Here is a 72,089-nt window from a genome sequence, read left to right as displayed (position 1 = left end):
TATAGGATAGATATGTGATCTACGAGAGGCAGGCTAAGAAGTACACCTTCACTAAGGATGGTGAAAAGTTCATATTTCGTTCGGCATCTCTTCCGAGGGAGACAAGCTTGGGGACGGTGACGCGAGTGAAGAGACTAGTGAATGCAAGCAAGAAGTTAGTCTCACTATGCATTAGACTTCCAGAAAAACCATCGATAAAGGATTGTAACTTGGGATAAAAGGTGATTACGACGAGACGCGAGATGGATGAGCTGTTTTCGATCGGATGTCGAGACCAGCTTCCTAGCAAGGCCAGATGGTGCAGAAAAGATGGAGGAGCTCGAGAGTTTCCTCAGCAAAAGTTCCAACTTGAACGGAACTTCAAGTTCCTAAAGGGGGGACCCATGATACGGGTGTATCTTCTCTTCGGAACTTAACCATCCTCATGGGAGCTTGAGGATATATGATTCTCATGATATCATGACAATAGGGGAGTAAAACATTACAGTGGAACACAGGTGAAAGCGTGAAACGAGACGACGAACAGCAGATTCGAAGAATCTAGTTTTCAGCTCATGAGTCGACTCATACATGTGCATGGGTCGACTCATCAGGTTAAGTCGACTCATGCCTGTCATGAGTCGACTCACGAAACCCAGTCCTGTTAGCAAAAGTTTCTGACCAGTCGACTCATCAGTTATGAGTCGACTCATATAAGGTCATGAGTCGACTCATAACTGTTCATGAGTCGACTCATCGGAGCTTTCCTGGTTCGTTTGGGTTTCTGTTCACGCGTTTTCCTGTTGGTTTTGGGCTTGGTTATTTACTAGATTGTCATCCACGTTTGAACACCTATATAAAGGGTTGTTTTAGGGTTTCTAAGCAATCAGGAATCAAAGGATATTAGGAGAGATTCTAATCATTGTATTAGGGTTTAGAGATGATTGAGAGGTTACTCTCAATTCTAGTGAGATTGTGAGGGAGAGATTTGTAATAGTTGATTCTTCATAATCTAGAGAAGGTATTTTCCTTTGTCATACTAAATTGTTCTGTGTTTTAGTCATCTTCTTCTCAACCCACCTTTTGGTAATTTCGCGACCAAAGGGTGCTCGCACGGCGACTCGTATCAATTGGATATGATCGTGAATGCGCAATTACATCCATCCTCCAACTCGTTGTTTGTCTATAATAAATAAAAATACACAAAGACTGGATAAACAACATTATTAGTAAATTGTTTGTTAAACATCATCAAAACAAAGAGGCCAACAATCTCTCTCTTTTTTATGATGACAATTTACAAAAGAGGATATATGCATGAAAGGAAATGAATATACAAATTAGAATTATCATATATATAAATAAGAAAGACTATACTCATAATATTTCTCCCCCTTTGACAACATGAAAAAGGGAAAAACAAAAGAATGAAGAGAGCGAAAGCTCCCCCTATCAATATGCATGGGTGAGTATATATATATATATATATATATATATATGTATATATATATATATATATATATATATGCCTCATGAATGTATGAAATGAATGCTAAGGCATACGTATGTGAGAAAGCATACATTAAAAACATGCTAAACATAACTCACATACAAAAAAATAATAATGAGAACACATATAAATATGTTAATATGAAAGAAGTGTCTTATTACACAATTTTAAAAACATAGTGTATAAAAATAGATTTATGAAATCAAAAGAAGAGGAACATGAGAATCATGCAAAAAGTTTTTAAATGTAAACAAATTAACCAAATGAAATTATAAATCAAATTTTAAGCACAAAAAATGACGTTTGATCAATAAAGGTAATTTTTTTGTAAAACTTGATCAAACCACATAATGAATACATTATAAAGCATATTTGAAATATGAATCATTTATTTGTGCTTATATAATGAATTCAAAGAAATAAATCAAAACAAAATTTTTGATAAAATGCAAGAGAGGCAACAATATGGCAAGCTCTTAAGCTTGTTCCAACACTTATAAGGACATTTAGTACCCGATAAACAAGATTTAGGAATAAACACCCAATAAATCCGGGGGGTTATAAACACAAACCTCTCATTAAAATCAAAGTTAATAAAATTAAAACAAAAGAATTGATCAAAAGAAAATTGTTTTTATTTACAAGAATTTCAAAACATTTTTTCAAAACCAAGACAAAAGAAAAATAAAAGCACTAAAATTCTTGGTTTAAAATCAAATTTGTTTTGGTACCTAAGTATTCTTGATACCAAAGTTTTAGAGACATGACCCCTATCATTTTAGCTCAAAGCCCTAGGGTTATGAACCCTCTTGGGCGCATATGGTGCACTAGAACGGTCAAAATAATAATCTTGCAAATGACCCTTCCGATTGCAATTTGTGCAATGAAAGAGATCCATTTGTTTTTGTGGACCATTAGCTCATGCACGGGAATCATTTGCAAATAAAGATTTTTCTTTTAAATTATATCGCAAATGAGAACCATTATTAAACAAAGGTGGTTTACTTGAGAAATTTGGCAAGTTCGAATATTTTTCAAATCATAACAAAATTTCGCCAAATGGCCAAATCTACCACAAACATCACATTTAAAACATGTGGTCTACTAGAAACATTTGACAAATGAGACTTATTTTTCAAATCAAAAACAATATTTGGCCAAATTACCAAAACGACCACAATGATCACACTTGAACACACTAGCATGCTTATGATGAACTTTGTGAGAATGAGCATGTGAATGTGTAAGTGTACAAGATGAAGAAGCTGCATGAGATGCACAAGAAGCATTAGAATTCTTATGTTTGTGTGCATCATAACAAAACTTAGCTAAATGACCGCTAAATGACCTTGACGGCCGTAAATTGAACACTTATAAGTTTTGCTATACATGTGTGCATAATGAGTGGATGATTTTGACTTAGTCTTAGCACACATATTCATAAGCTTCTTATGATTATTGATGCATGTTTTCAAAGTTGAATCTAAAGATAAAATATGTTTATTCAAAAGATTCAAATCATCATTAGGCACATATGCATTAGAAGTAGAATATAAATAGTTATTTGTAAATAAGCAACTTTATTTTTCATGTTCTCTACTTCTAATATGACATTATCTTTTCCATGAGTTAAATTAGCAACATTTGAGATTAAAGAATCATGACTAGTTTCAAACTTAGAAGCTAATAACTCATGATCAGATTTTAATACAACATGCTTGCTTTGTAATTCAATAAAATCTTTGTGCAATTTGTTATAGGCATGCAATAATTTTTCACTAGCACAAGCAAGTTCATCACTAGATAAATCATTAATGGATTCGAACTCGCAATACTCACTAGGGCTATCGCCTAGTGCTCGTGTGCATGATGCTCCATATGAACTTGCAGCCGGATCCTCCAAAGCTTGTTCGATCGTCTCCAAGTCCCCTTGATGTGCTTCAATAAATTTCCATAAGGTGTAAGCACTATCAAAATGAACAAACTTGTTAGACATAGAAGAATCAAGTGCATTAAGCATATATTCTAACAAAATATTATTCACTGTAAACATTCGATGATCATTTTTATTTCACTTGGATTTCTCCGAAGTGAGCACAATGTAAGCATCATCTATAATTTCCCATAAATCAAAGTGTTTAGATTGAACAAAAAGTTTAAATCTAACACACCATTGAGCATAGGGAAAATTATCTAATCTAGGAGCAATATTGATGGCATAACCTAAACAAGATGCATCGTTCATATCCATAATGTATATATGCAAGCAAGATACAAAAATCAAAAATTGGATTAGCACCAAAAGATAACTTGAATCTTTAACTCAAGGCGATTAGACCTTAAATCAAAGAGCACCAAGCTCTGAAACCAATTGTTAGACCCTAAAGGGGGGTGATTAGGGTCTTATGCTAATCTAATCTAATTTTATGCTAATTAAAACTAATTAACAAATTATTCTTGCAAGATAGATATATAGTATGATATGAGCAAGAATATGCAATATGAATAAAGAGATATATCCTAGCAAAGAGATATACTATATGATATATGCAAGGATATGCAAACACAAGGGTAACATAAATAAATGTAAACAGTGTAGTGGACAAACTAGATAATAAGACAATGGCGATATGAGTAATGAGCACAAATATAAATGAACGCCAAAGCACACTCAAACACAATCAAATAATCATGGAGTTCGGACCTTCCTTCCTACGTCTCCGCTCCCCACTCCCAGGGAGAAATCCATTATCACAATCGGGTTTTCTACGCTCACCCGAATAACATTTACACCTTATAATTTTATTCATGGAGTTCGGTCCCGACGACCTACGTCTCCGCTCCTCACCTCGAGGAAATCTCCACTACACACTCGGTTTTCTAGCTAACCGAAAACTTTACAATCTCACAATATAACAACAAATTGATTTGTTCTCTAATACAAGGTGAGAACTCAATTAAGCACAACTCACTGTTACAATCTCTCACAATCCTAATATACTATGTATGTAAATACTAAAAGCTCAATGTGGGTATGTGTAACAATGAGATAAATCAAATCTAAACTCAATATGGAACTAGCTTTAATAAAATAATAAGCAAACAAATAGATATAAAACTAGAAATAGAGTTTAGAAAACTTCTCAATAGATCAAGAGGTAGAGGAAGAATAGTTGGATGCTCAAACACCAATGGTACATCAGCCCAGGCAGTATGCATAATACCCCCTCCGCGCATCCCAACAACTCGAGCACATATGTAGAAGTGGTACATCAGCTCCTAAAAGGTAGCATAAACTTCTGGGTGTGTCACCCTTAAAATGGAGAGCTCTTCAGTAGTAGGGATGAATTCTTCATAGGGCATCCGACCCATGACAGCCCAGATACTATTTGCATCTCATGGAGAGCAAAGCCTAACTCCCCAACAGGTGTGAAGAATGTGCAGCTATCCAGGTTGTACCTCTCCAACATGGTGAAGAAATTAGGATAGCTTTGAACAATCCCACGCCGAGTAGCTAACACCGAGATCATGAGACCCGATTGAGCGAGCGGTTCCTTAAGCTCCTCAAGAACAAAATCCACCATCCGGGTCCACCAACCTCCTTCTCCAGAACAAACCCATCCTGGGGATCTGAACGTCTGCGTAGAGAATTCACCATGAGCCACGATGAACTGGCGAAGACATTCGCTGGAAGCGGTGATTCTTGAGCAAGATCCTTTTTCTCAAATAGGTCGGGTCTCAAGCCCTTGAGTTGTCCCCCAATTTGTGTGCGAGCTTGTCGACCAAATCCAAGCGACACATTTTCTTTCTCCTTGACTATATCAAAAGTCAAACATCGGCGACAGCTTACATTTAAGAAGTAGGAGAGCAGATACATCCTCTTCATATTTGGAAGAAAGAGGAAGCGGTTATTGACTCTCCTTAGCAGCTTTGAATCTTCTGCATGTATAAGACGGTCATCAGCTGCTATATGATCTGTAAAAATGAACGCCGGTTTAGAGAATTGATCATGGCCGACAGAAGTCTCCAAATCTAAGTCGGTGATCAGAGCTCTGAGAGTAGAGCATCGTAGGAATCTGAGCATGCTCGTTCTCTCCGAGTCAGGGAAAGTGCATAACAGAATTCTACTGCGAAGGCTAAAAACTTCATTCGCGCCAGGGCCGCTAATATACCCAAAATGATGGTCTTCCGAAAGCGGCACATTCAGAAAGAACACTGCAAAGTCAAAATCAAATGTTAGCAGCTGAAGCAAGTTGTTGACATAAATCTAAGAGAAGAAACTAGAAACACAGAGATCAAGGCCCACATGTCAAATCTTAAACACAAAGGGCCAGCCTCGTGTTGTAAATCCCAAACGCGAGAGTCGAGACACGCGTTGTAAATCTTAAACGCGAAGGCCAAGACCCACGTTTTGAATTCAAAATGCTGAGGTCAACACCGCGTTTCGTAATGAACACAGAGGCCTAACTCCGCGTTTTTGTTAAACAAGAAACGAGTCATCTTCCTAGTTGTCAAGAACCCATCTAGGGTTTTCAGAAAACTTGTCAAAACAAGTTATTATGATTGCCACTTACCGCGACAGGGAAGCCCATGCGACGGCGATGGCGGTGATGACGTTCCCATAGAAACAAGAACACTGTCGGCGTCCTTAGCCGACGGTATTTCGGAAGTCGCTCCAGCAACCTTCTTGGAGCCAGAGCTCATTCTTCGTGGCTCCATTGATGCAATCAGTCGAAAAAGATGCAGAAGACGAAGTTCGCTGGATATCTCATTGAAATTAAAAGAGGGTTCTCATTCTTAGAATTTTTCAAAAATAGAAAGAGTCGAATGACTCTTGACATGACCACACAGGTCTATTTATAACAACCGTCAAGCTGTTAAAGTGGTACGGGATTCTAGGAAAGAATCCTAACCATTTTTTGAAACGCAACCTTTCGTGTTTTTAGATAAAGTCAGTTAAGACTTTAATCTTAACACGAAGTTCACATCCGCTTTCAAATTTCCGAATGCTAGGCCCAGACCGGCGTTATGAGGGTTCTTAACTTTGCGTTTCGAACCTCAAACGCAAAGGTCGTCTGTAACGACCATGAAATTTTGATACTAGTTAAAATAATTTTCTAGTATTTTAAAATATTTAATTATGAATTTTAAAAGAGTATTTGTATTTTTCTTAAATTTCTACAATTTTCTATGATTTAAACTTAAGTTTTATATTTATTTAAATGATATTAATATTTATAAATTAATTTTATGCAGTGAAAATTTATGGAATTTATCTGTTGCGTCACCGATGCTGTTACATGTTATTTTGAATAATACGTTGTATTATTTTTATTATTAAGTATATTTTCGTATAATACGTTGTATTATTAATTACGTATTATTTGTATAATTTACTGTATTATTTCTACTGTTACATATTATCTGTCGTATTAGTATAACTTGTACGTTTTACTGTGTATATAATTATTCCATAATTATTGGATTTTAAATGTAAGTAAATATATTTTATTTATTAATTATTTTTGTTTAATTGTATAATATGAGTGTTTTTCGACTATTTCGTATCAACTGTTGTATTAGCACAACCTGTACGTTTTTGTTTGCAGATAATTATTCTGTAATTATTTTAATTTTTAAATACCCGTAATTATTTTATTTTAATTATTTTATCCCTAACCCTAACCCTAATTTTCCATATATATATATATATATATATATACACAGCACTTATTTATTTGTTTCTTTTCCTTTTCTCTCTTCGTTTTCAAACCAGCATCGCGCCTCCTCCGCCAGCTCCGACGAGCTCTCGTCAGATCCACCCTCGCGCCCGAGCTCGATAGACGCACCCCACTGCCGCTGCGACGTCAGCTCGCTCGCCTCACGCCGGCGTTCGAACCCCCCCATCGAGCCGCATACCCCACCTCAGCGCCTCCGACCCAGCCCTCCCCGCGTTCACCGCCTCCTTACCAACCGACGACCGCGACCGCAGACGAGATCCGCTACCTTCCTCGCTGACCGCCGCTCGTCTGACCGACCCAGCCCTGACACGCCTGCCGAACACCGTCGTCCCGTCGCTCTTCCTCGTCGACCCAGCGCCAGCCCGCAGAGCCACCCCCGCAGCCGTTCCCCACTGGCCTGCACCGCCCTCATCACCGTTTCCTTCCTACAGTGAGCTCCACCTTCCAGATCCGACGCCTACTCCCTCGGAACCATCGCCGACGCCACCGAGCTCCGACCAGCCGCCGACCACTCGCCCGACGCCGATTCGAGTTTGCCGCAGCGCTCCTCCGCATTAGATCTGGTTCACGTCGTCATCGTCGATTCGTTCGACGAACCCCGAGGCAAGATCCCGCTTGCTCAGATCTACTTTTTCTATTTATTATGAATTATCTGCAAATTTAGATCCGTTAATATTTATCTGCGTGGGTTTGATGAATAATATTGAATGGATAGTAATTATGTGATAAATAGTATTTTTAGGACAAATATAATAAATTAAAGAATTTATTTTGGGTAACAGGATTATTTGAGATTAGTTATAATATTTTTAGAATTTATGTTGTGGAAGAAAATTATTTTAGAATGATAAATATTTTTAAAGAAGTTTTTTGGAAAAAGATTATTTTTGAATAATTAATATGAATTAAAAGAAGTTATTTCGGTAACGGAATTATTTCTGGATAATTATATTAATTTATTTGAGAACGGAATCATTTGAGAAAAATTATGATAATTTTAAAAGAAATTATTTTGGAAAAAGAAATATTTCTGGATTATGTAGACTCTGTTTATGACTTATAATTCTTAATATTGATTATCTGATATGCTACGGTATTATTACACGTGATTAGTTGCATTGATTGTTCCTGGCTGTGTTTGAGAACCTTAGTAGTTCATGACTTAGTGGCCTTGTGCGTCATGAACAGACCTAGTGACATGTGTAGGTGTGTTTAGGTGGTGAACCATAGTTTTAATAAGGATTATGATCGTTGATTTAGAAAGAACGAGAAGAGTTGGGATGGGGAAGTTAATGTTCATGTGATCGGATAAGGCTGTTGATGTATCTTCCAGACTCGTACCAGAGACCTGTTTCGTCCTGGGGTTGGTTTGTTGGACAAAGTGGCCTGTTTCGTCACTTTGATCCGTGACTTGTTTCGTCACCTGAGCTTTGCCTGAGTTCGGACCGGGCTGAGATCGGATTGCGTGTAGTCCTCTAGCCGCCTGTTTCGCGGGATTGAATGCGCGTAGGGGATTTGTTAATAGCCAGTTATCCGGTGATAGGAGCGTTGACTCTGTGTGAGATGTGACCAGTAACCTGTTATAGGATGACTAGTTACTTGATCTCGTTTCTAGGCTAGGTATGACTCTTTGTGAGATACAGATCAGTTGTATTATCTTTTCATACATAGATCGGGATTAATATTTAATTATCTACAATTATGAGGGTTTCCTTGTTTGGATTATTTCGCTCGACGTACTACGTCTCTTGTTATAGATTTTTAAGTATTAATTCTATCTATTTGTATGACATGGTGACTTGGATGATTATTCTGATCGCTTGCTGCATGATTGATTTGTTGGTTGATCTTGTTGGATTTCCAGTTGCCGTTTCTTTATCATTTTCTATTGCCGTATCATTTTCCGTTTTGGGTTTTTCGTTTGTTATTTTCTTTTGTGGGGTCTTACGTACACATGTTTTCTCTGGTGTACGTCAGACTTAGAGGAAGAACAGGTTCAGGAGCCAGAGGATTCCCAGCAGGAGTGTCTTGTAGACGGAGCAGAAGAAGGAGTCGAAGCCTATTCTTTGATGGTTCCAGTTTACTTTTATAGTTCTTTCTTTTTCTATTGATGATGTATTTTGTATCCTTTCAGTATTCATTGATTCAGTTTTGTATAAGGGCGTGTTGACCCAAATATTATGTCTCGGATGTTATTCCATTTGTGATATGTATATTTTCTGTTCTGAGTTGTTTATTATATTCTCGCTACTGTGATCGGGGACCTGTGCCTTCATTTGTATTTCTTGACGCTTAACGTATTAGATTGAGAAGACGCGGTCTAGCACTTATCTCTCCTCAGTCTAATACGTCGCGGGCTTGTTCACGTTCCGGTTCCCGTGTATTTTGGGAAGCGGGGCGTGACATCGTCCTCACGTTGCAATTCTTCCAAACGAAGGATCCACCCTTGTGTTTTCAAACGTGACACTTAGTCTTTAAGGTCATGAATCCTTTTAACAGAGTGTTAATCAAAACCTTTGAATCTCTTCAGCAAGATCAAAGTCATTTTCAATTGGCAAATCTTTCGTCAGATTAACACAACACTTCTGACGATCATCATCCCCACAGAGTTAACATCTAGCCAGCATTTCTCCTAATGCGATGATAATTTTGTTAAAACCAACTTATTGATTCTCGTCAGTAGAACAATAAGCCTCCGAAATCTCTCAATCATGGTAAATTTACTAACTCTTCTCAGCAGAGTAGTAAATAACCAATTTATCAACTCCCTTCAGTGGGACGATAAAAGCCTTAAAACCTTGTTCAAATCACCAAGTAGCATAATTCATCGCTCTGATGATAAAACATTTAGCAGTCCTCCCTAGCAAGACACTAAAATATCCTCCTCACAGATATCACGTTAAAATCATACCTTTGATAAAATCCACTTATTGACTTTCCTCAATAGAGCGATAAGTCCTCAAAATTGCTCCGATCGTAATATCTCTCAGTTGTCATGTTAAAATCACACCTCTGACAATATCAACTTATCGACTCTCTCCAATAGAGCGATAAGTCTTCAAAATTGTCCCGATCGCAATCTCTCAGATGTCACGTTAAAATCACACCTCTGACAACATCAACTTATCGACTCTTTCCAATAGAGCGATAAGTCTTCAAAATTGCCCTGATCGCAATCTCTCTCATGTCATGTTAAAATCACACCTCTGACAAATCAACTTATCGACTCTCTCCAATAGAGCGATAAGTCTTTAAAATTGCCCCGATCGTAACATTTTTCCTGTTATGTTAAATTCATACCTCTAACAGTTCAAACCCCCCTATTGGGACCTTTTTATCACTCTACATAAGAAGTGTCCTCATAAAATCCCCAGCAGATTAAACTTCTTTTCAGAATTATCCCTAGTGGTAATAAGGAAAATTTGTGAATTTCACTCTATGAGAAAATTCACGCCAAGTTAATAATACAACTCTGGCACTTATAGATTTCTTTCAGTGTTTTTCTCTTAATCAATCCTGTTCTGGGAGAATAACAAAGTATTTATCCCCAGTAGTTGGAAATTTTCTGAAGTTATCTCAAATGATAATAAGGAAAACTTTTTAGATTAGACCTATCACGTAAATCTAGGCTAAGTTAAAATCTCACCTCTGACATTTCTCATGATTTTATTGCTTCAGATCAAAACATGACATATGCAAGAAATAATGAGAAACCAATATCACCTTTTTTATTCAGAAGCCAAAAGAAAGTGATACAAAACAGACTTGTTCTTGTTAAAAGAATATTACAAGGTCAAAGTTCACTCGCGCATTAAATCAAAAGAGGTAAGTTGAGTCTTGACTTTAGTTAACTCCTCCTCGTGATTAGCCTGCACCATGGCCTCATCCTTCGTCTGTAATTCATGTTCACTAGGCACGATGGCGGCCTCTACCTCCTTCTTGGCATGTTCCAGGACTTGAACCTTCGTGTGATACTCCAAAAGACCATCTGCATTCTTGGTGCTGAGGATTTTGACAATGTTTTTTTCACGAGAAAGTTGAGCCTTTAATCACATCACTTCAGCTTCAGTTTCAACATGCCTTGTACGAAGCAAGTTCATGGAAGCAGTCGAGAGTTCCAACTCTTCTCGTCTTCGAATATTATGCTCTCGAAGCTCTATGACTTGATTCTCTCTTTTAGCCAAGTCCCGCTCCATCGCCTCTAGACGAGCCACTTCTTCGACCTGAAGGCCGGCCAAAATTAACATAATTTATGGCTAAAGTTCCCTGCGAGCCAAGGCTTTGAAGTGCTGTAACTGTGCTTCCAAACGAAGAATGGCCTCTGAACAGCACTCAAACCACTGAGTGTTTCCCACACTTCTAACTCCATTTAAGCCTGCCTCCAGAAGAGGCCGGAAGGAGCTAAAAGTTCCCCGACCACCCATCACAAATTCAATCACCTTCTTCGCGAGACTGTTCAAGTATCCTAATAAAATTTAAAGGAATTCAGGTGCTCCCACGGGACTTGAAACAGTAGTCGGGGATACCCCCCTAGCCATTGAGATTGGTGCGTCAAAGTGATGGCTAGAAGGCGATCCAGGTGCTGAAGCTGCAGAAGCGATTGAAACATTCAGTTGCGAAGGACTTGAGGTCAAGGCCATCATTGCTCTTGCCTGAGATGTGCTTTGTACGGCCCCTGTCGGTGCAAGTGAGATCTTCATCAATGCTGCCAGCGAATCAGTTTCCGTGGATTAGCCAGGCAAAGGTTACTCTTGCAAAGGAGCTGATGCCTGCACGAGCTGTTGTTCCGGAGGAGGAGTCACAGTGGTAGTCTCGGGAGTAGGTGAACCTACACGCAAAAAGGGTCGGAATGCAGAAAGAATGTGCGGAAGAATTCAAAATAGACCAAGCTTACCGGTAATATAAAAAGGAAGATAACCATATGCCTTATCGGACGGGATCTTGGGGGCATCGTCAAAAGAAGAGACGTCATCCATAGAATCATGCTCTTCTTCCTCCCCATCATCACCTGGCATGTTGCCAACTCCAGCATCCTCATTATCTCTATCTCCATCAGCTGCATCACCAGTCGGGGAGGATTCATAGTCCACTTCCTCTTCATCATCACATACAGCCGAAGACTCAGGAAGACTTGTGTCGGTAGCCGATTTAGTCATAAGTTCCGTTGTCGGACTAAGACTTGAACCGCCAGCTTGTGGCGTTAGTACTGAAGGAGGAAGGGATGGATTCTCTTCAAGACCCTTTGGTTCTAATGCATGAGCCCTATGAGAGTCTACTACCGGAGTAGATTCTGCATCTGTAGTCATTAATTCACCTTCTTGGTCTTCAGGAGGATGATAAGAAGAAGCCTCGCTCGACAGGGCCGGACCACTTGAACGGAGCATAGTTTTGTGTGATAGGCCCACAACTAAAGATTCATATTGATCTTCTTCTTCTACAGCCCTGATAGCGTCAGCCATCAATTTTTGTTATCGTTGGCCTTTAGCAGGAGGAGACCCAACCATCAACTTTCGGCGAGTTTGCTTATCATATTGACCAGTTTCATCTACTGAGAGTTTCCTCTTTCTAGCCGCCCTTGTTGTGGGAGTATCAATCACTCGGGGTTCCTCCGCCGGTACAGGTTCAGCTGCTTGTTCCTCTTCTTGACCAGTAGGCGGGTCCTCAAAGAATAAGTATTCGTCAATCCCTCTCAGACGAGATGTCCTAGACCCCCTCTTTGAAGCATACATACATCTGATTTCCTTCAGACAAGATGTATTAAAGTTGTAGCCAGAGATCTGAGAAGCAGGAGAATACCAATTGCAGAAACCCATGGAGGTGTAGGATTTGGGTGTCTTATGAGGAAGCTTAAAGAAAGCCTTGGTGCAACCAGCCACGGAGTAGTACCAAGCTCTGGCTCCTTCATACAGGTTGCCTACAATCACGAGCTGAGATCGAGTGTTTCTAACATATAGTTGGTCATACCCAAATTGTCGAGCAAACCTATAGGGTTGGTAGGGCTCAATGAAACACTTGCCGCCCTATCGAAAGATCAAGTTGCCTGGCCTGATGGAGAGGAGCCAATGGAAAACACCCCCGTTCAGCAGAGTGAATCCATTAGGATCTGCCATATCCTAAAACATCACTCCATATACCCCACCATCAAAATCAGGGAAATAACGAAAGATATGATAGTTAGTGTCTCGCGACAAGATTTGGCGAATCCTAACCATGTATGTCCCCTCCCACTTTGTAGATTCTAGTCGTTGTTCAAACAGTATGAATGAGTCACCTGGAGGAGAGGCTGCACTCATCATGGTGGGACAATGGAGTACGTACCAAGTCATCAAGTAAGTATAAGGCAGTGGCACTCGGGGATTGGGAGTCTTGAAAGTCTTGTTGCCGTCAGACTCCATTTCTGTAACTTGGACAAAATCCAAAGCCAACTCCCTCAGCCTACTCTGCAAACAACACACCATTGCTGAAAGGAGATTCAACGGCTTCCCATGAGCCAAAAGAACTATAGGATAAATCACCTCAGCAGCAAGGGCATCAATTAGCCTGGTGGGGACAATATATCGCTTGAGCCATAGCATCAGAAATCCCGCCAACAATGCCACGTCCGAAATAGGGATTTGAGCTTGATAGTGGAAGCTTTCAAACTCCGTGTAAGCAGGAAAAATATCCTCTTTAGCTTCGTTTGTATAATAAGAGGTAGCAGCATCGATTCGGGTTTGAATCTTCTCCAAAGTACTCGCAGACAATCTGGTAACCGGAGCCCCCTTAGCGGTCAAATTCTGGAGCAAGTACTCTGCCCAAGATACCTGTTTTATACCACTTCCTCGAGCCCCCGTCTGCTGCATACAAATGTGGAAGTGACACATGACTTCCTAAAGTGTGGAGGAAACTTCGGGACTGGTTTTCCTCAAAATCTTAAGTTCCGTTGATCCTGGAACAAATTCTTCATATGGCAAATCCCCGAGAAGAAGACCAGAGACGTTGTGCATCTCGTGAAGAACGAAGTCTAACTCCCCCACTGGAGTAAAGAAGGTGCAGGTCTCAAGGTTATATCGCTCTAAAATAGAGAAAAAGTGATAATGGCTCTGAATGATCCCGAATTTCGTAGCCCGCACAGGAATCTTCAGCCCAGCCTGAGTGAGGGGTGTCTCTAACTCCTTCAAAACGAAATTGGTCATTCGAACCCACCACCCTGTCACCGGAGAGTGAACCCAGCCAGGAGATCTAAATCCTTAAGTGAAAAATTCTCTTTTCTTCGCCATAAATCTCTTGACAAAAGTATTCGCCGAAGTGGCCACTTCACCGACCAGGTATTCTTTGGTGAACAAGCCTGGTCGTAAAGCTATCACTTGTCTATTATAACCCACTGTGCGAACTCCTTGAAAGGTTAAAGTTCCAAGAGCGACTCCATCTTGTTCCACCCACTGTGCGAACTCCTTGAAAGGTTAAAGTTCCAAGAGCGACTCCATCTTGTTCCTTAACAAGGTCCCAATCCATACGTCTGGGAATGGAAGCTTAAAGTTCCAAGAGCGACTCCATCTTGTTCCTTAACAAGGTCCCAATCCATACGTCTGGGAATGGAAGCGCACTAGAAATATGATATGGGGTACATCCTTTCCATATTAGGTAAGAAGAGGTGACGGTCCCCAACTTTTCTCAGCCATTTGTAGACTCCGTCATGAGCGACATCTGCTTCAAAGTCAAAAAAATCTCCAAAGAGGAATGCTAGTTTGGCTAACGGTTTATGGCTTAGGTTCTTAAGCTTAACCTCCGTAACCAGTATTCGAAGAGTTTCAGGAGGAGCCTAGGTGATCATCTCCACACGGTCCTTCTCAGTAAATCAAAAAACCGGGAGTTCTTGGCGTAGATTAAATGTCATATTTGTATCCACGCCACCTTCATGCCCAAAATGATGGCGGAAAGGGAGAGGCTCATTGGTGTGACGCACTGCAAAAGCAAAGAAAATAAGTCAGTCAAAGTAAAAGACCAAAAAAACGCGGAGGTCGAACCCTGCGTCAGCAAGAACAAACGCGGAGGTTGAATCCTGCGTCAGTAAGAACAAACACAAAGATCAAAATCCTACGGTAGCAAAATAAAACGCGAAGATTAAGCCCCGCGTTAGCAAAAATTTTAAGCGCGGAGGTCAAAACCCCCATGTTTCAAATTCCAAACGACAGAGTCCCAACCCCGCATTACTGAAACGAGTTTCCTCGTTGATTCAAAGTCTAGAACTCGCCATAGCAAGTTTTATGGCCACAAAGGTCATATTTACCACCAACTAAGGGAAACCGAGGGCGGTCGCCTGCCTGAGCCATAGCACCACCGGCCAGCGTAGACGACGACAAGCCCTGAGTCGCGACGACGACGGGTTTGATGGGTCAAGAGACGGTCTTCTTCCTAGGTGCCATTGATTTTGTTGGGTGGTGGATATGAACAGTGTTCGCCGAAGATGAAAACAAAAATCTTCGTTGAAAATTCGAGAAAATTTCAGAAGAGTCGAATGTCTCTTAAGTTGACCCCCGGTAGTCTATTTGTAGACAACTGTGAGTTATCAAATAGGGATGGGATTCTAGGCTAGAATGCCGCCCAAACGCGATTTTGGCGTTCTAGTTGGTTGAGCTTCCAAACGCGAGATTCACCCACGCATTCTAATTCTCAAGCGCAGAGTTCACCCACGCGTTTTGACCTCAAAAAAAACAACATCTCAACAATAGAAGCTACAACACAGCTTCAAATAAATAAAGAGAGGCTGACGTTAGCCATCAAGGTAACCAAGGCCGAGAAGAAACTGGTGTATGACAAGCAGTTATGCAGCCTCTTGGATGCGTACAAATAGGTTACAGTCAACGAAGCTAAAATCATAAAGCTCAATCCATTACACGTAGCTCATTCTCGTAAGTGGCTTAACATTCCCACTAAGATTAACGAAGCTAGAAGTTGCACACAGCTTATTCTCCTAAGTGGCTTAGCATTCCCACTAAGATTAATAAAGCTAAAAGTTGCATGTCGAGTGTTCATCAATGCCTACAAGAATTCTCTGGATAAAAGAATACACATCATCGCAAATTGAGTGGAGTATCTTAAGGACCCAGACGAAATCCAGAGAATACACCTCATCGTAGATTGAGTGGAGTATCTGAAGGATCCAAACAAAATCCGGAGAATACACCTCATCGCAGATTGAGTGGAGTATCTGAAGGATCCAGACAAAATCCGGAGAATACACCTCATCGTAGATTGAGTAGAGTATCTCAAGGACCCAGACGAAATCTAGAGAATACACCTCATCGTAGATTGAGTGGAGTATCTGAAGGATCCAAACAAAATCCGGAGAATACACCTCATCGCAGATTGAGTGGAGTATCTGAAGGACCCAGACAAAATCTGGAGAATACACCTCGTCGTAGATTGAGTAGAGTATCTCAAGGACCCAGACAAATTCGTTGTTATCATCGTTCTTGTTTGATTCATCAGCAATGACTTGGGCTTTAGGTTGTTTGACTAAGTTTATTGTCACCAAGACACCAAAATTGCCTTGTTTGGTTTAAGGAAGCAGAATTTCGATACTTTGGTACCAGGATCACGATGTCTTCAAATTAGAGAAGCGGACAATCAATCAATCAAATTTCGGGATCCAAAGTATTCCAAAAATTCGTCCCAGTCAACCGCGAACTTTCAAAAACTTTGGAGGGGGTTCTGTAGGCTGTCTAAAAATAACAATAGATAGCTGATCCCCGTTAAGCTTCAATGAGGAGAGTTATAATCCGACGACTCCTATATCTCGATGATGAAAGTTACAATCAGATAACTTTCATATCGACAAATAAAAACTACAAATGGAGGACTTTTCACATAGATCGAGAAGAGTTACAATTCAATGACACTTCCGACAATTGATAAAAACTCTATTCAGTGGTCTTCACAATCAACTGTGAGAGTTACAATCTGACGACTTTCACACCCCACAATAGCTAAAGCGAGGATTACTGAATAATGGTCATTGCAAAGCTCTACAGAAGAGGTTACAAGTCAACTAGCCCCTTCTAAACGCGGAATTCATCTTCGTGTTTCAATTCCTGAAATGCAAGCAACCCTCACGTTTCCAAGCTTCAACAAGCAAAACGAAAGCGACCCTCGTGTTTCCAAGCTTCAACAAGCAAAACACAAGCAGCCCTCACGTTTTCAATATTCAGTCAACACCCAACTCCGCGTCTCAACCCTAAGACATGGAGTTAGGGTCCTGAATGCCAAATTGGGCGTTTGACTCATTCAAACATGAGTTGAATGGTTTCAGAACTGTTTTCCTCACGATCTGAGGAAATCACGTCCACTTAGGAGCGGATTAAAGGGGCAGTTACAACCCCTTATCCCCCTATAAAAACTCAACAAAGTAAGGGGGGATCTTTTTTTTAACATAAGATCGGGTTTTTTGACAAGAGGCCAGGTCTTTCCTCATCGAAAAACAGCACAAAGGCAGTTCAGTTCGGTTTTGGGAAGATTTTCTAGTGATCGGCTAAGGACGAATCTTGGAGGAGATTGGTATCTTTGACTTCAGCAACAAACAAATCTATTTGGCTTCTTAATCGATTATTCAATTTTAACAACTCTTTCCATGGAGTTTTAACTTGTTCTGAGTTCTTAAACTCGTTAAGAGTTATCCATCAAACTTATTACATAAGTTAATTGTTCTCGCGAGATAAGATGGTCGTATCGTCAACGGAGAGCAAATTCGACGTAAGCATTCGAAGGAGGCATTCCATCGCTACCGTGAAGAATCTATAATTAAACAAAGGGAAGAATCCAGATCATTCTCCTCTCTTTTGTAATCAGGAATTTAAATTCTAATTGAGATTGAGAGAATACAAATCAATTTTCTTTTATTCTTTTTACTACAAAATTTTTACCGAACAGTGGTAATTCCGAATACTTGAGGAATGTGACACAGGCTAGGCTAACACTTAGAGGGTGTGAAGTGTAATTGCAATTGTGTAAGGTATAAAGTATTCAGTGAACTAGAAAATCGAATTGTGAGGCGTAAACGTTATTCAGGTGAGTGTAGAAAACTCGGTTGTGATAGTGGAGATCTCCTCGAGGTGAGGAGCAGAAACGTAGGTCGTGAGGACCGAACTCCTTGAACATATCATGTGTTTGTGATTGTTTTTATGCACTATCGCCATTGTTGATTTACTCTTGTTTTATATATCCTTGCATTAATGAAATTGAATATCAATATTATTGAGATATATTTGTTAATTATTTAATCGATATTAATATCTAGTAGGATTAGCAATAACCCTATTCACCCACCTCTAGGGTGCTTGCAAAACAATCTTCTTCAAGTCCATTAGATTCATCGTTGGGCACGTGTTGATATTTTGGATAAACTTTCGAGGTATAATTTCTCTTTCCAATTCAATTCATTTTTCACTATGACTAACCTTACAAAACGAGAATTTACGCAACTTGATACTTCTGGAAAGAACTACTTATCTTGGATGTTAGATGTTAAAATACATCTTGCTACAAAAGGTCTTGAAAATATTATTGTGGAAGAAAATAAGATATCAAATCAAGACCATGCCAAAGCTATGTTTTTTCTTCGCCATCATTTGGATGAAGGAATAAAAACTGAATATCTAACTGCGAAAGATCCACTTACTATGTGGAATAATTTGAAGGAAAGATTTGACCACCTGAAAGTGGTCGTGCTCCTAAAAGACCAGTATAACTGGCTTTACTTAAGGCTATAAGATTTTAAATCAATCAGTTAGTATAATTCTATAATGTATAAAATTACCTCTCAATTGCAATTGTGTGGAGAAAATGTCACCGATGACGATATGTTAGAAAAAAATATTCTCCACCTTTCCTACCTCGAATATGCTCCTGCAGCAGCAATATTAAGAGAGAGGATTTAAGAAATACTCTAAATTGAGTTCATGCCTCCTTTTGGCTGAACAAAATGATAAATTATTATTAAAAAATCATGAATCCCTACCTACTAGTTCTAGCCCATTCCCTAAAGCAAATGCAACTAAATCTCAAAATCATGGTCGTGGGCGTGGACATGGCCATGGAGGAGGCCGAGGACGTAGTTGTTATCGTGGACGAGGTGGTGGCAGATATGTGCCTTATAATCACATTGATCATAGCCATGGCAGAAGACAAAACAACTCCCAGAAATGGGAAAATAATGATAAAAAAGTGAAGAAAAGAAACATTCACTACAACAAAATTGTTTTTTTATAGCGTTGAATGATAGCGTTTATGTTGTAAGTGCTATAGATAGTATGTGTCTTATTTTTTGATAGCGTTTGAAAATTTTTAAACGCTATGAGTACTTAGAGACTGAAAATTAAAACAGGCCCGTTGAAAACTAACTAAACCCTCAGTTCTTCCCCCCAAAATTTCATCCCCAAATTTCATTTCCCCGCCTAAATTCTCATACTCCGAAATAAAATCACTAATCGCCGCCTCAATTCATTCCCAAATTTCATGATTCAGAGGGACAACCGCCGCCCTCTCCATCCGCGCCGCTCTCGAGGACTTGGCGCCTCGCCTGCTTCGTTCACGCCGGTGACATTTTCGTCGTCTATCAGGTACGAAATCACCAAGACTCATCAAAACCCTAGATCGGGTATCGGATCTGATGTTTCTTGTTGTTTCTTTTGATCCAATGATTGTTGCAAAGATCTCAGCGCGAATCTGCTGCTCGTGTCGTAGATGACCTTGTAAGATCGATTCCTGGCATCGAAGTAAGGTTCTAGAGCAATTTCGTTCCTTAAATTGGGGTTTCTACCTTAAATTGGAGTATTTATTTCATAAGAATTTTGTAGAGATCGGTTGTTATCTTCCTTAATTTTTGATTGAGGAGACACAGATCGTTTCTATTGACTTATGCCAATGGATTTTGTGTAAAATACTCTAATTATTGATTAAGTGTAAGCGTCGGTTTAACGTGAGACTATGGAAGGTGTTCACTGATTGCTTTAACTGTCTACCTGTGGCTGCTCTTATAGATGACAAAATAGTATGCATGCATGGCGGTCTTTCCCCAAATTTGTCAAACCTGGACCAGATTAAAAGCTTACCACGTCCTACCGATGTCCCTGATACTGGTTTATTGTGTGACCTGCTTTGGCCCGATCCTGGTAGGGAAATTCAAGGATGGGGAATGAATGATAGAGGGGTTTCGTACACTTTTGGTGCTGATAAAGTTGCTGAGTTCTTGACAAATCATGATCTGGATCTTGTCTGTCGTGCACATATAAGTTATGAGGTGTCCGCAATTAACCCATTCTAGATTGACAATAAGGAAATGTTGTGCGCTGTTTAGTGTATAATTAAAGGTGTGCAATTTGAACTCATGGATGCAAGATAGCAACGCTCCCTTTTTTTTTTTTTTTTGAATATTCATTTTGCAGGATCTTTTGGACTTTTGTCCTGAAAAAATTGAGAACTATGAAGAGAAGCTGAGGAACTTTTACACAGAGCACATCCATGCTGATGAAGAGATCCGTTATTGTCTGGAAGGAAGCGGGTATTTTGATGTCCGTGACAAAGATGACCGTTGGATAAGAATCTGGATCAAAGGAGGAGACATGATTATATTACCGGCTGGGATCTACCATCGCTTCACCCTCGACACTTCAAACTATGTGAAGGTATGCTACATGCTTTATCTTGTTGGTTGATAAAATTTCTGAATTATCAAACATTTGCAAAGTCTCAATGAATTTTGTTCTGATGTCTGAAATGTGTTGATCCCATAACAATTGAGAATTTTCTTGATGTGTCACTATTTAATCAGTTGCAGATAGGGTGACTGATGAGCTCTGTCAGTACATGGAATTATGAAAGTTAAATACTTTTACTGTGGTGTAGCCTGAAGATAATCTAACTCGAGCAATTCACAAATTTATGCTAGAATAGTCTTAAAATCCTTCATTGGTGCAATAACCTTAAAAACACCCAGCGATATACCAGAGTTACTAAAGTTCATGAACTTATCAGTGGCTTTCTTCCCGTGAATAAGGATTATTTTTTTAATATTTTCTCTGCATCAGAGCTCAAATAGCATAAAGATTGACTGACAAATGATTAAAGTAACTTGGTCCTAGAGCTAATTCATGAATGGTAATTGGTATCTATACATGAAGAAATAATTACTTTTGGATTTGGGACAGGTTTAGTATTACAAGTCTACATCGTAGGATATATGATCAATATTCCTAAACTTCATTTGGTAATGAGATACAGTGTTGTTTAAATTTGGCTTACGTGGACTCATGAAGGTGCGGATGTTTGCAGCTGATGAGATTGTTCAAAGGAGAACCAGTTTGGACTGCTTACAATCGCCCTCAAGAAGCTCATCCAGCAAGGCAAGAATACATCAAGAATGTAGTGGAAAATTCGGGCATTGCGCTTGAAGCACATTAGTTCATGTTATTCACCTCACTATGCATGGGCTTCTATGGTACTCTGCTCATGCACCTGTTTAATTATCCTTATTAGTTATGGGTATTTACATTATGGTGTCATCATTCTATGAGCGATCATAAACAGAGACAGGTATTTTTATGCAAAGGGGTTGTAGTTGTAAAGCTATATAGCATATTGAAGAGGCTGAGCACATATCCAGTGTCATGTGTGTGCCTTGGTGTGTGTACGTATGGTTCAAAAGGAAAACCGTCTTTGGTTTATTATTCGGTCGCATAAAACTGTCTTTGGTTTAGGATTGCTTCTGTTATTTTCTGAAGGAATATACAAAATCATACATGATTACAACTGTAGTCATCCCCATGTATTAGATTTTTGGAAAGTTTCCATCTTGGAAACTTTGTAACAGACACGTGCCGTTGCCAGGTGCCTCCACATTCCTATGGTACAGTTGATCACGGTTATTGTTGCTCTTATTAGTGCATGCTTTTCCAAATTTATAATTATGATTTATGGCATATGTTGATGATGCGGTGATTCGAACCCTCAATGGTATGTTTTAGTTATCCATGTCATGATTTCTTTCTCAGTTGACAAAGCCCTGGAACACAGTTTCTAGTTAGAAATACTTAAACCCAGCTGAAATTAGGCAATCCTTGTTATGTAGGGTACATGGAATGCTGAAAAATATGTTTGACCAATTTACACAAGTACTCTGGAGAAGAAGTTACAATAGCGTGCAGTGATACTTTAACATGAGAACGCATTTATGCATTTATATGCTTCCATCACTTCATGGACTCTATTTCTTTCCTTTTTCCTAATGGGCCATCCAATTTATAACACCTTATTTATTGTTATCTTCCTTTAAAACTAGGTTTATGACGTGACAAAGTTCCTTGATGACCACCCTGGTGGCGACGAAGTTTTATTATCAGTAACCGGTAAGAAAATCTCATTTGACGAGCAACATAAAGATATCCTATGGCGTTTTTAGCTTAAGATATGATTTCATGGATTTTTGCAGGCAAAGATGCAACTGATGATTTTGAAGATGTTGGCCACAGCAACACTGCAAGAGCCATGATGGATGAGTACTATGTGGGAGAGATTGACGCCTCCACAATCCCAGTCAAGACAAAGTATACCCCTCCGAAGCAACCTCACTACAACCAGGACAAGACTTCAGACTTTATTGTTAAAATTCTCCAGTACTATTGTTTTCTGTTTTGTGTCCATATATTCATGGTTCTAAGATCTCATTATTGATGTTGTTAATTTCTATTTTTGCAGCAGTACTAGTACTCAATTGCTGAAGATGATGAGTCTCCCAAGTCATATGTAATGCAGCAAAGTTAGTTTTTGTTGTTTTGTGTACTATGGTTAATTTCTTGTACTCCATGTTGGATTATCCAAAGACTAGTATTTGTTTTTTGGCACATTTGTATTGAACTTCTTGTATGCTACAACTTGGTTATGTATCAGTTTGAACCTTTAAATAAAATATTTGCTTTTATGGTTGTCATAATTGGAAGCTATTTCTAGTTTAACCTCAAAGGTTTATAAGCACAACTGAAATGCTATAAGAAGTGAAAACAATTGCTGAAATGCTATTAAAAGAAGAAAGACAGCATTCGCTAAAACGCCATTGTAGTAACTCAAACGCTATCAAATATAAGACAATAGCAGCGTTGAAATGCTATGAATAAAAACTAATTAATAGCGTTTTCCAAACGCTATGAAAGATATTTGTCATAGCAATATAGAAACGCTATTGAATACTCTTTTATAGCTACATAAAAACGCTATGGTTGGAAACTTTTTGATAGCGTTTGGGGAAACGCTATGTAAAGCCACAGACCTACTATAGCGGGTTCTGACATAGCGTTGATTAAAACGCTATGAAATAATACCATAGCGTTTTTCGACCGCTATGGTAGATTTCAGGTGTTGTAGTGATTATAAGGAAATATGCTACCGGCCTGGAATAGAAGGCCATTGGTCTTGTACCTGTCGTACGGTAAAATATCTTGTTAACCTCTATCATGCATCATTAAAAGGGAAATGTAAAAATACCGAGACAAAATTTATTGATCAAAACAATGTTTATGATGATCTTGATGATATCACACACCTTTGATGTAGCTGATTTCCTTGAGCAACGTGAAGTTGCGAAATGATCCCATGGTAAATACTCGACATTTTGAATTTTATTATTTTCACATCTTTTATGCAATTTTCTTTATGAATTTTGTAATTTATGGACTTTATTGATATTTACTTTTGTTTGTAATTTACTTAGCAAACTTAGCAACGTGAAGTATTTTTCTCATTTGAAAATGGAAGAAACAAATGTTATCACAATAAGTGGTAGTGCTAAATTGATTGATGGCTCCGGAAGAGTCACTATATTTCTCCCCGAAGGAACTAAAACTGTCATAAATAATGCACTACTCTCGATAAAGTCTTAAAGAAATTTGCTAAGTTTTAAAGATATCCGCCGAAATGGATATCATATTGAGACGATGAATGAGACAAATGATGAATACTTATTCATTACAAATACCATTTCTGAGAAGACATGCTTACTAGAAAAGCTGCCATCTCTATCTTCTGGTTTATATTATATAAAAATAAGTGCAGCTGAAATGTATCACCTTGAAGACCAGAAGTCTACTAATTCCAATGATTTTATTATTTGGCATAATCGCCTTGGACATCCTGGCTCTATAATGATGAGGCGGATAATTACAAATTCACATGAGCATTCATTGAAAAATCAAAAAAAAAATACTAAATTCTAATAAATTCTCATGTGTTGCTTGCTCCCAAGGGAAGTTAATTGTTAGACCATCACCAACGAAAGTGGGAACTGAATCCCCTGTGTAGGCGTATAAAATTGCTTATAGATCCCTTAGCACAGCTGAGCACAAACCGACGAACCAACGAGGCGACGAGGTTAACGAATCGCACGCAAACAACGGAATAGATCCACTCACGTACGGAATCAAGCTAACGGGTTGAAGAGTCAACGAGTCATCCATCCAAGGGCGGACTCGGACGAATCATGATCGAATCAAGATCAGTTTCGGACTCGAACTCAGAAGTGGATTTACTACCAAATCAGGAATCGGATTTACTGCCAAATCAGGTCAACGATTCAAGTCCGGATAAATCAACCACAGAACCGGATCACAGACTGAACCGAAAACGGAAAACGACGGAAAACCACACCTAAGGGGGCTCGGCCAAGGCCGAGCCACCTATAGGTGGCTCGGCCAAAGCCGAGCCACCTCTAGGTAGCGTTCGAGAGAGAGAAAGATCAGATCTGAGATCTACACGAGATCATACTCCGGATCAAAGCTTGGCCTTTGATCCCGAGAACTAAGGGCGATTATTTCCTTGGTGAATTAATCCCCCCCGGCTATTATTTCCTTCGCGAAATAATACCCGTCAAATCGTGTAGATCCGACCGGATATAGATCGCGCGGTGGTCCACGGATTAACCCCGGCGTTGGCAAAGAACCCACACAAGCGAGCGACCGCAAAACAGGAGCTCGTGATTCGTTCGAAAGGAAAGTTGTAATCTTTTTCTTTTTCTTTGATTTCGTTGTAACCGGATCTAAAAAAGACCGGATCTTTTGTAACCAAAAAGCAATTACTTGAGATAACAATGAATTCAATGAAGGCAATTTTCACCGCGAACAATCTGGCGACCACAATGGGAGCCACCGATCTCGCTGCCGAGATCGTCACGTCGCAGCCGCGGATCTCAATCTCGGTCGAGGAGGAGGTCGAGTATGAATTCGACCAGGCCAAGTTCGAGGAGTACCTCTCATCCTCGTCCGGATCTACCTCCCCCCGCAAGTCCAAGAAGTTCTCCTCCAGGAGAAAAGTTCGTTGGTTTGAAGAAGTTCAGAATACCAATGACGCTCTCACCCCAACTGATGCCAAAGTCGCATCGGGTGAAGTTCCACCGACCTCCAACGAGGTCAAACCTGTTCTCGCCGACGCCTCTACTGTTGAAGGCGTTGTGACTCTCTCGAAGAGAGCCCGCCAGAGGCAACGTCAACACCTTGCGCGGCAACTCGCTAAGGCGATGGAGTCTACGGACGGGGTCTGCTACAACGCGGATCTGAAGAACAGGAGAGGCAAACAGCCTCAACAATTGAAGAATGACTGCTCCTCCAAGCCGCCAACAAACGAATAGATCCGGGTCAAACGGAACCGTTCGACACTCGAAGAGCGGATTCACAAACGCCGCGCATTGCTTACACAAGCAAAAATCCTTATACAGAAGGCCGAGGAATTGAAGAAAGAAAGAGTGGCCAAGAAGCCACCATCAACCCGCCAAGTGTGGAGGCCGAAGCAGCCTCCAGCCAAAGTTCAACCTCCGGTGAATCAACCAAAGTCCCCGGTAATCCCAATAGCTTCTCTGGGAGATCATGCAGAATCATCCCGAAGGAAAACGTCAGTCTTGGAGCGCCTCGGTCCGATTCCCGACAAGAGAGGCAAAGCTCCTGTTCAAGATCGTTTGGGCCCGATGAAGAAGCCCCGGACGACGTAACATGCTGGGGGTCGCCGTCACCTCCAACATGACAAAGAGACCAGGGCAGTCATGCGCACCAACTTGCGCATTGAAGTCCAGGAGCCCGCCGAGAACTCACGCCCAAAAAGGCATGTTTCGAGGCACGTGACTTTCGAAAGCCCAAAGAAGGCAGTTCACCCTCAGAAGGAAACATTACCGTCTGATGACGATAATGTTATACCTAAGAAGTCGTGCCAACACACGATAGGTCAAGCAGACGAATTGTACTATCGTGTTGGGGGTGCGAGTAAAACCAGGAAGAGGAGTCCCCGAGAATAGGAAACTCAATGCCCTTGTTCCAAACTTATTCGGGCAGTATTGTTTGAGTGCAACTGCATCAAGGCGGTCCCCGAAAGAGTTTCAGTTTTCGAAAGACTTAGTACCGAAACGCCAAAACCAAGGCCTAGGCATTTCCGACGAAGAAGAACGGTGGTTGAACGATTCTGAAAGCATCCCGGCCTATAACCCGTCTGCAGTCCGGAACCATCAAGCGAGCAACCTATGGTAGGGTTCGGACAAGACTCCCTTCAGAAGATGAAGAATCTGATGCTGGCTCCGCGGTTGCATCAGATAATACCGTATACAGTGAAGGACAACCTCGCGAGGCACTTATGATAAGTGCGGAGCAAGTGGCCAAAATGCTTGAAGACGCCTTAGCTAAGCAGCAGGAAACCTTCAGGTTCGAAATGCAGATGGCCATGCAAAACATGAGAGAAATGCATGACCAACAAATCCAAGCATTGACGAACCAGCAAGGCGAGCCAAGTCGTCTTAACCCGATTAATTTGGAAGATGAGGACACAAATGCGAATGAGACGCATAATGCCAATAATCCTCCCGTCAATGCAGGGGGTGGTAATGAGAATGCTAGCGAAAACATAGGTGAAAACTTGAAGATTAAAAATCTCGAGAGCAAAATCAATACGTTGATTTCTGCTCAAGAGATGAAGAAAACAGGCATTCCTTGTCCATACCCAAGAGAATGGGAATCGATCCCATATCCGGCGAAGTTCAATCTAATTAACTTCACGCCATTTAATGGGATGGGTTCACCCACTCAGCATTTGATTTACTTCAAATCGCACCTGGGGGTTATCTCTGGTAATGAGCCTCTGATGGTACGGTCCTCAGAAAGACGGGGAATTGGTTGACACCTTCGTCAAGAGGTTCCGGAACAAGGCGATGAACTGTCGGGACCCGATCACTGAGGAGTTTATTCTCCAGACTTGCCACAACAACCTCGCACTGGACGTGTTGGAAGCAATGGGGACAGCACCGTCCAAGACATGGAAGGATCTGAAGGTCCGAGGAGAGCAAGCCGAGCGATTCCTCAGAAGAAAGAAGGCGGAGAGAGGCCAACAGGTGAATAATGCTCCGCAACAGAATTTCGTCCCACGGGGGAAAGGTAAGGCACATGCTAATGCAGTTGATGCTAACCAAACCTTTCAATTGCAACCTCAGCAACAACAACAGCGACAACAGCAATGAGCGCCACAACAATCGCAGTCACAATGGCAACAACGGCCTCAGAAGCAGAAGTCTTCAGAGCCAAGATTTCCTAAAGTGTACTCCTTCAAAGATGACGAAGTTCCCGGCATCTTTAAATACTTGTTGGAGAACAACAAAATTCAACTGCCAGCGATTGTGGATCAAGAAGGGGCTAGCAAAGTGACGGATCCGAAGTATTGTGCATACCATAGAGTGGTCCATCACCCTACGAAGTCATGCTTCCATCTCAAGGATAAGATCCAGGCGTTAATCGATGTAGGTGTCATAACACCAAAGCCGTCTAAGAATGTTGCAGCAAACGCGGTGTCGATCAGCTTTGGATCAGTACCCACAGCGTGGTTTGAACCAAAACGCATCACCAAAGTGGGAATGAAGACAGTAAACGATGACCCACATGGACAGCGCCAAAAAGGACTTGTGCCACATACAGCTCCAAACGGCGAAATCCTCTGGGTTCACCTCGACCTGATTGAAGATGAACAATGGGCCGGATCGTCATCCAAGAAGAAGTCCAAAGGGAAAGGAAAGTCTTGTTGCGGAGTCTCTGCTATCCCAGGAGAAGATGACGAAAGAATACTAGCTTTTCCGCTCTCTAAAGAAGAACAAGAAGTTTTTGCAACCCGAAGTGGAAATGAGTATCACTACAACTATCCACCACCTAGTGAGCAGGGGGTAAAAAAGGGGGGCCCAGCCAAACCTCTCACGGAGATGGGGGTGATTACAAGTCCTACACTGGGCGAAGAGGCTCGACGACAGCCGGTGAATAAACCGAAAGAGAAGAATCCCCAGGAAGTTCAGAATCCGAAGCAGTCTCGTTTCAGTCGCCCGATTGGAAAAGACAGACCGGAAAGCTCGAAGACTCCGCAAGTCTTCGATATAATAGCTCAACTAGCCAACATTCTAGCACGGATAATGCTGTATGAATTGCTGCGGCTGTCCAAGGAAACCAGGGAGGCCTTGCAAGAAGCGTTGGCCAATTCAGAGGTGTTTCTGACTCAAGTCAAGCCGGTGCCTGAAGAACCGGAACTGCTGAGTCAACATTGCAACATAGCGACTAAGAACCTTCCCTGCATTACTTTCACCAAAGAGGATATGCAGACGAAGAATTCGAACCACGATCGACCGCTATATTTCATCGGGTACATTGGCTCCAGCGAAGTCAACCGAATCCAAGTGGATCCGGGTTCTGCTGTGAGTATTATGCCGCTTCGCTTGATGCATTTCCTCGGTATTCCGGTTAGCAAGTTGGCGTCCACAGGCACTGTTATCTATGGGTTCAATACCAGCGGGTCAAGACCTTTAGGTAAAATCCGGATAAAGTGTCAAATGGGTGATTTGAAGACGGAAGTCACATGTTATGTGATTGATGCCGAAACTTCATATAACTTACTATTGGGTCGGCATTGGATCCATAGTAATGTTATAATTCCCTCCACACTCCATCAGTGTTTAAAGTATGTCGACACTGATAATAAGGTTAGGACGGTGGTCGCGGATAAGCAACCATTCAAAGGGTATGAGAATTATTTCACTGATTCTCTCCTTTATGGTAACGAATCCGATACTGAATCATCGGCCCATGGCACGGACAGCGAAGAAGAAGCTGATACCGAAATTGAAATAAAGGATGATTTAGAGTACTCGTTGTCTCTTGATGATGCGACAAACGGACTACACGATAATCCTAGTTTACATACGCCGCTCCGATCATCTTATGTAACAAAGAAACGCCTCCAGCATTCCTTCGGAACAACCCTGGTCGTGCTTGCCAAAACAGGAGTCGAAAAAGAGGTGATTTATGGTAAAGGAGAGAATTTTCCATTACCAGATCATTTCCTAAGAGAAGACGAAGAGGAAGATAAACCTGGTCGACATTTATCTAAGTATAGTCCTGAAGCGCGCAAGCTCATGGAAAAACAGGGATATGATTTCACACTCGGAGAAGGCTTGTACTTTGATCGAGGTTCCCGTATCCCAGCTAAAGCAGCATATGTGCCAAAAGGGAAACCGGATGATTATTACCGTCACAAAAGAGGCTTAGGCTATGTTTCCTCGTCTGATGACGAATGTGGTTGTCAAATTATCGATCAAATTGCTAACAAAACTAAGAACGTATACTCTTCTGATTCTTCAGTTGGGGATTCCGACGCAAGTTTGGGGGAGGTGTTCAAGAAACTGATGTCGCATATGACTACGGTCGATCCTGTGACGATAGAAGACGACGATCAAATGCCAACATGGGAAGACCCGTGGGTTCATCACCTGAACATGCAGTATGGTGATAGGTTCGAACAGAGGGAACCCCCCACTGAAGATAAAATAGTCCAAGTTAACATGGGTGACGAGGCCAACCCGAAGCCCATATTCATCAGTGATAGCCTTCCCCCAAATGAGAAGGAGGAGTTAATTACTCTCATCAGGGAGTATATTGATGTCTTTGCTTGGAACTATGAAGATATGCCAGGGCTCGACCCCAATGTGGCAATGCACCGCCTCGACATCAAGCCGGATGCTAAACCTGTCAAACAACAGCAAAGACGGTTTCGTTCGCAGATTATGGAAGCCATTGAGGCAGAGGTTAAGAAATTGATCGAATCAGGATTTATCCGAGAGGAGCAACATCCAGATTGGCTAGCCAATATCGTTCCAGTCATGAAGAAGAACGGTAAAATCAGGATTTGCATTGACTTCAGGGACCTGAATACGGCATGTCCAAAAGACGACTTTCCTCTCCCGATCACGGATGTCATTATCGACAATACATGCGGATTTGAGAGAATGTCTTTCATGGATGGGTTTTCAGGATATAACCAAATCAAGATGCATCCAGATGACGAGAAGCATACAGCGTTCAGAACGCCCCTCGGTGTCTTTTGCTACACTGTAATGCCTTTCGGCCTAAAGAATGCAGGCGCCACGTATCAACGAGCGATGACTAAGAGTTTCCAAGAACATCTCAGGAAAACAGTTGAGTGCTACGTTGATGATTTGGTTGTAAAAAGCCTCAACAAAGAAGATCACATCAAGGACTTGAAGACAATGTTCGATCTCATGCGAAGTCATCAATTGAAGATGAACCCTACTAAATCCTTCCTTGGAATGTCTAAAGGAAAATTCCTTGATTCGTCGTCACCACTAAAGGTATACATATCGATCCTGACAAAGTGAAGGCGATACACGAACTGTAACCTCCTAGAAATCTGAGAGAGCTCAGAGGATTGCAAGGGCGGCTAGCTTACATCCGGCGGTTCATCTCAAACCTTTCTGGGAAGTGCCAACCATTCTCTAAGCTAAACAAGAAAGGGGTGTCATTCATCTGGGACGACGCCTGACAAAAAGCATTCGAAGATATCAAAACGTATCTGGCGAATCCTCCTGTTCTCGTTGCACCGAAATCGGGTAAACTGTTCTTGATTTACATCAAGGTGATGAACCACTCGATAAGTGCTTTACTAGCACAAGACGACGATAACGGTCACGAACAGGCAGTTTATTACCTAAGTCGGACCTTGATAGGTGTCGAGTCTCGATATCCGATGATTGAGAAAGAATGCCTCACATTGGTATTCGTGATGCAAAAAATGCAGCATTACTTGGTTGGACAGACGATTTACGTCATTTCCAATGTTAATCCAGTACGGGTGTTTATGACGCAACCGGCCTCTATGCTACGGGTTCAATACCAGCGGGTCAAGACCTTTAGGTAAAATCCGGATAAAGTGTCAAATGGGTGATTTGAAGACGGAAGTCACATGTTATGTGATTGATGCCGAAACTTCATATAACTTACTATTGGGTTGGCCTTGGATCATAGTAATGTTATAATTCCCTCCACACTCCATCAGTGTTTAAAGTATGTCGACACTGATAATAAGGTTAAGGACAAGCGATTTGTGATCTTCTGGCGGCAAACCCGACCACAGATACGGCAGAAGTATATGATGACTTTCCGGACGAAACCCACGAGGTTAACACTACGTCGCATCAACAAGTATGGCAATTATATTTCGATGGTGCTTCAAGGTCAGTTAATAGGGTAATAACCCCGGGAGGTTCTACAGTTTCCTCCGGGGTTGGAGTTGTCTTAATCTCCCCAGGGAAGCATGTGATGCCTCGGGCTTATTCATTGACTAGTCCGTGCTCCAATAACGTAGCCGAGTACAACGCGCTTCTCATTGGACTCAGTTTCGCCAAGGAGCTGGGGGTCGAATATCTCGAAGCCTTTGGGGATTCTCAATTGATAGTCAACCAAGTCCATGGAGAGTATGAAGTCAGGAACCAAGACCTGATCCCGTACCACCAGGAGGCCATCAAAATGGCAGAATCTTTTGAAGAATTCTTCATTGAATATATCCCCCGTCTCCAGAACGCTTATGCAGATGCACTGGCAGCACTAGCAGTTTCACTTACGCAGCCTCCCGACACTGAACTACTAGTCACGGTAAGGACGCATCAGCTCTGCATACCCATATACGATATGGATATTGAAGAGGAAGATGATGGAGACATAAGCGCCAAGGAGGTGAACTCAACTCGGATTGGGTCTGAGTCCCGAGATTGGTGTTTTTCCATCATTGACTACGTCCAGTATGGTATTTTGCCAGAGGATGTAAAAGAAAGAGAATCAATCCGCCGAAGAGTACCAAGATTCTTCTATAATACCGAGACCCATACGTTATACCGTAGAGGGTACGATGGTTTATTACTCCGATGCCTTTCGAACAAAGAAGCAGAAGAAGTTCTTAAGGAAGCACACGAAGGAGAATGTGGTGCGCATCAGCCTGGTCCCAAACTGTATGATCGCATCAGGAGAATGGGATATTTTTGGCCAACAATGGTTCGTGACGCAATCGAATACGCCCGAGAGTGTCATGCTTGTCAAATACATGCAAATTATATGCATCAACCACCAGAGCAGTTGCACACGTCAATCACGTCTTGGCCGTTCGAGACATGGGGCATGGACATCGTCGGTCCTATTTTTCCCCCTTCAGTCAAAGGTGATAAGATCTTGTCAAAGCTCGTGAAGACCAATAAACGAGACTGGGACGATAAACTCGGTGAAGCACTCTGGGCTTATCGCACCACCATACGCACACCTACAGGAGCTACCCCATATTCGTTGGTATACGGATGTGAAGCTGTGCTACCTTTGGAGATCCAAATCCCATCCCTTCGGATCGCCCTCGCAACTGAGATGACGACAGAAGAGCAGCATCAAAAACGTCTCGAAGAACTCGAGAGGTTGGATGAAAAGCGCTTGGAGGCTCAACAACATATTGAGTTTTATCAAGCCAGAATATCTAAGGCTTTTAACAAGAGAGTCCGACAGAGAAGCTTCAAGGAAGGAGATCTGGTCCTCGCTGCTCACCAACCGATAATCCTCAACTCCAAGAAGAAAGGTAAATTTGAACCCAAATGGGAAGGGCCGTTTGTGATAGACACGGTCTACTCAAACGGCGCATATCGCCTGATTACTCAAGAGGGTGACAGGCAATTAATACCAATAAATGGGAAGTTCCTGAAAAAGTACTATCCCTAGTACATTCAGGATAACTCATTTACCGGGAAGTTCCTTGAAGAATATTACAGTTAATATTCTAGAGGATAACCCAAAATCTTTTTTGTTACCACCAAAATCCCTCACTGATCAATTTCAATTGACAGTGAGTCCACCAAAAATGTCTTTCTGGCCCTCTTGATTCTCTACATGAACAAGAGGTCCACTTTCAATTCAGAGTCCCCTTTCGATAAACGAAAGAGCTCCCTTTTTTTTCCCTTGGGTTAAGCCTTCCCATGGTCATAACCTAAGTTGAAATTTCATTTCGATAAACGAAAAAACTCATCTTTAGATAACCAATCCTATAAAAGGTAGGTTTATCTAGATTTTCCAGATTCTCGGAGTGGAGATCCCACTTCTAGTTTCTTTTGCGCTGGAAATAGAATATAAAATTCTTCCTTTCCAGAATCAGGGAATAGAATATAAAATTCTTCCTTCCTTGTCTGTTGGTTCGCCTTCACCCTAAAAAGAAGACCGGGAAATAGAATATAAAATTCTTCCTTTCCCGCACTGATCTTTTCCAAAATTTGTTAATATAAGATTCATCCTAGGAAGTTTATCCCGAATCCTAAGCAGGGATAAGTCTGCGCCTAACACGCGCTGCCGGTTTAGTCTTTTTCCATAGAAAAAGACACCAGAGTTCGATTCTGGGGTATCCTATCCTGAAACCTAAGCAAGGATAAGTCTGCGCTTAACCCGCGCTGCCGGTTAGTTCTTAACCGTTGAAAAGAACATCCGTCCACATATTCAACATTGTGGCAGGTTTAACCATTAAAAAGAACACACGTTCACATATTCAACATTGTGGCAGGTTGTTATTAATAACACCAAAATCCATGCCTTACACGCATGGGGAATTTCATCCTGAATCCTAAGAGAGGATATGCCGACGCCTAACACGCGTCGCCGGTTTAGTCTTTTTCCGTGGAAAAAGACACCAGAGTTCGATTCTGGGGTATTTTATCCCGAAGCCTAAGTAGGGATAAGTCAACGTCTAATACACGTTGCTGGGTAGCCTATTCCCATGACAACGGCGAAGTCTATGTATTCAAAGTCATAGCAACAAGTCTTAGAGGATTCAGTCTCTAAGCACAACGTTACATGTGCCGACGCCTAACACGCGTCGCCGGTTTAGTCTTTTTCCGTGGAAAAAGACACCAGAGTTCGATTCTGGGGTATTTTATCCCGAAGCCTAAGTAGGGATAAGTCAGCGTTTAAAACGCGTTGCTGGGTAGCCTATTCCTGTAACAATAGCGAAGTCTAACTCAAACGGTAGGCGGTAAAGGCTAATCAAATCCGTTGATGGCTGAGGGTTTACCAAAAATCCTAAAAGTATTATGGTCAATCATTTTAAACGGGATGAGGAATCATAATAAAGATAAAGATAAAAACCAGTTCCACTAAAAGGATCAAAAGTCAAAACATTCAGTAAATGAAATCATACATCAAGCGCATGGCCAAAAAACTGCTGACTAAACTTAGACAGCTTCTCATCATAAGCTGGCTGAGGGTTTGCCAAAAATCCTAAAAGTATTATGGTCAATCATTTCAAACGGAATGAAGAATCATAATAAAGATAAAGATAAAAACCAGTTCCACTAAAAGGATCAAAAGTCAAAACATTCAGTAAATGAAATCATACATCAAGCGCATGGCCAAAAAACTGCTGATTAAGCTTAGACAGCTTCTCATCATAAGCTTGCCTCAGCTCAACTCTGATGGACTCCTCGGTGGTGGCTAAAGTCTTCGCAGCAACCTCCTCCATCTCAGTCAGCTTCTGCTTCAAAGATTTCAACTCCTCAGATAAAGCAGTGTGGGCTTTCTGATCCTGTATCTTCGTCATCTGAAGAATACTCAAAGTCTCCTCTTTCTCACGGAGCTCTCTTCGGAGCTGGTCTATCTGGGTCTCACAAGAGGTAATAGAAGAGTCAAGCTCAGTGAGTGAAGATGATCTAGCAGAAAGGTGGGCCTCAACTCGGTCCACTCGATCCCGTTGCATCTGAATCTCGAGCTCAGCAAAAAGCCGAGTATCGCGCCATGTTTGTAAGCGAGTATCCAACTCGGCAGCGATGAATGAAGAGGCACCTGCATCTGTTTGCGGAAAAAGTTGCTGTATTCATTGCTGCATTCATTACAACTTCAATCGTTACAATGAAATAAAAAGATAGCCTTTTTATAAGACCGGTACACAATGAAAACAAAATAGATACAACTCTTTTCAAACAAACGCAAGATCTGTTTGTCATCTCTTGCTTGCGTGGGTCTTTTGCCTGTGACGGGGATGTTGATATCCGTGGACCACCGGGGCACTCAGATCTGGTCCGAGAAAATCGGGCAGAGTTTCGTCTATCCGCGGGGGGATTTTAGAAACTCTGAACTTCGTCGATCTGCGTGAGATCTTAGAAGTTTATAGCTCCTATCTCGGGTAATCGAGATATTCGCTCTACTTAGTATCACCGCTAAGGGGCAACACTAAGGAAAATAGAAAGGGGAATGAAGAAGGAGGCTCCTTTGCTGCAGAAGGCTCGCTCACTCCTCGATCCGGCAGGGCTTCGCCGCTCTCTTAGAAAACCCCGACTCCTTCCTCCGGCAGGGCTTCGCCGCTCCTCTCTGGAATTTCAGATCTCAAAGGCTAAAGCTCTAGATCTGAAATTTCTCTCCCAAAACCAAGGCCTAGAGAATGGAGGCCCTAGGGGCCTATTTATAGGAAAAGGAGAGGGGTAGGGGGCTGGTTGAGGACACCCCTAGGGGGGTGTCTCGGCTCCAAAACCGAGACACCCCTTGGGGGTGTCTCGGCCATGGCCGAGACACCCCAAGGGGTGTCTCGGTTTTGGAGCCGAGACACCCCCCTAGGGGTGTCCTCAACCAGCCCCCTACCCATTGGTTTCCTATAAATAGGCCCCTAGGGCCTCCATTCTCTTGGCCTTGGTTTTGGGAGAGGAATTTCAGATCTAGAGCTCTAGCCTTTGAGATCTGAAATTCCAGAGAGGAGCGGCGAAGCCCTGCCGGAGGAAGGAGTCGGGGTTTTCTAAGAGAGCGGCGAAGCCCTGCCGGATCGAGGAGTGAGCGAGCCTTCTGCAGCAAAGGAGCCTCCTTCTTCATTCCCCTTTCTATTTTCCTTAGTGTTGCCCCTTAGCGGTGATACTAAGTAGAGCGAATATCTCGATTATCCGAGATAGGAGCTGTAAACTTCTAGATCTCACGCAGATCGACGAAGTTCAGAGTTTCTAAAATCCCCCCGCGGATAGACGAAACTCTGCCCGATTTTCTCGGACCAGATCTGAGTGCCCCGGTGGTCCACGGATATCAACATCCCCGTCACAGGCAAAAGACCCACGCAAGCAAGAGATGATGAACAGATCTTGCGTTTGTTTGAAAAGAGTTGTATCTATTTTGTTTTCATTGTGTACCGGTCTTATAAAAAGGCTATCTTTTTATTTCATTGTAACGATTGAAGTTGTAATGAATGCAGCAATGAATACAGCAACTTTTTCCGCAAACAAGCTGGCGACCACAGTGGGAGCCAACGGCATCGCAACCGACGCCGTCGTGACGCAACCAGCACTCAAGATCGGGGTGAATGAAGAACACGAGCTCGATCAACAACAGTTCAAAGAAGGCCTCTCTTCCTCCTCCTCCAGATCCGCCTCTCCAAACGGGTACAGAAAGGTAACCTCTTTCATAAATGTTTGCAGGTCCTTCGGTTCGAAAATCCAAGACCCCGTTGCCGCCTCTGCACTTGCACCCAGTTCGAAGAAGGCCTCTCTTCCTCCTCCTCCAGATCCGCCTCTCCAAACGGGTACAGAAAGGTAACCTCTTTCATAAATGTTTGCAGGTCCTTCGGTTCGAAAATCCAAGACCCCGTTGCCGCCTCTGCACTTGCACCACGCGACGTCCCCGCGTCGTCCAACGTGGTCGAGATCGCAGATCCGGACTCCTCTTCCACCGAGGAGATGGCTTCTGAAGACGCTCCAGCATTATCAAAGAGAGCGCGACAAAGACGGCGTCAACGTCTTGCTCGACAGCTGGCCGAGGCTTTGGAGTCAATGGATGGGATCCGCTATAACGTGGATCTAAAATCCAGGCAACGCCAGTAGCAACAACGGCAAACAACCAGCCCCTCCTCCGAAGCAGAAACGAACAAATGGGTTCATGTCAGAAGAATACCATTCTCAAGCAACTGTAGTAGGGGAACGGAGGGGTCTGTGGCATTCGGTACCGACATCATATCAGAGCGATGAAGGACGAACCAAGCCATCAAATAAGTGTATGGAAGCTCCACCCTAACAGTAGGAATCTGAGACGGCGATTCACTTTCCTTCCGTGTAAAAGCACTAGAAATCTGTCGAAGCCCTCGATGAATGTTGGCCACTTGCTCTCCAACCTTCGTCAATTTCAGGTCCCGAACCTTCGGTAAAGCCCCACCGCAGCGTGGATTTCCCCAAGTCTAGGAATCCTCTACACAACCGTATCGATGCTCTACCCGAGAATCGAGGAAAAGCGCTTGTCAAGGAAAGCTGGGGATCGTTGATCTGTCGAAGCCCTCGATGAATGTTGGCCACCATCACCGGAAGAAGCGAAAGTTCCTTTTTGTAAACAAGATGAACCGCTGGGTAGAGCACCTCCAATGGCAAGATATCACTGGACTGATATGGGACCACGCATTTCTTTAACCAGATAGCGAGGTAACCGGCGAGAAGGGTCATCGGTCGAATCGGCGCGGTCGTATGCCACAAGAATGATTTAAACTTGGTCCCTGCAGGAAAGCCACTCTCAGGACAAAAGAGTGATTCCAAACGTGCGACTCTTGCAGAGGCCAACAAGGTAGTGTTTACTCAGAAGAAGACGCGTCGGACAGACGAACGCGTTATACCTGAGAACCCATGTGAGCAGCCGATAGATTACTCCGACCGCAACGTCGATGAGTTGTACTATCGGGCTGGGGGTGCGAATGAATCTCTAAAGAGAAACACCCGGGAAGCGGATTCTCACTGTCCGTATACCAAGCTTATCAGGGCAGTATTATCAACATGTAGCTGCCCCAAGACCGCTCCACAGAGGGTCTCGATATTCGAGAGAATCTCCGATGGAACGACAAAGCCCAAATCAAGGCGTTCCCACCAAAGAGGATCGATTGCTCGAGATGATGAACCCCTAGAAGTGACTATCAACATGGTCAACAAGGGAAAATCCCCAATCATTTCACAAACTGTTTCTGGCTCACATGGGATTTAGCCCTCTTCGCTAAAGGTTCAGACTGCGCCAAAGCGATATGATAGTGACATGTGAGGTCCCATAAAGTCTCGTAGCGGTCGGGCATGCGATCCTTCAGCTGACTCAACTCATGGTTGGAGGGAAAGTATTCCTGGTATAGCATCTGTCCCATGGGCAAACCAGAAATCCTGTGCATCTCATGGAGGGCCAAGCCCAACTCCCCTTGCCGGGTCAGAAAAGTATTCGAATCTGGAGTATAAAGCTCACACAAAGCGAAGAAATGCTTCGCGCTGACAGGCAAACCATACATGGTGGCACGAACGGCTGCATATAGACCACAAGCGTGCAACTCCTCGCTCCATCGGCTTAAGACGTACTTCGTCATGCGAGTCCACCAAAGCTTGTCCAAAGAATGGACCCAGCCATAAAATCTGTGACGCGTCGCAGGCATCTCCCGTCCTAAGGCAGCGAGGCGATTCTTCAATATAGAAGCAGAGGCAAGAAGCTTGTTACGCGGAGGTGCATCCAACCCCAATACTCCAGGATGCAACCCAGTGATATGACTCCTGCTCGAACGAGGAGCTGCCTGATGAGTGATGTAGCCACAGTGAATGCTCTCATGCTCCTCTCTCAAGCGCCACGACATCTCCCGGGTCACAGCTTGACGCCTGAGCTCAGTCAACGAACGATGCCGAGGAATCTTCGGCAAATATATGAAACCACCGCCAGTTTTATGAAGCCACTGCTCAGCGTCGCAGAGTCGCCAAATAAGAAGTCGGTCTTCCTGAGAGGTTGAATAGAACTGGCATCCTTCACAAAAGGCGCATCTGTAATCAACTGTCGAAGAGCTCGATGTCCACCTTCCTTCACCACTTGGGCAACCTCTATCGACGTGCCCGAAGCAAACTGGGGAGTAACTGGAATAGGAGAAAAATCATCGGAAGTCGAATAATACTCGCCACGACGCCCGTACACTGCGTGAGAGGAGAATGCTCCAGAAGGATAGCCCACTGGAAATGAACAGTTAAACATTTGTCGGTCTCAATTATAAAAGGAAGTTGAACGCATCCAACGAACGGGTAAGATAGAGTCACTGCCTTATAAAGGGTGAGACGATTTGGCCATATTATGCACTTATAAGGTAGGATATATCAAAAAACATATCCCTGCCTTATAAAGCACAATGTAGCGTCAAAACGTCCCCTTTATTGATTTTGAGATATGGTTTTTGACCAAGCAAAACCCATCTTTAAAGCGTCGATCCCCACCAAGGAGAATCAAGGCTCTTCTCGATTGCCTCACCAAGGAGAACAAAATGGGGATAAAAAGGACCAATTTGTAAATTTCCAAGAAAAATAGACTAATTTGTAAATTTCCAAAAATAGCTCACCAGCATAAGAGGGAGGCGCGCCATCAGCCGACGCGGTAGAGGATTGACCTCTCGCAATACGAGACATAGAGACCTGCAAAATAAATTAAGGGATCAGATCCAGGAAAAAGTTCCTCTTTTTTGCAATTCTCCCCCCCTGAAAGGTGAGCTCGAGGCGCCAAATCTTAATCCTAACCCTCGCATGCGATCCCACAAATTCATAAATTGAATTAAGGATGAAATATGCTAAAATTGCGGAGGATTTACCCGAGGGAAAGCTCAAAGGTCCGACAAAAATCAAATCTTGAAAGAGGCTCAGACCACGTGCTCGAGGGGCTTGAGAGGAATTTCTATATAAAGATTTTTGAGGGATTCTTCAGTCAAAGATACAAAGAAAGACTAGATCTAATGCAACTATGAAGTTTTGAGGGAGAACGGATGCTCGAGGGAAGAGAAATCCAAAAATCTAATGCAACTATGAAGTTTTGAGGGAGAACGGATGCTCGAGGGAAGAGAAATCCAAAAAATAGGGGAGAGAGGGGGGCCGGCCCTAATGAGGAGAAAAAGACCCCTTTTTATAATATTGAACCAAGCCAAGTTGAACCGGACCAGACCTGGTTTGAACCAAAATTCAAATTAGAGCTGAACCGAGTGTCAAAACAACTTCAAATCGCCCGACGGTTCAGTCCATTATTTATTCACTCCTCTCCCCTATGTTCGGAAGGGTCGGAGGATTTTTTGAGCCTAATTACTGCCTTTTTTGGCTTATTATCAAGCCGGTTCAGCTCATTATCAGGCCAGTTCAGCTCATTCGGGCACAGGAATTACTCCAATAAGGTATATGAGTATAAACTGTTCCCTATTTTTGGTTGAGAAGTTCCTGGAGAATATTTTTCTAAATATTCTTAAGGATAACTCAATAACACTACGCCAGACAACGCGTCGCAAATAAAGACTCAACGTCAACATTCAAGAGTCAGTTCTATGTTGAACCAACAAACATGAGCTAAAGGTCATAAAATCAGGAATCGACTTCAAATTCGAAATTCCGACAACGGTCAGACAATAAATGCAGCACCGAAAACCATACAGACATTCGACAAAGCACCGAATAGCCTGAAGGATTGAAGGAATCAAGAACAGAAGCCATTCCGAAGTCCCGTCATACCGATTGAAGGTTGGGGCAATCATATCCAAAGCATTCCAGACTCTTCTATAAAAGAACGAGGCTGAAAAACTTTGGAGGGGGTATCTGTTGTGACGTATAAAATTACTTTATAGATCCCTTAGCACAGCTCAGCACAAACGACGAACCAACGAGGCGACGAGGTTAACGAATCGCACGCAAACACGGGAATAGATCCACTCACGTCGCGGAATCAAGCTAACGGGGTTGAAGAGTCAACGAGTCATCCATCCAAGGCGCGACTCGGACGAATCACGATCGAATCAAGATCAGTTTCGGACTCGAACTCAGAAGTGGATTTACTGCCAAATCAGGAATCGGATTTACTGCCAAATCAGGTCAACGATTCAAGTCCGGATAATACAACCACAAGAACGGAATCACAGACTGAACCGAAAATGGAAAACCACGCCTAAGGGGGGCTCGGCCTAGTGCCGGCCACCTATAGGTGGCCGGCCCAGATCTGTGCGCGGGCACAGTTCAGAGAGCCTATAAATAGGCCCCCTTGGTTCATTTGTCAAAGGTTGGAACTTTGAGAGCCGAAACTCTGCCGAATTGAGAATTGAGCTTGGAGTTTCGAATACTTGAGGACTTGAATATCCAGATCTGGTTCTCGGTGAGCATCCACATCACAAAAGGCAGGAGTTCGAGAGAGAGAGAGATCAGATCTGAGATCTACACGAGATCATACTCCGGATCAAAGCTTGGCCTTTGATCCCGAGAACTAAGGGCGATTATTTCCTTGGTGAATTAATCCCCCCCGGCTATTATTTCTTTCGCGAAATAATACCCGTCAAATCGTGTAGATCTGACCAGATCTAGATCGCGCGGTGGTCCACGGATTAACCCCGGCGTTGGCAAAGAACCCACACAAGCGAGCGACCGCAAAACAGGAGCTCGTGATTCGTTCGAAAGGAAAGTTGTAATCTTTTTCTTTTTCTTTAATTTTGTTGTAACCGGATCTAAAAAAGACCAGATCTTTTGTAACCAAAAAGCAATTACTTGAGATAACAATGAATTCAATGAAGGCAATTTTCACCGCGAACACCCTGCATTTCTAGAACGAATTCATGGTGGTATATGTGAGCCTATAGATCCACCATATGGACCATTTAGATATTTTATGGTACTAATTGATGCATTAACAAGATGGTCACATGTAAGTTTATTATCTAGTAGCAACCTAGCATTTGCGAGATTGCTTGCTCAGATAATTAAATTGCAAGCACAATTTCCTGATTATCCCATTAAGAAAATTCGTCTAGATAATACTAGTGAATATTCATCACATGCCTTTCATGATTATTGCATGGCTACTGGGATAAGTGTTGAACATCCTATAGCTCGTGTTCATACACAAAATGGTCTAGCCAAATTATTTATTAAGCGACTTTAATTAATTGTAAGGCCATTGTTAATGAGGTCTAAACTTCCTTTATCTGCTTGGGGACATGCTATATTACATGCAGCAACACTTGTGAGAATTAGGCCGATAAGTTATCATATTTATTATCCCTTACAATTAGTTCTCGGTCACGAGCCTAATATTTCTTATTTAAGAATTTTTGGTTGTGCAGTATATGTTCCTATTGCACCGCCTCAACGTACTAAAATGGGCCCTCAAAGAAGATTGCAGGTATGAATCACCTTCTATAATTAAATATGTTGAACCATTAACATGTGATTTATTTACTGCAAAATTTGCAGAATGTCATTTTGATGAATCATATTTCCCGACATTAGGGGGAGGTAAAGATCAACCAAAAAAGAAAATTACTTGGAAAATATCATTAGACTTTCTTGATCCTCTTACAAAAGAATGTGAACTGGAAGTTCAAAGGATTATACATTTATAGAAAATTGCAAACCAATCACCGGATGCTTTTAGTGATTCTAGAAGAATTACTAAATCGCATATTCCAGCAGAAAATACTCCGATTAAAATTGATATCCCATAAGGACAAATTAAAAGTGCTAACAAATCTAAAGCACGCCTGAAGTTTGGTAGACCTCTTGGTTCTAAAGATAAGAATCCTCGAAAGGAAAAAGAATCGAATGATCAAAATATTGCTAATGACAAAATTCAACCTCCTGAAGAGGTCGCTCCTGAAGAGCCAACAAATATTGCTAATGACAAAATTCAACCTCCTGAAGAGGTCGCTCCTGAAGAGCCAACTCCTGAAGAAAATAAAACTTCAATAAATTTCCTGAAGAGGTCGCTCCTGAAGAGCCAACTCCTGAAGAAAATAAAACTTCAATAAATTTTGTTATTACAGGAAAGAGTTAGAACCGAAGAGAAGTAATTGTCGATAATGCATTTGCATATAATGTAGCACTTGATTTTATGGAAGATGACGAGGATAATGAACCCAGATCGGTTGATGACTGTCGGCGAAGAAATGATTGGTCAAAATAGAAAGATGTGATCCAATCTGAATTAGATTCACTGGCTAAACGAAAAGTTTTGGGATCTGTAGTCCAAAAACCTGAAGGTGTAAAGCCAGTAGGATATAAATGGGTATTTGTGAGGAAAAGAAATGAGAAAAATGAAATTATGAGATATAAAGCAAGACTTGTAGCCCAGAGATTTTCACAAAGACCAGGATTTGATTATGATGAGATATATTCTCCAGTAATGGATGAAATTACATTTAGATATCTTGTGAGTTTAGCAGTACATGAAAAACTTGATATGCGTCTAATGGACATAGTCACTGCTTATTTATATGGAACATTAGATAATGATATCTATATGGAAATCCCTGAAGGATTTAGCATGCCTGAAGCATGTAAATCAAATCCTAGAGAAATGTACTCCATTAAGTTGCAAAGTTCTTTGTATGGACTCAAGCAATCTGGACGAATGTGGTATAACCGTCTTAGTGAATGTTTAGTCAAAAAAGGTTATACAAATGACCCTATATGTCCATGTGTTTTCATAAAGAGGAATGAGTCAAATTTTATGATCATTGCTGAAAATGTTGATGATCTTAATCTGATTGGAACTCCTGAAGAGCTCCAAAAGGCGATTGAATATTTGAAGAAAGAATTTGAGATCAAAGATTTTGGTAAAACTAATTTTTACCTTGGTTTACAAATTGAGCATTTAGAAAATGGGATTTTTATTCACCAAACTGCTTATACCCAGAAGGTATTAAAACGGTTCTATATGGATAAAGCACATCCATTAAGTACCCCAACGGTTATCAAGTCACTTGATCCTGCTAAGGATCCTTTTAGACTAAAAGAAGAAGATAAAAAGATTCTTGATCCTGAAGTACCATATCTCAGTGCAATATGTGCAGTATCTTTCTAATTGTACAAGACCAGATATATCATTTTCTGTGAATTTATTAGCAATATTTAGTTCATCTTCTACAAAACGATATTGGAACGATATAAAACATATTTTTCGCTATCTCCAAGGAACAATTGATCTTGGCTTATTTTATTCTTATAACTCTCGACCTGAATTGCTTGGGTATGCTGATGTTGGGTATTTATCTGACCCGCATAAAGCAAGATCTCAAACTGGTTATTTATTTACATGTGGTGACACCGTCATTTCATGACGACCTACGAAATAATCAATTACTGCCACTTCTTCGAATCATGCTGAAATAATTTCAATTCATGAGGTCAGTCGAGAATGTATTTGGTTAAGATCAATGATTCACTATATCCGGAAGAATAGTGGATTATTGCCTGAAAATGAAAATCCTCCGACTATTTTGTTTGAAGACAATGCAGCTTTATAGCTCAATTAAAAGGAGGATATATTAAAGGAGATATAACGAAACACATTTCACCAAAATTCTTCTTTACACATGATTTTCAAAAGAATGGTGAAATCGTTGTGCAACAAATTCGATCAAGTGATAATCTGGCAGATTTATTCACCAAGGCATTGCCGACTGCAACTTTTGAGAAATTGGTAAAAAATATTGGAATGCGTCGGTTGAAAGATCTCAAATGATATTTGAATCAGGGGGAGAAACTAATACACAAGAATAGTGTACACTTTTTCCTTCACTAGGATTTTTTCCTAATAAGGTTTTAACAAGGCATATTCTTTGTGTAATGTTGGACATCTAAGGGAGAGTGTTATGAATTAATGTGGATGTCCATTTAGTTTCCCAAGAAGTTGATATTCCCCTAGTACATTAATCTTCTTCGTAGAACAACACAATGCATGTTCTTGAAAGACTAAGTTCATGAATGAGTAATTAATATGATTCGTGTATAATCATCTTAATTTGTATATAAATAGAGGTATTCTTACCTCACTTGGATATAGCAATGAAGAACGAATGAAATAAAATTTCTCTCTACTTCTTGTCTACTTTTCTTCTCTACTTCATTAGTTATACAACAAATTCTAGTAGTTTCCAAATAAATGAATCGGAAATTCTAAAATTTTAAATTCTAACATTTACCAAATAATTAATTTGGAATTTAAAATTCTAGAGTAGGAATTCTAATGATCCCCAAACAACAGAATTGAAATTAAATTTCAAATTGCAAATTTTAGATTTGAATTCTAGAATTTTCAAATCAAATATCCCTTGCTTTCAAAACACCTCCCCCCTTTTCGCAAATAAATCCTTTCCATTTTCTGTTAGCCCGACAGACCAACCATGATGTCTTCTTCACTCCTCCTCATCGCTCCTCCAAAATCAATCCCCCCATCATCCCTCCCTCATCCGCTCATCTTCTCCATCAAACCCCCAACAAACCCTTTAATCACAACAGAAACAACGAGAAAACCTCCTCGTCCTCTCACCGTAGCCTCTCCTCCCGCCCCAAAATCGTCGCGCGCCCTCCTGGACCGCCGCTCCGCCCACAACCGCCTCCGCTTCGTCCGCAAGCTGACCACCCTCCTCCTATCCAAACCCCGCACTTCCTCCCCCTCCGCATCTCTCCCGCTGCCGCCCTACCTCTCCCTCCCTCCCCGCCGCCCCTCCTCCCCATGATCCTCCGCTACCCCACCCTCTCCGCCTCCTCCACGCCGCCTCCCCCTCCTCCTCGTCCGCCTCCCGCCTCCTCTCCGTCTCCCTCGCCCCCGCCGCCTCTCCCTGCTTCTCCCGCACTCACGACCTCCTCCGTCAAGCTGCAGAAGCTTCTCATGCTCTCCTCTCACCCGCGCTTCTCCTCTCCAAGCTCGTCCACCTCGCCCCGACCTGGGACTCCCAGCTAACTTTCGCTCCGCATTTGCAATTCGCACCCCGACCTCTTTCGAGCCGGTCGATACATCCTACGGCCGCGCCCTCGAGCTCGTCTCCTGCGACCCCAACCTCGCCGCCGTGATGCCCACCCCGTCGACGTTGGCATCAGACCGGCCCATAATTGACCGGCCCCCTAAATTCAAGAAGGTGAAACTGAGAAGGGGGCTCAATGTGAAACGGCGGCATTTGGATTATTTGATTAGATTTCAGGAATTGCCGGAGATTAATCCGTATGTGAGGAAACTGGAGGGGGGAATGAGTGTGGAGGAGAAGGAGAGGAGGGCGTGTGCGTTGGTTAGGGAGTTGCTGGGGATGACCGTGGAGAAGAGGACGCTTGTGGATCATTTGACGCATTTTAGGAAGGAGTTTGGTTTGCCGAATAAGCTGAGGGCGATGCTGATAAGACATCCGGAGATGTTTTATGTTAGCGTTAAGGGAGAGAGGGATTCGGTGTTCTTGGTGGAGGCTTATGATGATGGAGGGAAGTTGATGGTTGAGGATGAAATGGTCAGGGTGAAGGAGGAGCTGGAGGAGATGGGAGGATGAGGAGGGCGAGGAGGAGAGGACTTGATTCTATTAATGAAGATAAGGATGAGGATGACGGAGAAGCAGAGGAAGAGGAGTATTTGGACGAAGGCGATGAGCTTGGAGCGCTGCTTGATTCAGGGATTGGCAATGATTGGGAGGATTTGGGTGATGGTGGAGGTGATCTTGGCGATGAAGATGGGAAAGAGATTATGGAGTTTTGGAGTCTGAAGGGAGCAAATAAGAGAAGTTGGAGTGAAGATGGAGAAGGGAGGTTAGAGGTTTGGTAAGACTAGTAAGATACCACTAGTTGTCTGTAGAGTGTTCTCAGAGGGTATATTTTTGCATGAATTTTGATGCCTTTGTGTATAAGAAGGAAGAAGCTGTGGATAAAATGGAATTGAGTAACATAACATGATTCCGCAATGATATCTTTGAAGCGGTATGAACAAGAGGAGTATTATGACGAGGGTGATGGGGTGGGAGCTTTGTTTGAAGGCGGGGATTGGTAACGATTGGGAGGATTTTGGTGATGGTGAAGGTGATTGTGATAGTGAAGAGGAAAAAGAGATTTATGGAGTCTAAACGGAGCAAATGAGAGAAGTGGGAGTGAAGGTGAAGAAGAGAGGTTAGAAGTTTGGCAGAAATAGAGTATACCTCTAGGTATTTGTAGCGTGTTCTCTATGGCATGTTTTTTTTCTAGTGCTTTGATGCTTTTGTGTATGCAAGAACAGAAGTTGTTGATAAATGGGGATTAAGTGATAAATATATTGTAGAACATGAATTCCACAATGCAACCTTATGTAGCACAGTAGCAGTATGATGGCTTATTGGCAAGCTGAACTTTGGGGAAATTGATAATAAATGACCTTGAATTAAACGTACGTCTACCTACCTTCCTGGTTGGGGGTTTGAAGAAACTGCGATGAATTTTGGTAAAGAACATGTTTTGAGAGTGCAGGAGTCTGTTTGGGAGCTCCGCGGTCGACCGCGGCGCAAGGCCGGTTGATCGCGAACGTGCACAAGCTAGAGTAGGAATCTGGATTTGACGTGGTCGGCCGCCGCGATCGACCGCGAGACCCTGGAGGACTTTTTGGTCTCTGTCGCTGGATCGCGGTCAACCGCGAGCTTTGGACGGTCGACCGCCAATCGGTCAAAGCTCAGATTTTGGTTTCCTATTCTTATTTGGTTTTGGTGTTTGTATAAATACCAATACACGTTTTGGGGTTTCTTAAGGCAAGAGTTTGGGATATTTGGAGTACAGAAAAGAGGTATTTTCTGAGCTATATGATTAGGGTTTATTTGGAGAGATTAAGAGCTTTGTTGGTGAGATTAGATTGTTCCTTTGAGTGATTTGTAATCTCAAGTTGTACTCTTCTTCTCTATTAGTGAAAACCCCATCCCCTTCTTGCCTCGTGGACGTAGGCAATTACCGAACCACGTTAAAAATTGGTGTTTTGTTTGTGCATTGATTTTGGTTGGTTTTGGCCCTCTTTGATCGGCGTTTGGTTTGGTTCCTCGATACGGTTTTCAACAATAATTGGTATTAGAACACAACAATTGTTATCAGAGCTCGGGTTACGCTTAGGCTATTTGGAGGAGTAGATCGATTTGGGAAGCTCGTCTAGGGTTTCAGTTGGTGAGAAAGGTGGGATCTTTTTTGGTAAAGCTTTTTTTTTCTCAGTTTTCGCACTGGTTGTTGGTGTGTTGAGGATTATGGCCGAGAAAGAGAAGTTGAGGGTAGTTCTTCAGGTGTGAAGACTATCCAAAGTTTAAGTATCCACTCGATGAAGATTAACGTTAAGAAGTTTAATGACACTAACAATTTTGGACTTTGACGATGCGAAGTCTTGGATGCACTCAATGCATAGAATTTGGAAGATACATTGGAGTTGGACGGGAAACCGGACGACATTGATGAGAAGGTTTGGAAAAAGATGAATCGGACAACGTGTGGTGTGATCAGGTCTTGTCTCACTCAAGATCTAAAATATGATGTGATGAATGAGACTTCAGCTAAGAAGATTTGGGAAATCCTAGAGAGCAAGTACTTGACGAAGAGCGTACAAAACCGCTTGCTTTTGAAGAAGAGGTTTTATCACTTCTAATTGAAGAGGGGGACATCCATTAGTGATCACATGAACCACTACACGAAGTTTCTTGCAGATTTAGCGAATATAGATATCATTATTGAAGATGAGGATAAGGCGTTGCTATTGTTGAGTTCCTTGCCCGACGAGGAATATAAGACGTTTTTCCTTACTTTATTAATGGGAATGTATCTCTTTCATATCGTGAGGTCACTGCTGCATTAGTGAATTACCAACTTAGAAAGAAGGACAATGAGACTTCTATTGAGCCGGTAGCGAGGACATTGGTTGCAAGAGAAAATGGTCCAAACCGAGGTAGAAGGTCATAGTCTAGAGGGGCACATCTTGAAATTCGTAGGAATCAGTGTGCTTTTTGTGAAGAAGATGGATATTAAAAAGCTGAATGCTCAAAGTTGAATGATCAAGCCGGGAAAAATAAGGGGAAAGCTATTCAAGCTTCAGAGGTGAATGTTGTCAAGGCTAGTGGCAACGATTCAGATTCGGATTCTTTGGGCTACTCATTATGTGAATGTTGTCAAGGCTAGTGGCAACGATTCAGATTCGGATTCTTTGGGCTACTCATTATCTGCACTGCCGTCAGTTTGTGTTGGCTAGTGGCAACGATTCAGATTCGGATTCTTTGGGCTACTCATTATCTGCACTGCCGTCAGTTTGTGTTGCCTATTCTACAGAGTAGATGTTGGACTCGGGTGCTACATACCACATTTGTCCTATGAGGGATTGGTTCTTCAGCTTTTAGGAGTTGGAAAGAGGAGATTTTGTGCTCATGGGTAATGATCATGAATGCACTATTGGTGGTATTAGCACCGTTCGGATTAGGATGAGTGACAGAGTGATTCGGGAGTTGGTTGGAGTGAGGTTCTTTCCTCAGTTGAAGAAGAACATCATTTCACTTAGAGCTTTGGAGGCAGCAGGCTATATGATGACCTTGACAGATGCACGTTTGAAGGTTACATTTGGGTTCATGATTGTGATGAAGGGCGTCAGAAGGAGTAACTTATACTATTTGCTTGGGAGCATGGTGATTGATAGAGCTCTGACGACTTCATTGGATTTGGCTAGATTGTGGCGTAATTTGGTACTGGGGTATTTGATTGGTTATACCGTGCATAGGTTGTTGAGGAGTGTTTTGACCTGCAGATGGAAGTCCTTTGAGCACATTGGGATGAGCAAGACCATGGTGGAGTTTAGCACTTCTATCCATCGAGCGAGAGGTCTTTTAGGAGGTGTTCAGTCAGGCATTTGGGGACCTTCCAAGGAGGCATCATTGGAAGGTAATCGTTTTGTAGTTTCCGCAGTTGGTGATTGTTCTAGGTATTTTTGGGTCACGACCAGTTCCTATTGGTGTAAAGTCCTAGAAGTCAACAACAATTGGAAAAAGTGTATTGGCAGAAAGGTAACTCATTGTTCTAGCTTTGGTAGGGGTCTTTTCTTGCATTTGTGCCGAGCTCATGGCAACTTGAAACACTTCATTGATGTGGAGACTTTTGGAAAACGAGATGAGATGACAGTTTCGATGATTCGTTCCTTTCTGGAGGAGGATCGACATTGGTTGTGGAGCATTGGTTTTGGTTCTGGAGTTTCGATATATTTGGGTCATCTTAGTCATAGGTCGTCAACTGCTGCATTAGGAGTTATTGGATCTGGTGAAGCTTCTTCAGATTTTGGTTGGCGTCGGATATTTGGTTACACAGCATTTGGTCACATCGATGATGTGAGATTTGATCCGATTGCGTGTTTGGGATTCGAAGGCTTATTTGATTATCGTTTGGGAGCTTCTGATTTTGTTCTGAGCAGGAATGTCACTTTTGACTCTCAGCAGGTGGAGAGTGTTGATCAGGTCATTTGGATATCGCAGCAGGTGGAGGGTGATGTTACTTTACGTTGGGTAGAACTTATTCCACATACTCCAGATTATACTGCGTCATTTGGGATTCCAGCTGAGGTGGCATAGGTTGGGGATCATTTGATTTCGGATGCAGATGATTGATCGGTTTTGGATTCGGTTGCAGCTGGTGGAAATGATTTGGATACGGTCATTAGTTCACCTCTGATGGAGGTGTTTGATTTGTATTAGTTTAGGACCGCTATCAGTTACAGATCTGTTGGCGGCGATATTAGGAAAGAGTTGCAGACTTTTTTATTTGATTGAGGGTCTTTGGAGGCCGTTTGGATGAACTACGTGAAGGATTGATTCCTTGGGCAAGAGGATACGTAGGCAGTCTTTATGATGCAGCCGATTTGGTGAGTAGATACTGATGTTTGGGTGAGTGTTCGCACTCCCGTTTGAGTCTCGACTTATTAAGGATTGAGAAGCAGCAAGTGAGGCATTTGGCTTGGTTGGTGTCGGCTCAGTTTTGGTAGAAACTTCGCCGAGGTGAAGAATTGAAGAAACCACGATGAATTTTGGTAAAGAACAGGTTTTGAAAGCGCATGAGTCTGTTTGGAAGCTGCGCGGTCGACCGCGACGCAAGGCCGGTCGACCGCGAACGTGCACAAGCCAGAGTAGGAGTCTGAATTTGGCGTGGTCGACCGCCGCGGTCGACTGCGAGACCCTGTAGGACTTTTTGGTCTCTGTCTCTAGATCGCGGTTGATCGCGAGCTTTGGGCGGTCGACCGCCAATCGGGTCAAAGCCTAGTTTTGGTTTCCTATTCTTATTTGGTTTTGGTGTTTGTATAAATATCAATACACGTTCTAGGGTTTCTTAAGGCAAGAGTTTGGGATATTTGGAACATAGAAAAAAGATATTTTCTGAACTATTTGATAAGGGTTTATTTGGAGAGATTAAGAGCTTTGTTGGTGAGATTAGATTGTTCCTTCGAGTGATTTGTAATCTCAAGTTGTACTCTTCTTCTCTATTAGTGAAAACCTCTTCCCCTTCTTGCCCCGTGGACGTAAGCAATTGCCGAACCACGTTAAAAATTAGTGTTTTGTTTGTGCATTGATTTTGGTTGGTTTTGGCCCTCTTTGATCGGCGTTTGGTTTGGTGCATTGATTTTGGTTGGTTTTGGCCCTCTTTGATCGGCGTTTGGTTTGGTTCCTCGACACGGTTTTCAACAACAATTGGGTTTTGGCCCTCTTTGATCGGCGTTTGGTTTGGTTCCTCGACACGGTTTTCAACAACAATTGGTATTAGAACACAACAATCAATTTCGAATGAAATGTCCTGCAACTATCGAAGAAAAAGAGAGTATCTTGGAGAAGGAGTACCTCTGTACTTATTAATGACATGTCAGTTTATTGCTGATTTCTGTTGAGACCTGTATCTTTCACTATCTCTTGAAGGAGTAAGCGAAATCAGAGAAAAGTTTCTTCAGGACTTGCTAGTGATCTTAATCTGCCTAAGTTGCATAACAATCATCATGCTGACATGCTGCAGGTACCAACTTTGAATTTTATTTATATTTTAGGTCCTCTGTCGTAGTTGATACTGAATTGAATATTGTGATTTTCAAATTGTTGCATTACATGTAACTATATACTTTGTGCATATCGTACATTCTCAAAAGTAAATCACCTTAACATACACTGAATTTTCTCATAGATTGGCTCTTGTTCGGTGCTATTAGCAGTTAAAATTAAGTCAAAAAATTAGTTTGCAACAAGAAAGAAGAAGAAATATGAAAGGTAAATATAAAGTTATTTCTCCTCCTCCCTAGGTTGTCTTGTTCTTATGAGGGCCACGATTTGACCGAAAGATAAAATAGAACTCATCTCCATTAATTCCAAAAGTTGTTGCTTTCTCACTAAGAAAAACTAACTATCTTCGTTCTTTTATTTCTCTTTATTGTTGCTTCCTCACTAAGAAAAACTAACTATTTTCTTTCTTTTATTTCTCTTTATTGTGAGTTCATTTTTGGTTTATTTGTGACTACAGCTAACAGTGAACGAGAACAGATCTATAAATAATTATAGTTCACCCTTGAATTTTCTCCAAACCGCAAGGAGGCCTCTTTATATAAGGAGATTGCATTAATTAATTGTCAAACTTCTGAAACCTTAATGATTGAGCTATGATATGTATAGAACAAATAAAGTTCAAATCTTTTGGTTTAATAGAACCTTCCAGTCGCCATATCCTCCTGGTACTCTTACCCTGCCATATTTCATTTGAGCTCTAATGTAGAACATATATAGACTAGGTGCTTGATACTTTCACTTGAAACTCAAGTAGGATCCCAATAACCTTGTTTCTGAATACAAGAACTTTTTTCAAGATCATTGAATCCTATTATGCAAATCAATCCCTTACTATGATTGTAAATATGGACCGTCATATGCTTATGATCTTAGATGGGGAAAGGTTTATACCTACTCAATGACAAGGTTGTTGCCTAGGACAACTCTCCAAAGCCTATATACGACGACACATGTATACGTGGTGTGATGTTTCATTAGCTCATGTATATTGAACTCATGTAGATGTGTGTTTTGTTATTCACACAGAACGGGCTCGAAATATTTAGCAAAATAGGTCTATTTTACAAATTTTTCCAGTAATAAAAGGTCATATTGGATGTGAGTCGTCACCTCCTTAAGAAAGTGACCTTCCAAGATGGGCTTCGCTAGTCTATAATATCGTCACCTCTTTTGCAAAATGACCTACCAAGATGGTCCTTGCTAGTCTATCTCTTGGTAGTTAATGTTAGGATATGTGAAGCCTAACTATCAAGCATGCCCTATACTTCAGAAGAGAGGAGGAACAAAGTTGGAACGGGAGGAACAGGATCGACGATGGAGAAGTTCAAGCAAAACGACGAAGGAGATAGTTTTCTGCATCGCGGAGATTCGTTTTTAACCTGTTTTGTTCTGTTTCCTTCTTTACTTGTTAAACCCTTAAGTCTATAAAAGGGTTGATTAGGGCATGATGTATTGAGACGAAAAATAGTGAATTTTTCTCCTGCGGCGGCCGTGGACGTAGTTTCTCACATTGAGAAGCGAACCACGTAAATCTTGTGTGTTTGAGATTGTTTGATTTTCTCTCTTCTCTCCTAAATCTCTATTTCCAAATCGCATCAGGGGGGTTGTGCATCCCCAACAAGTGGTATCAGAGCGACCAGGTTCGGCGCGAGCGATTTGAGGTCAGAGACAATGGGATCTGAGAAGGAAACATCCAAGATTGAGAAGTTTGATGGAACAAACTTCGGGTTCTGGATGATGCAGATGGAGGATTACCTCTATCAGAAGGATTTATACCTACCATTGGGAGAGAAGCCGACGGATATGAAAGATGCGGATTGGAAGCTATTGGATCGAAAGGCCCTTGGAGCGATCAGGTTGACCTTGTCTAAATCAGTAGCGTTCAACATCAAGAATCAGAATACGACGGCGGATCTCATGGCGGCGTTGTCCAGTATGTATGAGCAGCCCTCTGCGGCGAATAAGGTACATCTCATTAAAAAGTTGTTTAATTTGAGGATGTCCGAGAGCCAGAAATTCAAGGAACACCTGAACGAGTTTAACGAGATCACGGATCAATTAAACTCGGTCAATATTCAGTTTGACGATGAAATCCAAGCCCTCTTGATACTTGGTCAATTACCCGACAGTTGGAAGGGTACCATTATCTCGATTAGCGGATCATGTGGCAAATCAAAACTGAAGTTTTCAGAGGTGGTGGACATGATTATGACTGAGGAGATTATAAGGTAAGAGGAAGTGATTTCTAATTCAGGGTCGGCGTTGAATCTTGAGGGCAGAGGAAGAAACAGAAACAGAAATAGAGGGAGTAGCCGAGGAAGATCTAACTCGAGGAACGGAAGGCCAAAGTCCAGGAACCGCAAGGGCAAGAAGGAGATCGATTGCTGGAATTGTGGCAAGTTTGGCCACTATGAAAATCAGTGCCGAGAACCCAAGAAAGACAAGGAGAACAAGACTGAAGCGAACGTGGCCTCAGGAGAATCAGATGATGCCCTAATCTGTTCGTTGGAGAGCAAAATTGAATCGTGGGTGCTGGATTCAGGAGCTTCGTTTCATGCTACCTCAAATAGAGATTTATTTGAGAACTATGTTTCAGGAAACCTAGGAAAAGTCTATCTTGGTGATGATCAGCCCTGTGATATCGTTGGCAAAGGAGTCGTGCAGATCAAGCTCAATGGGTCTATATGGAAGCTGAGCGATGTGAGACATGTTCCTAGCTTGAGGAAAAATCTGATTTCCATAGGACAATTGGCGAAAGAGGGATAGGTATCAACCTTTGCATGTGATACATGGAAGGTTACAAAGGATCCATGGTTGTTGCCCGTGGTACGAAGACGGGATCTCTCTACATGATGATAGATGCACGAGGTTCCATTGCAGTGGCTGAAGGCAGTGAAGACCCAAATTTGTGGCACCAGAGGCTAGGTCACATGAGTAGCAAAGGCCTAAAGGTTATGCAATCGAACGGGAAGTTACCAGGTTTGAGATCGGCTGATATTGACTTATGTGAAAGTTGTATTCTTGGGAAACAAAAGAGAATAAGCTTCAAAAGGGTTGGCAGAACTCCTAAAGAAGAGAAGCTTGAGTTAGTTCACACAGATGTGTGGGGTCCAGCATCAGTTCCATCCACCGGCGGAAGGTTATATTTTGTGACCTTCATAGATGATCACTCGAGGAAGACTTGGGTCTATTTCATGAAACACAAATCAGAAGTGTTTGAAGTCTTCAAAAGATGGAAGGCTATGGTAGAGAACGAGACCGGTTTGAAGATCAAGAAGCTTCGTTCTGACAACGGCGGCGAGTATGAAGACTCAGAGTTCAAGAAGTTCTGTTATGACAGCGACATTAGATTAGAGAGGACAGTGCCAGGTACACCCCAGCAGAATGGCGTAGCAGAACGCATGAACAGAACATTGACTGAGAGAGCCAGAAGTATGCGGTTACAAGCAGGTTTTCCAAAGCAATTCTGGGCAGAAGCAGTCAACACAGCTGCCTACTTGATCAACCGGGGACCATCAGTGCCTTTGGAGCACAAAATACCCGAAGAAGTATGGAGTGGAAAGCAGGTAAATCTTTCTCATCTGAGAATATTTGGATGTGTTTCATATGTACATCTGAGTGATCATGCTAGAAGCAAACTCGATCCTAAGTCCTTAAAATGTTTCTTTGTTGGCTATGGCGGCGATGAGTTTGGCTACAAGTTCTGGGATGAGCAGAACAAGAAAATCATCAGAAGCAGGGATGTGGTCTTTAACGAATCAGTCCTCTACAAAGACCGTGATGCAGTTCAGCCCACTAGCTCGATGCAGAGTGATCCTACATATTTCGAGTCAGATTATGCCTCAGGTGGAGGCAATCCCGAAGCTAGTTCTGATGAAGAAGAAGAGATGATGGATGAGACCACTTCAGAGGGGGCAGATGAAGATGGAGAGACTGTTTCGCCCGTTAGAGAGTTGAGGCGGTCAGCTAGAGTTCCCAAGCCAAATCCTAAGTATCCATCACTACAGCCAAGAGCTCATCTCAATTACCTACTTTTGAGTGACGGTGAAGAGCCAGAAAGTTATGATGAGGCCCTTCGAGTGGATGATGTGAGCAAGTGGGAGCTCGTCATGAAAGATGAAATAAAATCCTTGAACACCAACAAGACATGGGAACTTGCGAAGCTACCAACGGGGAAAAAGGCCTTGAGCAATAAATGGGTGTACAGAATCAAAGAGGAACATGATGGTTCCAAGAGATACAAGGTCAGATTGGTGGTTAAAGGATTTCAGCAGAGAGAAGGAGTTGATTACACAGAGATCTTCTCTCCAGTAGTCAAACTAACTACCATCAGAACAGTCCTGAGTATTGTTGCAGCTGAAGATCTACATCTCGAGCAGCTAGATGTAAAGACAGCTTTCCTTCACGGTGATCTAGAGGAAGAGATATATATGCAGCAACCAGAGGGGTTTACTCAGAAGGGAAAAGAGAAGATGGTATACAGATTGAAGAAGAGCTTGTACGGCCTAAAACAAGCTCCAAGGCAATGGTACAAAAAGTTTGATGGATTCATGCACAGGAACGGTTATTCCAGGTGTAACGCTGATCATTGCTGTTTTGTCAAAGAGTTCGACAATAGTTACATCATCTTGCTTCTATATGGCGACGACATGCTAGTAGCCGGTTTAGATATGACAGAGATCAAGAAGCTGAAGAAGCAACTGTCGAGTGAGTTCGACATGAAGGATCTAGGCGCAACGAAGCAGATATTGGGAATGAAGATCAGTAGAGATAAACTCTTGGGCACACTGCGGTTATCTCAGGCCGAGTACATTAGACGGGTGCTTGAGAGATTCGGGATGAGTGGTGCTAAGGCCGTTAGCACACCGTTAGCCAGTCACTTCAAACTGACTAAGGAGCAGTGTTCTGAGACTGATGAAGAGAAAGAATACATGGCTAAGGTTCCATATGCTTCAGCCATTGGAAGCCTTATGTACGCCATGGTATGCACGAGACCCGACATTTCCCATGCAATGGGAGCTGTGAGCAGATTTATGTCAGATCCAGGAGAGCAGCACTGGGAAGCAGTAAAGTGGATTCTTAGATACCTGCGAGGTACTATAAAAGATTGTCTATGCTTCAAAAGAGGCAAGTTAGTCCTGCAGGGTTTTGTTGATGCAGACTATGCTGGTGAGATAGACCAGAGAAGAAGCACTACAGGATACATATTCACTTTGGGCTCTACAGCTATTACCAAGTGCTGACCATATATAGTTTGAATCTTATGTCCTTTCACAGGCACGCACAAAGATGTCCAAACACATACAGGTCCGCTACCACTTCATAAGATCAGCGTTGGACGAGGACATGTTGGAACTTGTGAAGATTCAAGGAAGCAAGAACCCAGCCGATATGCTTACAAAGGTTGTCACTACAGAGAAACTGAAGTTGTGCTCAACTTCAGTTGGCCTCAGCACTTGATGATATGGAGGCCATCGTCGCAGAGAGAGCTGAAAGAGATTGATAGTTAGTCTCCAAGTGGGAGATTGTTAGGATATGTGAAGCCTAACTATCAAGCATGCCCTATACTTCAGAAGAGAGGAGGAACAAAGTTGGAACGGGAGGAACAGGATCGACGATGGAGAAGTTCAAGCAAAACGACGAAGGAGACAGTTTTCTGCATCGCGGTCAACCGGCCATGGCGCGGCGGGCGAACGCGCGGTCGACCGGCAAAAGTCCAGAGAGCAAGCCCAGACTGCGGACAGCATCACGGTCGACCGCACATGGCGCTGCGGTCGACCGCCCAAAGTCCAGAGAGCTCGATCAGGAATAGGATTCGTCGCGGTCGACCGCACGTGGTGCTGCGGTCGACCGGAGTCGGGTTTTGGCCCAGTTTCGAATTTTAACCTGTTTTGTTCTGTTTCCTTTTTTATTGGTTAAACCCTTAAGTCTATAAAAGGGTTGATTAGGGCATGATGTATTAAGACGAAAAATAGTGAATTTTCTCCTGCGGCGGCCGTGGACGTAGTTTCTCACATTGAGAAGCGAACCACGTAAATCTTGTGTATTTGAGATTGTTTGATTTTCTCTCTTCTCTCCTAAATCTCTATTTTCAAATCGCATCAGGGGGATTGTGCATCCCCAACAGTTAAACGTTCTTTTCCATCATAAAGTGATTGATGCATCAATTACTGTTCTGGATAGGTTTTGGGGCAAAAGGGCATAATCGTACTTTCTTCTTTGGCTCAAGTAATTCAGGTTCAAATGATTTGGTTACTTAGCTACCTTAAGCTTTGAGTAGCTGCTGCCAGTTTAATCAGGTAATACACTCAATAAACATTAGTAGTGCCAGACCTTCCCAAATAAAAAGTTGGAGGTTGAAATCTGTCCGAAGGTGAGCTACAAATTACAGAGAAAATCTGAGGAGAAACCTAGGCAAGGAATCTACCTGACCAAGTGTTTTGGTTAGAGTGACTCCTATATGGGAGGGAAGTATGGGATTGCAGGAGATTGGTGCCCTTAATGGGTTTTGAGTGAACTTCGTGAGAGGTCATAAGAGATGACATGATCTTGATCGAGAGTGTTCTTTTATGCGAGAAACAAACTTTGAAGTGTTCTGAAGACCCTTGGTGTGCGTTGAACATTAATGGGTTATGCGGATTTATATGCCTTCAGATTCATTGGTACAAACAGAAAGCCCCCTTTCTTTTTCTATAATTAGTGCAAACAAGAAATCTACACTGACCTATGTGATCTATTACGATAAATCCCTTAAAAGTAAAATTTTGGAAATTTTTGATAGGGGAAATTTCACAAAGTCCCCCAAGAAGTTTGATCCATTTTGAGGTAACCCACGAAAAGTTTGGAAATTAATGTTACTCGACTCTCAGACTTTTCCACTTTTCTGAATCTATTTTCAGATAGCCCCCAATTTTATGGGGGTTAAGTGACATTTTCAAACTTTTTAGGGGTTATCTCAAAATGTGCCAAAGTTTTTGGGGGATTTTGTGTAATTTACTCTTTTTGATATGCTTTACTTATGCAGCATGTGGGTCAAATACGCTTTCAGAATAATATAGAAGTTCTTAATTTGTGGCCAATTTGATGCACGAGTAACATCTCAAAAATGTTTTAGAACTTGTTTTTGGATAGTTTATGTTATAGTAGATGACATCTACCAGTGTGGATTTTTAGTTTCAAGCATATACATCTTCTACTTCAAAGTCCAAGTACGCTTTTTCTATACTTCTTAAGTAGGCAACCTTAACTTTGAGTTTCTGATATCCATTTATCGGATATGTCAGAAAGTTATTTGAGCTGAAAAGCTCATTTCTGGTCCATATTTAAATATACACATTTGGAAAATTGGTTACTTGGTTTGGATCATGTAGGCTGTCTAAAAATCACAATAGATAGCTTATCCCCCATCAAATACCGATGATGAAAGTTACAATCTGACGACTTCCAGAAGGCCATAATTTGAAGACTTTCACGTAGATCGCTGGAGGTTACAATCTGACGACCTTCACGACAACCGATGAAAGCTCTAATTCAACAGCCTTCACAATCAATATCGGGAGTTACAATCTGATGACTCTCATATTTTCAAGGAGCCAAGACGAAGGTTACAAGGTGACGATCTTTGCAACGTTCTAGCAAAAGAGACTACAAATTGACGGTCTCTTCATATTAAAACGCAGATATCTCTCAAACCGTAAGGAATTTGGCGAAACGGAGGAAGCGAACCGAAGCCTTTCGCTCGGTTCGGATGGCTCCGTCTCGTCGAGATAGCCGATTTTCATATATAATTCGTCCAAGATTATGACCTGTTCTTCGCAGGAAGTTATGACCTGTTCTTCTCAAGAAGTTATGTTCTGAAGTCCGTCTGTGAGACTGCACTTCGCCTGAGCATTGGACTTAGCATGAAGTTCGTCGAGCCCACCTAAGGATCACCTCTGCATCCAAGATTCAAAACGCAGAGGTCATGCCCGCGTTCTAAACTCAAAACGCAGAGGTCGTGACCTCATTTGAGATTCAAAACGCAGAGGTCGTGACCTCATTTGAAATTCAAAACGCAGAGGTCGTGACTGCGTTCCAGATTTAAAACGCAGAGGCCGTGGCTACATTCCAGAGTCCAAACGCAGAGTTCGTGGACTCAAAGCGCAGAGTCCATGCAGAACCCACCTCTGCGTTTCCCAAACACAAAACGCACACAGACTGTGCGTTCTCACGCAGAGTTAAAGTACAAACGCACACATAACGTGCGTTCTTCAACAAACTCAACCATGCGTCCCAAACTCTTGATGCAGAGTTGAATTTCAACGCACAAGTGACCTGTGCGTCTCCAATTCCAGAACGCATGCGGCCTGTGCGTTTCAAACCTTTGACAAAGGTTTAACTCTACGTCTCAGGCCTTAGACGCAGAGTTAAGGTCCAGAACGCCATATTAGGTGTTTGACTTGTTCAAACACAAGCCGAACGGACTCAAAACCGTTATCCCACGTTCTGAGGGATTTTCGCCCACTTAGGAGCAGATTTAGGGGTTAGTTATACCCCTAATCCCCCTATAAATAACCGACTTACTCAACTGAGTAAGGGGTTGAGGTGTGCTGCATTAAAACCACTTAAGGTTAGCAGATCTCAGCAGCTAAACCGCACGGAGGAGGATTTTTTCTCTGGTGATCAACAAACTACTCAGTAGTTAGCAAATTGAATCGGAGGAGATCCCTTCATCAACGACAAATCAACTTGGCTATCAACCGAATCTTCGGTTCTAACAACTCTGTTACAGAGTTTCAACTCGCTCTGAGTTCTGAAACTCGTTTAAGAGTTCGTAATTAAACTTGCAACGCGAGTTAATTGCACTAATCAATTATTCGGTCCTCAACAACTCTTTTCAGAGTTTTCAACTCGTTCTGAGTTCTTTACACTCGTTAAGAGTTCTAAACCGAATTCATCAAACAAATCAATCGTTCTCGTGAGATAGTACGGTCGGATCGTTAACGGAGAGCAAGTTCGACGCAAGCAATCGAAGGAGGCACTCCATCGCTACCAAGAAGAACCCAGTTTTAAACAAAGGGGAGAATCAAATTCATTCTCCTCTCTTTTGTAATCGGAATCCAAATTGTAATTGATTTTGAGAGAATACAAATCAATTTTTCTTTCATTTCTTTTACTGCAAATTTTTCCACAAACAAAAGATGGCGACTCCGCTGGGGACTAGCTTATCTGATGAAGAAGTGGTGGCGCAATCCGACGTCAAGCTTGCTGGAACAACGGTCGAAACTCTCGTGGTAGAGTTTGATCAAGCCAAGTTTGAGAAGGCCCTCTCCTCCGGATCCCTTAGCCTCAAGGCTATGCGCAAGATCCACAAAGTCTCCAAGGAGACTAAAGCTCCAATGGTTGTTCCTATGCCAAAGGAAACCCTTTCCTTTAGCCGAGATTGCTCGTGCAGCCCCTCCTCCGAAGGAGTGGGCTCGGTTTATGCCAAACACACCCCTCAGGGGCGCGTTGTGTAATCAAAACGTAGCCTTCAGAGGTGCGTTTCAACATCAAAACGCAGACCTCAAAACTGCGTTGATCTGGCAGAACGCAACTCTCAAGAGTGCGTCCCAGAATCAAAACATAGCCTTCAGGGCCGTGTTCCACAAACTGAACGCAACTTTCAGGAGTGCGTTTCGGAACCAAAACGCAACTCTCAGGAGTGCGTTCAAGATACAAAACGCAGACTTACGAACTGCGTTAACCGACAAAAACGCAACCGACAAATGTGCGTTTCATCAACAAAACGCAGACTTCGGTCTAGCGTTAGTAAAACAGAACACGACCCTCGTGTTTCTTCTTCAGAACACGATGCGATTCGTCGTGTTCAAAAAGATCAACGTGGATTCAAGATTCATGTTCACCAGGAGCCAATCATGTCCAATCATAGACTGAGGGTTCCAATTCAAACCTCACGATCAGTGAGTAATTCTCGAGTCTTTACAACAGACTTGAGAGAGTTCATATCGAGAGAAAGACCGATGCAACAAGTCATTCGTTCATTCCAATGTGAACGACTGATTCCTATAGTCCTCTTGGGATGTCAATGCTGCACATATGCAACCAAACTGTTGGTGTTCGACCAATTTACGAACGTTGCTTTACCCAACCAACGACGACGTTCTCACAGGAAGAAGTCTCCAGAGACCGAATATCCTGGGGTCACTATCAATGTGATCGGCAGAGGGAAAGCCTCGGGTCCTAGTTCCGATGACTCTGAGACAAGTCGTTCGCCGACCGTCAGAGAAATCGCTAACGAGTTTGCAGGAGTCTACCAACACACTCGGACTCGAACAGGAGCCATTCCTCCTATCAACTATCGGAGTTTAGCCAGAGGAACTAATTCCGATGATGAACACTCAGCCATTGCAGAGTCCCAGTCATCAAGCTGTTTTGTTGAACATGAGAGCTTCGCTTATATGACGGGGAACCATGAAGATCTCGCGAAGAGACTTGATGAACAGGAGGCCATGCTCAAATCTTAACAGGAGGCCATCAATGAACTCATGGCCATGTTGTCTCAAATCGTCGCAGACAAGGCCAAATCTCAGGAGACAGATTCGCCGCTTAGGCAAGAATCTTCTCGGAGGAGGAAAAACGTCTTCATCCCGACTTCACACAAGCAAAGCGAAGGAAAAAGTGATTGATGACGCTGCTTCTGACAAAGAAGCTCATAACCTGGAATCTTCCTCTGATGAAGGAAGAGAGACGGAGAACGAGCAAAATCTCCAATCTGCCAAAATGGAAGAATTGGAAACCCGTCTCAACGCCATGGCCAACAGAAGCGAGCTACAAAATGAGGGAGTTGTCAGACCCTATCCTGCCGAATGGGATGCAGCCCCTTATCCTCCAAAATTTGAAGTCCCGACGCTACAAACTTTTGACGGCACGAGATCACCGAACCAACATATTTATCATTTCAAGTCACAGACTGGGAATGTAATATCAAACGATGCCATACTGGTTCGATTATTCATTGGCACCCTTAAAGGAGTTGTCTTTGAATGGTTCAGGAAACTACCTGCCGGATGTATCCAAAGGTGGGCAGATTTAGAGAGACTCTTCCTGTCAAGATTTTTTGAAGAGGATACAGAAGTCTCCATCCATACCCTTCTCGCCACTAAGCAGAAGAAGAGGGAATCCGTCAAAGCCTTCGTTAAAAGGTTCCGAACCATGGCTCTCCAGTGTTCGTCAGGTATGACACAGTCTACTTTAGTAGAGACCTGTCGACACAATTTACAAACCGACCTCCTAGCGCAAATAAGAGTTGCAGAATGCCGTTCCTGGAGACAATTAATCTCTCAAGGCGAACAGGCTCAAAAGATTATTGCTAGGATCGAAGCTGAAGAACAAAGTAGGCAGGATCAACCTGAGCAATCGGACCAAGCCCAATCTCCTCAGTCAGAAGGGGAAGATACTACGGCCACTGAAGCTAATCCTCTTCAGTAGGATGCCGGGTCTCCAATAACTATCACGTTAACAATTACCTCTGATAGTCTAACTCGTTAGATAGTGGCCTACTAGGCGATGTGTCATGTCTACTCCTTTTCCCCCCTGTACTTGTTCAAGACTGGGGGTTGGTTTATTTATAGTTCATTGGATTATGAATAATAAATTTTCTAAGTTATCATGTTCAATGGAATACCTTTGTCAACCATAAAATCCACAAAACTATCACGTTAACAGTTACCTCTGATAGTCCCTCAACTTGCGAATCCTCTTCAATAGGATGACAGGTCCACAAAACTATCATGTTAACAGTTACCTCTGATAGTTCATCAACTTGCCAATCTTCTTCAATAGGATGGCATGTCTAAAAAACTATCACGTTAACAGTTACCTCTGATAGTCAAACTCATCAGATAATGGCCTACCTGGTGATGTGACTCTATTCCGACTTCATGGATAGTGCCCCACTAGGTGATGTGCCTTGTCTACCTCTTTTTATTCCCCTGCTAAATCTTAATCAAGACTGGGGGTTGATTACTTGGAATCCACTGGATTAAGAGTAACGAATCTTTCATCGTCGAGTTAACATTACACTTCTGACGATCATCATCCCCACAGAGTATGCATTCAGTTTGCATCACTCCCAATTTGTCACGTTAACAATACACCTCTGACAATCAACTTATCAATCCTTAACAATAGGATGATAAGTCTGTTAGACCCTAGAGGGGGATGATTAGGGTCTTATGCTAATCTAATCCGATTATATGACAATTAAAATTAATTAACAAGTTATCCTAGCAGGTATGAAATACAACAAGATATATGAGCTAGGATAAACAAAGTGAACAATGAGATATATCCTATATGATGAAATATATATATATGCAAGGATATATGAACTAACACCAGGGTAAACAAAAAGAACTAGATAGTGGATGAGATAAATGAGCAATGCACAATTGGCGATATAAGATAAATGCAAAAGCAAATGCGCCAAAGACAAACTCAAACACACTCAAATGATCACGGAGTTCGGACCTTCCGTCCTACGTCTCCGCTCCCCACTCCCGGGGAGAAATCCACTATCACAACCGGGTTTTCTACGCTCACCCGAATAACGTTTATAACCACACTATGTCGGTTTTCAATGATCACCGATCAACGTCCACTCCTCACACTCGGTTTTCTAGTTCACCGAAAACTTCACAACACACTCGGTTTTCTAGCTCACCGAAAACCTTACAATCTCACAATGTAACAAATATAAATTTGTTCTCTACAATAGATGAGAACTCAATTAAGCACAACTCAATGTTACAATCTGTCACAACCCTAATATACTATGTATGCAAATACAATAAGCTCAAGTGGGTGTGTGTAACAATGAGATTCAATAAAAACTTAACTCAATAAGAACTAGCAATAAGATTAATATGAAATACAATAGTAGAAATGCTAGAAAATAGAGTTAAGGAAACTTCTCTATAAACACAAAGAGAGGATGAAAGAATATTGAAGATGAATTCCTCAACAGATGATGCAAACTCCTCTTTGTAACAGCAAACCCCAAAAACAAACTAAACAAACTTAAACTCGTTTAAAACTTGTTAAAACATTCTCTTGGGTTGATGAAAACTGAGATCAATAGGGTATTTATAGCCTCCAAGAACCTCAGTCAAAAACCCCAAACCAAATGACAGAAACAGCCCCAGCAACGGTAACAAAAATAGTCGTTGGAAACAGACCTGACTGAACGGCAGTCGACCGACGAAATTTTCGGTCAACCGATGAAATCATTCGGTCGACCGACGAAATTTCCGATCGACCGCGATCCAGATCGAAAACGAGAAAAACAAACAGAGACTTCATCGGTCGACCGGTACGGTCGACCGACAGAAAAATCGAGCTCTCGGTCGACCGCATCGGTCGACCGACAAACTCTCTGCTGCCCACTGACTAAATAACATAGGTCCGGTCGACCGGTGCGGTCGACCGAGAACTGATATATGGAAATCTGATTTTAAAAACTGTTTTTCTGATTTTAAAACCCTGTTTAAAAATATCAAATAAATTCCAAAAAATGTAAAACTTTGGGGAATGATTGTAGACATGATAATAAACATGCTACAATGACTGGTTTCCAAAAAGGACTTCCCAAATAAAAAATATTATCATTTTGCAAAATAGTCCAAAACACGAAAAAATAAATTCCAAAAAATATAAAACTTTAGGGAATGATTGTAGACATGAATGACTGGTTTCCAAAAAGGACTTCCCAAATAAAAAATATTATCATTTTGCAAAATAGTCCAAAACACGAAAATGTAAACATATGAATTTTGATATTTAGGCTAAACCATGTTTTGAAACTCTGCACAATGATTTTTTAGACTTAATAAAATATGTATATGATTATTGTTAAGTCCAAAAACTAAGAATATGATATTTTCACAAATACATTAGAGAATGAAACATAGGAGTATGTATATGAAAATATATTTGTTTCATATCTAAGTAGTTAAACCAAATCACAATAATAAATATGAAATATATGATTTCATATGATAAACAAAACAACCCAATACTCATGCATGTATATATATAAAAACTATATAATAGCCATAGAAACCAAAACTTATGTATATATATTATATATATTAACTAGATATATTATACGGCAAGAAACCAATAAATGTTGGTGTAATAGATATTGAGACTTATACGCTTACCTTAACACATATAATATAAATTCCTAAACTTAAAATTACCCCAAGCTTGATCTTGATACTCTCATTGAGCTCAACTTGGTACACGTTATAGATTTGAAGCTACAAACTTGGGATCTGAACTTGAATTGTACGATGCTTCACTCCACAATTCTGCCAACCTCCCTTTTTGATAATGATCGTCTGTGGCCGCAATCCATCAACCTGCCAACTCATTGTTTTGCCTAGAATAAATAAGAAAAACACAACACTAGACAATCCCACAAAACATTAGTTGTAAATTGTTTGTAAACATCATCAAAACAAGAAGACCAACAATCTCCCCCTTTTTGATGATGACAAACAATTTACAAAAAAAATATTACTCACAATATTCTCCCCTTTCTGACAACATCAAAAAGGGCGACAAAAAGAATTAACGAAGAGCGCAAAGCTCCCCCTACAAATAAGCATGGTAAGTATTAACAACAAGTAAGGATTGCTCCCCTCATCAAATGCCTTAATGTAATATATTGCAATAATGATGATAGCATACATATATGTGCAGAAAGCATAGAATTAAAAATGCGCGAAATATAACTTCAACATACAAAAAGACAATGAGAAACACAATATAAATATTATCAATATGAAAAAATAGTGTCTCATATCAAAGAACATAAAAACCATGTGTGTAAAGATAGATTTATGAAATAAAAGAAAAGAAACCAGGAAAAGAAAAATCCCATTGCAAAAAGTTTCAAATGAAAACAAATCAAACCAAATAAGAAATCATAAGTCAAAGTTATAAATCCAAAAACGTAAGACCAAATCATCATTGACTCAAAAAAATCAAGAGAGGCAACTATATCTAGCTCTTGAGCTAGTATTAACCCATATGAACATTTTAGCATCCGGTAAACATGATTTGGGAATAAACACCCAATAAATCCGGAGGGTATATAACTACAAACCTCTCATTTAAAATCAAAACTAATAATCATGAAAACAAAAGATTTGATCAATTAAAAATTGTTTTCATATAAAAAGTTTAGAACATGTTTTTCAAAACCAAGAAAAAGAAAAAGAAAAAGTACTAAAATTCTTGGTTTAAAAATCATTTTGGCATCCAAGAATTCTTGGTGCCGGATTGGTTAGGGACATGACCCCTATCATTCAAGCTCAAAATCCTAGGGTTATGAACCCTCTTGGGCACATGTGGTGCACGGGATCGGTCATAGCAATAATCACTCAAATGACCCTTCTGATTGCATCCATTTGTTTTTGTGGACCATTAGCTCGTGCACGGGAATCATTTGCAAATAAAGATTTTCTTTTAAAATTATTTTGCAAATGAGAAACATTATTAAACAAAGGTGGTCTTTTTGGAGCAAATTGCAAATTTGAAGCATTTTGCAAATCAAAACAAAACTTTTCTAAGTGGCCATATCTACCACAAACATCACATTTAAACTTTTGTGGTCTTTTAAAATCATTTGACAAAAGTGAAGTCTTTTTCAAATCATAGCAAAATTTTGTCAAATGGCCAAAACGACCACAATGATCACACTTGAACACACTAGCATGCTTATGATGAACTTTATGAGAATGAACATGTGAATGTGTAAGTGTACAAGATGAAGAAGCTATATGAGATGCACAAGGAACATTAGAATTCTTATGTTTGTGTGCATCATAACAAAACTTAGCTAAATGACCTTGACGGCCGCAAATAGAACACTTGTAAGTTTTGCTATACATGTGTGCATAATGAGTGGATGATTTTGACTTAGTCTTGGCACACATGTCCATAAGCCTCTTATGATTATTAATGCATGTTTTCAAAGTTGAATCTAAAGATGAAATACTATTTTTCATAAGATTCAAATATTCATTTTTTAGGCACATATGCACTTTTAGAAGTAGAACATAAATAGTTATTTATAAAAGAAGTTGTATCATTCTTTATGTTCTCTACTTCTAACATGGCATCAATCTTAGCATGAGATAGGCTAGCAATAGATGAGATCAAATTTCCATTTTCCAAATTTAATAAGTCATTGCTTTCTTTAAGCATAGTATTTTCATTTTCAATGACATCAAATTTGGACACTAGCTTCTCATGATCGGATTTTAAATTATCATGCTTGCATTGTAAATCAACAAAATCTTTATGCAATTTGTTAAAAGCATGAAACAATTTTTTACTAGCACAATCAAGTTCATCATTAGGTAAATCATTAATGGTTTCGAACTCGCAAACATCACTAGGGCTATCGCCTTGTGGTCGTGTACATGATGCTCCATATGAACTTGAAGTCGGATCCTCCAAAGCTTGTTGGATCGCCTCCAAGTCCCCTTGATGTGCTTCTATAAATTTCCATAATGTATAAGCGCTATCAAAAGAATCAAGCTTGTTAGACATAAATGAATCAAATGCATTTAATAAAAATTCTAACATAAGCTTGTTCATAATAAACATCTTTTTATCATGTTTGCTCCACTTGGATTTCTCTAACGTGGGCACAATATAAGTACAATCAATGATTTCCCATAAATCAATATTTTTAGATTGAACAAATAATTTGAATCTAAAACACCATTGAGCATAGGAGAAAATATTGAATTTAGGAGCAACACTAGAATCATAGCCTAAACAAGATGCATCATTCATATCCATAATTTGTAAAAATATGCAAGCAAGATACAAATATAATCAAAACAAGATTAGCACAAAGAGATAACTTAGATCTTTAACTCAAGCCGATTAGACCTTAAATCAAAGAGCACCAAGCCCTGATACCAATTGTTAGACCCTAGAGAGGGGGGGGTGATTAGGATCTTATGCTAATCTAATCCGATTATATGCCAATTAAAATTAATTAACAAGTTATCCTAGCAGGTATGAAATACAACAAAAAGATATATGAGCTAGGATAAGCAAAGTGAACAATGAGATATATCCTATATGATGAAATATATATATATGCAAGGATATATAAACTAACACAAGGGTAAACAAAAAGAACTAGATAGTGGATGAGATAAATGAGCAATGCACAATTGGCGATATAAGATAAATACAAAAGCAAATGCGCCAAAGACAAACTCAAACACACTCAAATGATCACGGCGTTTACAACCACACTATGTCGGTTTTCAACGATCACCGATCAACGTCCACTCCTCACACTCGGTTTTCTAGTTCACTAAAAACTTCACAACACACTCGGTTTTCTAGCTCACCGAAAACCTTACAATCTCACAATGTAACAAATATAAATTTGTTCTCTACAATAGATGAGAACTCAATTAAGCACAACTCAATGTTACAATCTGTCACAACCCTAATATACTATGTATGCAAATACAATAAGCTCAAGTGGGTGTGTGTAACAATAAGATTCAATAAAAACTTAACTCAATAAGAACTAGCAATAAGATTGATATGAAATACAATAGTAGAAATGCTAGGAAATAAAGTTAAGGAAACTTCTCTATAAACATAGCAATAAGATTGATATGAAATACAATAGTAGAAATGCTAGGAAATAGAGTTAAGGAAACTTCTCTATAAACACAAAGAGAGGATGAAAGGATATTGAAGATGAATTCCTCAACAGATGATGCAAACTCCTCTTTGTAACAGCAAACCCCAAAAACAAACTAAACAAACTTAAACTCGTTTAAAACTTGTTAAAACATTCTCTTGGGTTAATCTAGAACTGAGATCAATTGTGCAACGGATCTATTGTCGGTCGACCGAAAATTCCGTCGGTCGACCGATGAGAGCAAAAACACGAAGAAAATGTTCTGGACCATCGTCGGTCGACCGGTGCGGTCGACCGATGGAGTTTTTTGGTCGACCGGACCGGTCGACCGACAGACTCTCTGTCGCCCAGTGAGCACGAGAACTTAGGTTCGGTCGACCGGTGCGGTCGACCGAAATCTGATACACTCAAAAACTGGTTTATAAAGCTATTTTTAAGACTTTTGAAAACATGTTAAAAAAATAATAAATGAAGTCCAAAAATTATGAAACTTTGGGAAAAGTATATAAACATGTAAGTGAACATGTTACAAAAAGAATTTTCCAAATTTCATTTCCCATTTGTGAAAAATCATCATTTTGCAAAATAGTTCAAAACACGAAAAATGTAAACATGTGAAATTTGATATTTTGGTTAAACCATGTTTTGAAACTTTGCACAATGATTTTGTAGACTTAATAAAATATGTTTATGATAATTGTTAAGTCTATAAACTGAGAAAACAATATTTTTATAAGATTGTATATTCTATGCAATAAATACTAAAACACAATAGAGTATGAAATATGTAATTTCATATATATATATAAACATAAAAACCCAAAACACGTGTATGTATATATATAACTATATATATGCATAGGAACCAAAACTTATGTATATATATATATATATATATATATACGAAGAAACCAATAAATGTGTGTGTTTAGATATTGAGCTTAACGTACTTAACACATATAATATAAATCCTAAACTAAATTACCCAAGCTTGATCTTGATCTTCATTGAGCTCAACTTGGTACACGTTGCGGATGAAGCTAAACTTGGATCTTGAACCACAATTCCGCCAACCTCCTTTTGATATGATCGTTGTGGCGCAATCCATCCAACCTCCAACTCGTTGTTTGCCTAGAATAAATACGAAAAACACAAACACTAGACAAACAACATTAGTTGTAAATTGTTTGTTAAACATCATCAAAACAAGAAGACCAACAAAGTCCTCAAAATTGCTCAAATCGCAATCTTCCCCAGCAAGACACTATGTCTTCAAAATACTATCGCTTCTGATGATAAACTCACCTAGCATGTATCCCCAGCGAGACGCTAATCCCCAAAATCTTGTGCAAGTCACAAGTACACCCTAAATTCTTATCACGTTAACAATACACCTCTGACAAAACCCACTTATCAATCCTCATCAATAGGATGATAAGTCCCCAAAGTTGCTCCAATCGCAACACATTCCTGTCAAGTTAACATTACACCTTTGACAATTAACTTATCAATCCTCTTCAACAGGATGATAAGTCCCCAAAAATGCTCCAATCGCAACACATTCCTGTCAAGTTAACATTACACCTCTGACAATCAACTTATCAATCCTCTTCAATAGGATGATAAGTCCCCAAAGTTGCTCCAATCACAACAAATTCTCGTCATGTTAACACTACACCTCTGACAATCAACTTATTAATCCTCTTCAACAGGATGATAAGTCCCCAAAGTTTTTCCAATCGCAACAAATTCTCGTCATGTTAACACTACACCTCTGACAATAAACTTATCAATCCTCTTCAACAGGATGATAAGTCCCCAAAATTGCTCCGATCGTAATATTCTTCTTGTCACGTTAACACTATACCTCTGACAAAAATCCACTTATCGACTCTCTCCAATAGAGCGATAAGTCCTCAAAATTGCTTCGATCGCAATATTCTTATTGTCACGTTAATACCACACCTCTGACAAAATCCACTTATCG

The 72,089-nt window shown here is 41.4% G+C and overlaps 3 protein-coding genes across 3 annotated transcripts; all 3 read left to right on the top strand.

Annotated features, from left to right (window-relative positions):
* LOC109823326 (1,2-dihydroxy-3-keto-5-methylthiopentene dioxygenase 1-like) lies at window positions 20,264-21,873 on the top strand. The gene is made up of 3 exons (XM_020389608.1): window positions 20,264-20,506; window positions 20,652-20,891; window positions 21,538-21,873. Exons 1-3 carry the CDS (start codon window positions 20,264-20,266, stop codon window positions 21,664-21,666), a joined length of 612 nt encoding a protein of 203 aa, XP_020245197.1. The 3' UTR covers window positions 21,667-21,873.
* LOC109823325 (cytochrome b5-like) lies at window positions 21,775-23,011 on the top strand. Its single transcript, XM_020389607.1, has 4 exons — window positions 21,775-21,798; window positions 22,544-22,610; window positions 22,694-22,877; window positions 22,960-23,011. Exons 1-4 carry the CDS (start codon window positions 21,775-21,777, stop codon window positions 23,009-23,011), a joined length of 327 nt encoding a protein of 108 aa, XP_020245196.1.
* LOC109823324 lies at window positions 45,730-47,639 on the top strand. Its single transcript, XM_020389606.1, is given in 5 exon segments — window positions 45,730-45,988; window positions 45,991-46,005; window positions 46,089-46,262; window positions 46,265-46,852; window positions 46,855-47,639. Coding segments are annotated over 5 exon segments (1,314 nt in total). The 3' UTR covers window positions 47,133-47,639.

The sequence above is a fragment of the Asparagus officinalis genome, chromosome 9, assembly GCF_001876935.1.
Source record: "Asparagus officinalis chromosome 9, Aspof.V1, whole genome shotgun sequence".
Taxonomy (NCBI): domain Eukaryota; kingdom Viridiplantae; phylum Streptophyta; class Magnoliopsida; order Asparagales; family Asparagaceae; genus Asparagus; species Asparagus officinalis.
This window is presented reverse-complemented; position numbering and strand designations above follow the sequence as displayed.

Excerpts from the sequence above, each read along its gene's own strand:
- LOC109823326 (XM_020389608.1), top strand. The coding sequence starts at position 20,264 with ATGCATGGCGGTCTTTCCCCAAATTTGTCAAACCTGGACCAGATTAAA. Across the intron at positions 20,507-20,651 it reads GTGCACATATAAGTTATGAG|GATCTTTTGGACTTTTGTCC; the intron begins GTGTCCGCAATT and ends TTCATTTTGCAG. Across the intron at positions 20,892-21,537 it reads ACACTTCAAACTATGTGAAG|CTGATGAGATTGTTCAAAGG; the intron begins GTATGCTACATG and ends GGATGTTTGCAG.
- LOC109823325 (XM_020389607.1), top strand. The coding sequence starts at position 21,775 with ATGAGCGATCATAAACAGAGACAG. Across the intron at positions 21,799-22,543 it reads GCGATCATAAACAGAGACAG|GTTTATGACGTGACAAAGTT; the intron begins GTATTTTTATGC and ends CTTTAAAACTAG. Across the intron at positions 22,878-22,959 it reads TTTATTGTTAAAATTCTCCA|CAGTACTAGTACTCAATTGC; the intron begins GTACTATTGTTT and ends CTATTTTTGCAG.